This window comes from Musa acuminata, chromosome BXJ3-11, assembly GCF_036884655.1.
Source record: "Musa acuminata AAA Group cultivar baxijiao chromosome BXJ3-11, Cavendish_Baxijiao_AAA, whole genome shotgun sequence".
NCBI classification, from domain to species: domain Eukaryota; kingdom Viridiplantae; phylum Streptophyta; class Magnoliopsida; order Zingiberales; family Musaceae; genus Musa; species Musa acuminata.
The window spans coordinates 23,030,192-23,101,649 of record NC_088359.1 but is presented as its reverse complement, the minus strand read 5'-3'; the positions used below and the strand labels follow the sequence as shown (position 1 = coordinate 23,101,649).

The 71,458-nt window shown below is 39.9% G+C and overlaps 4 protein-coding genes across 8 annotated transcripts; 1 reads left to right on the top strand and 3 right to left on the bottom strand.

Moving 5' to 3' along the window:
* Positions 1–12,906: 12,906 nt before the first annotated feature.
* Positions 12,907–29,185, bottom strand: LOC103971342 (anthranilate phosphoribosyltransferase, chloroplastic). Of its 3 annotated transcripts, XM_009385336.3 has the most exons (10): positions 28,844–29,185; positions 28,622–28,765; positions 28,383–28,544; positions 28,218–28,301; positions 15,565–15,753; positions 14,596–14,686; positions 14,414–14,473; positions 14,080–14,198; positions 13,194–13,328; positions 12,908–13,063 (listed from the first exon to the last, which is right to left on the bottom strand). In XM_009385336.3, exons 1-10 carry the CDS (start codon positions 29,069–29,071, stop codon positions 13,031–13,033), a joined length of 1,245 nt encoding a protein of 414 aa, XP_009383611.2. In that variant the 5' UTR covers positions 29,072–29,185; the 3' UTR covers positions 12,908–13,030. The 3 variants fall into 3 exon arrangements, with proteins under 3 accessions (XP_065030773.1, XP_009383611.2, XP_018676602.2); XM_065174701.1 differs by lacking the exon at positions 15,565–15,753 and having other exon boundaries at positions 12,907–13,063; positions 28,844–29,170; XM_018821057.2 differs by lacking the exon at positions 12,908–13,063 and having other exon boundaries at positions 13,065–13,328; positions 28,844–29,164.
* A 9,874-nt stretch (positions 29,186–39,059) lies between these two features.
* LOC135653188 (anthranilate phosphoribosyltransferase, chloroplastic-like) lies at positions 39,060–51,887 on the bottom strand. Of its 3 annotated transcripts, XM_065174833.1 has the most exons (10): positions 51,556–51,882; positions 51,334–51,477; positions 51,095–51,256; positions 50,930–51,013; positions 41,911–42,099; positions 40,942–41,032; positions 40,760–40,819; positions 40,426–40,544; positions 39,540–39,674; positions 39,060–39,409 (listed from the first exon to the last, which is right to left on the bottom strand). In XM_065174833.1, exons 1-10 carry the CDS (start codon positions 51,781–51,783, stop codon positions 39,377–39,379), a joined length of 1,245 nt encoding a protein of 414 aa, XP_065030905.1. In that variant the 5' UTR covers positions 51,784–51,882; the 3' UTR covers positions 39,060–39,376. The 3 variants fall into 3 exon arrangements, with proteins under 3 accessions (XP_065030905.1, XP_065030907.1, XP_065030906.1); XM_065174835.1 differs by lacking the exon at positions 41,911–42,099 and having other exon boundaries at positions 51,556–51,887; XM_065174834.1 differs by lacking the exon at positions 39,060–39,409 and having other exon boundaries at positions 39,528–39,674.
* A 534-nt stretch (positions 51,888–52,421) lies between these two features.
* On the top strand, positions 52,422–55,829 carry LOC135652770 (uncharacterized). The gene is made up of 3 exons (XM_065173999.1): positions 52,422–52,602; positions 54,974–55,176; positions 55,289–55,829. Exons 1-3 carry the CDS (start codon positions 52,501–52,503, stop codon positions 55,551–55,553), a joined length of 570 nt encoding a protein of 189 aa, XP_065030071.1. The 5' UTR covers positions 52,422–52,500; the 3' UTR covers positions 55,554–55,829.
* Positions 55,830–59,539: 3,710 nt separating this feature from the next.
* LOC135652987 (zinc finger protein STAMENLESS 1-like) lies at positions 59,540–64,236 on the bottom strand. Its single transcript, XM_065174392.1, has 5 exons — positions 64,226–64,236; positions 60,606–60,700; positions 60,224–60,349; positions 60,058–60,145; positions 59,540–59,879 (listed from the first exon to the last, which is right to left on the bottom strand). Exons 1-5 carry the CDS (start codon positions 64,234–64,236, stop codon positions 59,540–59,542), a joined length of 660 nt encoding a protein of 219 aa, XP_065030464.1.
* Between the last annotated feature and the right edge of the window lie 7,222 nt (positions 64,237–71,458).

Below are 71,458 nucleotides of genomic sequence, written 5' to 3'. Positions count from 1 at the left end.
ATGACAAAGGGGGAGAAGTATGTTGATGTCATGCATGATTTTATCATGACATGTTTGCTTGGATTTTTGAATCCAAGAGTCTTTATCAATACGACACTTTGATAGGGAGAGTTTGTTTAAACTCCGGGAGTTAAGGTTAACTCCGTCGTCAATTGGTTGTCATCATCAAAAAAGGGGAGATTGTTGAATCTCAGATTTTGATGATAAAATCAATTGATAAGTGTTTATGTTTTAATCTACGTTTTGAGTAATGCAGGATGCTTCGATTAGGATGAGACAATTAGAGCAGGAAAAATCATATTGTGCTGGAGGAAAACATGTCAGAAGATTGGACGTCGGGTCGGAGGAACGGTCGACGTATCGACAAAAGGCTTCGGGTCGTGGATTCGGGCATTGGGCCAAGAAGAGCGGATATTGCACCGAGGATATCGGAGTGGCGGAGTCAATTGAACGATGCGCTAAAGAATCGGACGAAGCGTCGAGGGACCAATGATATGCCGGACAACTTGATTAATGCATAGTATTAATTGTCTAGATCAAAGTATGTTTTACATTTGCAGGATTAACTACGATAGCAAGGCATGAAGCAAAATGAAGTCCTAGAGTCAAGGACGTGATTACGTTGGAAGTTCGAGAGTTCGTCAGAAGTCCGAACGTTCATCGGAAGTTTTGGAGGAACTAGCCAAGAAGTCTTGGAGCTTACTAGAGAAGCTCATCGAAACTCACAAAGAAGATCATTGTGAAGTCTAGGAGCTTGCCGGGAGTCCATCGGAACATTGCTAAGAGATCGTCGGAAGTTCACCGGAAGATTACCGGAAGCTCGCAGGAAGAATAGACATAGGGACTTGTTTAGCTTAGCAAATGTCTTAGGATTTCGTAGTTAGCACGTAATTGGGCTTGGATTTGGGCCAACCCAATTAGGGGCTAGCTAGGCCCATGTAAGAACTGTGTTGGGCCCAATAAGAGGCCCAAATAGTGCCCCAAGAAGTCTCACCATCGTGGCACAGTCTTCAAGACTATGTCAGGCGGTGGTACCGCCTGTCTGGGCAATTGTACCGCCCTTGGTAGGGTTCCAGGTGGTGGTACTACCCAGCACTACCCCCCAAGCGGTGGTACCGCCAGACCTGGGCGGTGGTACCGCCTAGGGCAGTGTCAGCCACACTGACATTGGGCGGTGGTACTGCCCGTGCCCGGGGAACTTAGGATGAGATGTTTTTAGGCTCCTAGTTTGAAACAACTTGAAGCCTATAAATACCTCTCTCATCCCTGATTAAAGCACACAAGCATAGAGAGCAAAAAAGAAAAGAAACATCGTAGAAATCACTTTAGAAATTTTCTCCTCCACTCTAAGTTTAGAATTCTGTAAGAGGAGTGTGAGTGTTTGTAAGGAGTTGGTCTTCGCCTATTGAAGGAAGGCCTCTAGTGGACGTCGGTGATCTTGTCGGAGGAGGATGCCAAAAGTGGATGTAGGTCAAGATTGACCGAACCACTCTAAATCTCGGTTTGCATTTACATTCTGCTCTTTATCTTATTTACAAACTGCCTCCGTTGCTTTACATCAACTATACTTCCGTTTTGATCTTAAGTTAAAGTTTTTTACGAAATCGATTTTCAACGTACGAGAGATTTGACGGTGGGCGGTGGTACTGCCCGTGCCCGGGGAATCTGGGATGAGAAAGTTTTAGGCTCTAAGTTAGAATCAACTTGAAGCCTATAAAGGCCCCTCTCATCCCTAGTTAAAGTACACAAGCACAAGAGATTAAAAGAGAGAAAACGCTACTGCGATCATAAATGTATTCTCTCCTCAAGCTTAAACTTAGATTTTTGTTTAGAGAGGAGAGTGAGTGCTTATAAGGGTTGTCTCTTAAACCTGGTAAAAGGAGAAGAGAGGTGTAAAAGGTGATTGGCCTTCGCCTATTGAAGGAAGGCCTCTATTGGATGTCGGTGACCTCGTTGGAGGAGGAAGCCGAAAGTGGATGTAGGTTACGTTGATCGAACCACTCTAAAAATCTGGTTTGCATTTTACTTTGAGCAATTTATCTTTACTGCAAACCTCTTTAATAGCTCACTGCTTTCAATACATTTACAAACAGGTTTCAAGTTAAGATCTTTACGAAAAGGTTTTCGTCGGATACGGTTTTTATCGAACGAAGTTTTATTCGAGAGCACTAATTCACCCCCCCCCCCCCTCCTCTCAGTGCTTTTGATCCTAACACATATATCATTAGAAACTAACAATACTCATATATTTATCTTTTTTCAAATATAATATTGAATAAATATTTTCATATAAATAAGATAACATAAATCGATAAATGCTTATAACTATTTAAAAAAAATATATAAATATAAATATAAATAATCAATATTCAAATTATTTTTTAATACTTTTGAATGTTAAAACGACTTTTAGATCGTATAAATTATATGCATTTATAAACCCCAGACACATGCATTAGTATTTGTGAGAATAAACTAGATGAAGTCATCGTATACTTATCCTTGTTATAGATCCTTGATATAATTATACAATTATTATGCTTCATTTTTTTTTTCTTATTTTTCATACTTATCATTTTCTTCTTTCATAGTATAATTATCAAATTAATCAATCCATAATTCAATATATAAATTTAAGTAAGAAGAATATAAGAGATCTTAAAATCATACCTAATATATATATTTTTTAATTTGATCTGAGTCCACACGAACATAATCTCGATACATTTTTTCTCATATTTTCTTTTCTTTTCATTTTTCTATTCCTTTCTCGGTTGTATTCTTCTTCTATACTTTCTTTCTTGCTTTTCTCCTATATTCTCATGGCTTCTCCATAAGTTCTCTCTTACTCTCCTCTCCCCTCTCTACTTTTCCCCTTTTCTCCCTTCGCTATATTCCTTCTCGTTCTTTCTCCTTTCCTCCCTTTTAGTAGTAGAATGCGTTTTTGGACATTTTTCATTTTACTAAAATCAAATCAAAATCGAACTAAAATAAAATGGGATAAAAAATAGAATCGAATCAATTAGAACAAGGTCTAGATGGTTCAGAAGAATTAGTTTTAACCACGTAGAATCCAAATCAAAACTAGAACCACAACCGGTGGTTTCGATTTGAATTGATCAAATAAAAATAAATAAATAACCAATGATCAAAATTGATCATTGAACGATGATGCTTTGGATCAATAGTAAATATCTATTTTTAGAGATATTTTTGATTAATTTTCTAATTAAAAATATAAAAATGATCGATTTACCCCCATGTCATAAATATAATGTCAGTTTGACATGAACTGATGGACGATGGAATGTGATTCCAATTTTGAAGTCTGCCATCATTTTGAGATCGACACATAAACTGATGAACGGTGTAGATCCTCTGTTATAATTTTGGGGAAGTCGCTCGACCGTGAAGCATAAAATAGTAAAACATAATCATATTACCTTCTATAATTAATTATGATCATCAATTCGATTTTTTATACTCCAAGAAAAACAATATTGAAGGAATATGAGTCCTAGCTGCGGTGACCGTACCGGGCGGTTGCTCTATCTTGCTAAGCGTAGTTTATATTATTATATCGACGATGTCTCTGGAATCTTTAAAGGCTTGTGCTACGGTACCTCTTGCATCACGATTCTCGGGAAGGGGGCTTGTGCTACGGTACCTCTTGCATCAGGATAGTGAACTGACCAAAACACCCCTGTTCCTCTCCGTAAAAGAACAGGGTTTTTATTGTATCTCTCACATTGGGATGGGGTCTGATGACACCACACATTTTTGCCAATACTCACAATCAATTTCAGGGACATCCATTACATTCATTAAAACTTGGTTACTTAAAGCTTCCAAGACAAAAAGATGGATATAACAAATAAGCATCATCCATGACCAGTGCCTCGGTCTCTATCAACCTCTATCAATAACTAAAATGTGGGTTAAACTGCATTCCACATTTATTTCAATATGAGATGGCACAGAAAAGGAAGTTATTCAAGTTTCGGGATATGTAAATACCAAGCCAGAGCCCCCAAGTTGCTTGGCTGAGAGCCAATTATGTCTCAGAGCTGTTGGCCGATGCCTTGCAAGAGCTTAGTTCCTCTCAGACCTGTAGATACCTCTTGGGTGTTTTCGACCGATGCCTTGCAAGAGCTTAGTTCTAGCGAATATATAGAAGAAGAGGATAGAACCGGGTATTCATTGGGCCCCATCGCATTCTTATCCTTTCCTCTATTATTGCTAGACTTCTTGCAGAAGGAAGGAATATTCCTTCAAGCCATTATTACTAGCACTATGAGCGGCTCCCCGAGGCTCAGCTCATTTTCTTAGTGACTAAGGAGGGACGATGTGCATCATAGGGACGATGAAGGGACGATGTACATCATAGGGTTTACGTGCATCATAGGGTTTACGGCAGAAGTACTTTATCACTCAAGAAGGGACGATGTGCATCATAGGGTTTACGTGCATCATAGGGTCTATGACGATGTGCATCATAGGGTCTATGACGATGTGCATCATAGGGTTTACGGCAGAAGTACTTTATCACTCTAGAAGGGACGATGTGCATCATAGGGTTTACGTGCATCGCTCAGAAGAAGCAATGTTGGTCACAAACAATCAAGAAGACAGATCTTTTATACAAGAACAAAGTTTTGACCAACTGATCCGAAGTGGAATGAGATACATTCATCTCGGGATCCTTCAAACAAGGATTCAGACACTCCACCGACAAGAAGAAGGAACACTAGCACTATTGGTGTTCCGTGACAACAGATGGGCGGACGACAGGTCCATCATTGCAACCATGGAAGTAGACCTGACAAGAGGAAGCCAGCTGGTCTACGTGGTACCAGACACCATGATGACGGTAGGAGATTTCTACCGTAACATACAATTTTCTATACTAACCCGTGGTTATGATACATGGCAGAATGGAGAGGCCAATTTATTAATCACCAGGGGATTGGTAGGGCGACTTTCAAATACCCCGAATGTCGCCTTTGCATATGAAATTTCAGGGGTGGTGGACTACCTAACAAGCCATGGTGTAAGGGCTTTGCCAGGCAGGAGGTACTCCACAGCAGAAGTTCGAGGAAGAGACTGGATGATCAGGCCTACGCAGGTCTCGATCCCCATGCAACCTGCTGAGCTCAGAAGTCGGAACCTGATCGATGGGAGAATCTTGATCAGCTTTGAAAATTACAAAGCTGCATCAACATCTAGCAGGATCCAGTACAACAACGCTGATGATGAAACGTTCAGCGATGAGGAGGAAATACGAAGCCACACAATAGCTGTCAATATCCAATTAGAAGATCCGTTCCAGGGATCTACCACGGCTCAGGAAGAGGCCTACCGTGATCTTGAAAGGTTGTCATGCACTAACCTCAAATATATCATTCAGTTCTTAAATGATTATATGCGATTGGCATCCAAAACAGGAAGAATGTTCTTAGGACCTGAATTATCTGAAAAATTATGGTCCAAGATGCCAGGAGAATTGGGAAAAAGAATTAAAGAAGCATTCGAAACCAAGTATAGAGGGAACACTATAGGAGTGATCCCAAGGATTTTATTTTCCTACAAATATCTGGAGGCAGAATGCAAAGATGCCGCCTTCAGACGAGCACTGAAAGACCTATCTTTCTGCAGTGAAATCCCTATCCCGAGATATTATAATAAACCGGAAAGGAAATACGGGGTGAGAAGATCAACTACATACAAAGGAAAGCCCCATTCTTCCCATGCAAGGATTGAAAAGAGGAAGCATTTACTAAGAAATAAGAAGTGCAAATGCTATCTTTGTGGCGAAGAAGGACACTTTGCAAGGGAGTGTCCTAATGACAGAAAGAACATTAAGAGAGTAGCCATGTTTGAACAAATTGATATCCCTGAAGACTATGAGATATTATCTGTTCAAGAAGGAGAAAATCAAAGCGATGTTATATACTCAATTTCGGAAGGAGAAGACATTGAAGACCTACAACATGGTATTCACTCCTTTACTCATAAAATCTTTGCTTTAATAGAAGATAGTAGGACATGGTGGATTGGACCAGATACAGGCTACAGGGCAAGAATACAAGTTTCCCAGGAACAAGCGGAATGCAGGCATATATGGGAAATCAATACTGAACTACCACCAACACTGGAGAAATGCAAGTGCTGCAAAAGAAAATCACAAAGGAGGCATAGGAGACATTGTCCCCTATGCAAGATAACGTCATGCGGAATGTGCAGTATCTACTATTTTGACAAAAGAACACCCGTCATGATGGAAGAACCACCAAGGTATGAACCAAAGAACCTGCTTCAAACTCAGCAAGACTTTATTAATCACTGTGAAGCAGAGATAAGAAGACTCAAGCTAGCAGTCGAGTTTGAACAGCAAAAGTCCAAAGAGCTTGAGGAAATAAATATTCAAGCTATAATAACAGCACAAGAGAATCTTCAGCTGAAAAAGGAGCTTTTAGAACTACAAGAGAAATATGAAAAATTGGAAAAAGAAATACTAGAGGTAGATCAACTACGACTGGAAAAGGTAGATCTACTAAGAGAAATACAAAAGCTCGAAAAAAGAAAAGCCGAAGAAAATGAAGAAGATGAAGAGGCCTTTGTCCTCTTAGAAGACGAAACTCAAAAGATCCTCTCTATGGAGACAAAAGAAACAGGAGGATCAAGAAAGTCCAAGAACATGCTCTTCAACCTCAAGGTACAAATGGAAATTTTAAATATTCCTCCTTTTGAAATAAATGCAATACTGGACACAGGAGCCACAACCTGTTGCATAGATGAAAAGGCTGTACCAAAGCTGGCACTAGAGGAAAATCCCTATGTAGTTCACTTCAGTGGGATTACCTCCAAAACTACCGCCAATAAAAAATTAAGGGGAGGAAAAATGACCATTGGAAATAACAGCTTCAGAATCCCATACACCTATGCGTTCCCTATGAAGCTCGGTGATGACATCCAGATGATAATAGGCTGCAATTTCATAAGAGCCATGCAAGGAGGAGTAAGGATAGAAGGTAACACTGTTACATTCTATAAGAATCTGACGACTATTAACACTCTACCTTACATCTCAACAGCCCCAGCAATAGAGGAACTGGATTTAGAAGAGGATGATTACATACAAATACAAGAATCAGTGTTATATTCAGCAGAAGCCCAACAAAGTCATGAAATTATAAGGGCTAAATTCAGAAGCCTACTAGACCAATTGAAGGCTCAGGGATATATTGGGGAAGATCCCCTCAAACACTGGAAGAAAAACAAGATAATGTGCAAATTGGAAATCAAAAATCAGGATTTCACAGTAGAAGACAAACCCCTGAGGCATCTAACACCGCAAGCGAAAGAAGCTTTTTCTAAGCACGTAAAGGCATTACTGGAGATTGGGGTCATCAGGCCTAGCAAAAGTAAGCACCGAACAACTGCAATAATTGTCAATTCAGGAACAACGGTGGACCCCATAACAGGAATAGAAAGAAAAGGGAAAGAAAGGATGGTCTTCAATTACAAGAGACTCAATGATATCACTGAGAAAGACCAATATAGCCTTCCGGGTATCAACACGATTCTCAAAAAGGTTAGCAACAGCAAAATTTATTCAAAATTTGATTTGAAATCTGGATTTCACCAAGTCGCTATGCACCCGGAATCTATTGAATAGACCGCATTCTGGGTCCCTGAGGGATTATATGAATGGTTGGCAATGCCATTCGGCCTTAAAAATGCTCCTGCGGTATTTCAAAGGAAAATGGACAACTGTTTCAAAGGCACTGAAGATTTCATTGCAGTATATATAGATGACATCTTAGTCTTTTCAGAAAATGAAAGGGAGCATGGACAACATCTCGCTAAGATGTTGGAGATATGCCAGGAGAATGGACTCATTTTGAGTCCAACAAAAATGAAGATAGCGGTAAGAGAAATTGAATTCCTCGGAGCAATTTTGGGAAATTCGAAAATAAAGCTCCAGCCCCACATTATCAAGAAGATTGCAGAATACAAAGAAGAAGACTTGACCACAAAGAAAGGCCTTAGATCATGGCTGGGTATTCTAAACTACGCCAGAAATTATATACCCAATTTGGGCAGACTAAACTATTATAAGCAATTTAAGCTTTCTCTAGTTCTTTGTGCTTATTATTTCTTGCAATCTTTTAGAAGTTCCGCTGTTTTCATTCTGGTATCAGAGCACTGATACCAGAAGCCTTGGGTATTTTCGCTAGAACTAAGCTAGAACTATTCCAAGAGGTATCTACAGGTCCATCATTCCAAGAGGTATCTACAGGTCCATCATTCTGGTATTCGCTAGAACTAAGCTCCGACAGGTCCATCATTCCAGGTTAAGCTTTCTCTAGTTCTTTGTGCTTATTAGCTCTGATACCAGAATGAAAACAGCCCAAATTGGATATATAATTTCTGGCGTAGTTTAGAATACCCAGCCATGATCTAAGGCCTTTCTTTGTGGTCAAGTCTTCTTCTTTGTATTCTGCAATCTTCTTGATAATGTGGGGCTGGAGCTTTATTTTCGAATTTCCCAAAATTGCTCCGAGGAATTCAATTTCTCTTACCGCTATCTTCATTTTTGTTGGACTCAAAATGAGTCCATTCTCCTGGCATATCTCCAACATCTTAGCGAGATGTTGTCCATGCTCCCTTTCATTTTCTGAAAAGACTAAGATGTCATCTATATATACTGCAATGAAATCTTCAGTGCCTTTGAAACAGTTGTCCATTTTCCTTTGAAATACCGCAGGAGCATTTTTAAGGCCGAATGGCATTGCCAACCATTCATATAATCCCTCAGGGACCCAGAATGCGGTCCATTCAATAGATTCCGGGTGCATAGCGACTTGGTGAAATCCAGATTTCAAATCAAATTTTGAATAAATTTTGCTGTTGCTAACCTTTTTGAGAATCGTGTTGATACCCGGAAGGCTATATTGGTCTTTCTCAGTGATATCATTGAGTCTCTTGTAATTGAAGACCATCCTTTCTTTCCCTTTTCTTTCTATTCCTGTTATGGGGTCCACCGTTGTTCCTGAATTGACAATTATTGCAGTTGTTCGGTGCTTACTTTTGCTAGGCCTGATGACCCCAATCTCCAGTAATGCCTTTACGTGCTTAGAAAAAGCTTCTTTCGCTTGCGGTGTTAGATGCCTCAGGGGTTTGTCTTCTACTGTGAAATCCTGATTTTTGATTTCCAATTTGCACATTATCTTGTTTTTCTTCCAGTGTTTGAGGGGATCTTCCCCAATATATCCCTGAGCCTTCAATTGGTCTAGTAGGCTTCCGAATTTAGCCCTTATAATTTCATGACTTTGTTGGGCTTCTGCTGAATATAACACTGATTCTTGTATTTGTATGTAATCATCCTCTTCTAAATCCAGTTCCTCTATTGCTGGGGCTGCTGAGATGTAAGGTAGAGTGTTAATAGTCGTCAGATTCTTATAGAATGTAACAGTGTTACCTTCTATCCTTACTCCTCCTTGCATGGCTCTTATGAAATTGCAGCCTATTATCATCTGGATGTCATCACCGAGCTTCATAGGGAACGCATAGGTGTATGGGATTCTGAAGCTGTTATTTCCAATGGTCATTTTTCCTCCCCTTAATTTTTTATTGGCGGTAGTTTTGAAGGTAATCCCACTGAAGTGAACTACATAGGGATTTTCCTCTAGTGCCAGCTTTGGTACAGCCTTTTCATCTATGCAACAGGTTGTGGCTCCTGTGTCCAGTATTGCATTTATTTCAAAAGGAGGAATATTTAAAATTTCCATTTGTACCTTGAGGTTGAAGAGCATATTCTTGGACTTTCTTGATCCTCCTGTTTCTTTTGTCTCCATAGAGAGGATCTTTTGAGTTTCGTCTTCTAAGAGGACAAAGGCCTCTTCATCTTCTTCATTTTCTTCAGCTTTTCTTTTTCCGAGCTTTTGTATTTCTCTTAGTAGATCTACCTTTTCCAGTCGTAGTTGATCTACCTCTAGTATTTCTTTTTCCAATTTTTCATATTTCTCTTGTAGTTCTGAAAGCTCCTTTTTCAGCTGAAGATTCTCTTGTGCTGTTATTATAACTTGAATATTTATTTCCTCAAGCTCTTTGGACTTTTGCTGTTCAAACTCGACTGCTAGCTTGAGTCTTCTTATCTCTGCTTCACAGTGATTAATAAAGTCTTGCTGAGTTTGAAGCAGGTTCTTTGGTTCATACCTTGGTGGTTCTTCCATCATGACGGGTGTTCTTTTGTCAAAATAGTAGATACTGCACATTCCGCATGACGTTATCTTGCATAGGGGACAATGTCTCCTATGCCTCCTTTGTGATTTTCTTTTGCAGCACTTGCATTTCTCCAGTGTTGGTGGTAGTTCAGTATTGATTTCCCATATATGCCTGCATTCCGCTTGTTCTTGGGAAACTTGTATTCTTGCCCTGTAGCCTGTATCTGGTCCAATCCACCATGTCCTACTATCTTCTATTAAAGCAAAGATTTTATGAGTAAAGGAGTGAATACCATGTTGTAGGTCTTCAATGTCTTCTCCTTCCGAAATTGAGTATATAGCATCGCTTTGATTTTCTCCTTCTTGAACAGATAATATCTCATAGTCTTCAGGGATATCAATTTGTTCAAACATGGCTACTCTCTTAATGTTCTTTCTGTCATTAGGACACTCCCTTGCAAAGTGTCCTTCTTCGCCACAAAGATAGCATTTGCACTTCTTATTTCTTAGTAAATGCTTCCTCTTTTCAATCCTTGCATGGGAAGAATGGGGCTTTCCTTTGTATGTAGTTGATCTTCTCACCCCGTATTTCCTTTCCGGTTTATTATAATATCCCGGGATAGGGATTTCACTGCAGAAAGATAGGTCTTTCAGTGCTCGTCTGAAGGCGGCATCTTTGCATTCTGCCTCCAGATATTTGTAGGAAAATAAAATCCTTGGGATCACTCCTATAGTGTTCCCTCTATACTTGGTTTCGAATGCTTCTTTAATTCTTTTTCCCAATTCTCCTGGCATCTTGGACCATAATTTTTCAGATAATTCAGGTCCTAAGAACATTCTTCCTGTTTTGGATGCCAATCGCATATAATCATTTAAGAACTGAATGATATATTTGAGGTTAGTGCATGACAACCTTTCAAGATCACGGTAGGCCTCTTCCTGAGCCGTGGTAGATCCCTGGAACGGATCTTCTAATATAAAAATTGTTCTTAATTGGGAAAGAATATTTTGCGTACCTCCCGTTCCATCTGCATTGGCTATGAGTAATTGATACTCCTCTGGGTATGCCATTCTCCATTGGATCCATGCCAATTTCTCAGCCTCCCCGAGAAGATTTTCTATGAACTCCATTTTTGCTAAGGGGTTAGTAAATCCTTGTAAAGATACCAAGTTTTTCGTTACTGATTCCCACCTCATGAAGACTTCATCAAACATCCCTAATTGGGATGGGATTATGAACATAGCTCCTTGCTGCTGGAAGGCCGAGGGGAGGTTCCAGGCTTCTGAAAAGTTCTTTGCCTTGAACCTAGGTTGTCTTGAGTATCCCTCATATTCCGGCCTTTGGCTCGTAGACTCTATATTCACAGCAGGGGGGTAATTTACTGGCCCCATAGTTGAGTCTGTTGGTGGCCTGTAATTTGAAACAGCAGATGATGAGTATACCTGTTGGGATAATCGCGCAAGTTGCGGATACTCCATTATCAGTTCTTCTTCTAGTCCTGCTGCAATTAATTCCTTCTGATGCTTCTGGGGGTATGGAAGCTTCACATCTTCTTCTGTTCTGTGAACATCCCGGAAATAAAAATTGAGGTTTTCTTGTAATTCTTCGGCCTCATTTTCACTATCTTCTAATTGGATATTGACAGCTATTGTGTGGCTTCGTATTTCCTCCTCATCGCTGAACGTTTCATCATCAGCGTTGTTGTACTGGATCCTGCTAGATGTTGATGCAGCTTTGTAATTTTCAAAGCTGATCGAGATTCTCCCATCGATCAGGTTCCGACTTCTGAGCTCAGCAGGTTGCATGGGGATCGAGACCTGCGTAGGCCTGATCATCCAGTCTCTTCCTCGAACTTCTGCTGTGGAGTACCTCCTGCCTGGCAAAGCCCTTACACCATGGCTTGTTAGGTAGTCCACCACCCCTAAAATTTCATATGCAAAGGCGACATTCGGGGTATTTGAAAGTCGCCCTACCAATCCCCTGGTGATTAATAAATTGGCCTCTCCATTCTGCCATGTATCATAACCACGGGTTAGTATAGAAAGTTGTATGTTACGGTAGAAATCTCCTACCGTCATCATGGTGTCTGGTACCACGTAGACCAGCTGGCTTCCTCTTGTCAGGTCTACTTCCATGGTTGCAATGATGGACCTGTCGTCCGCCCATCTGTTGTCACGGAACACCAATAGTGCTAGTGTTCCTTCTTCTTGTCGGTGGAGTGTCTGAATCCTTGTTTGAAGGATCCCGAGATGAATGTATCTCATTCCACTTCGGATCAGTTGGTCAAAACTTTGTTCTTGTATAAAAGATCTATCTTCTTGATTGTTTGTGACCAACATTGCTTCTTCTGAGCGATGCACGTAAACCCTATGATGCACATCGTCCCTTCTTGAGTGATAAAGTACTTCTGCCGGAGCAATCGCTGCCCTCTCCCTCATGGATAGTTGCAATTGTGCCTGAGGGTCTATTTGTTGCTCAAGAATTTGTGTGCTTGAGTCTGAATTTCTGGAGATTAGTTGTCTCAAACGTCTTCCAGCGTTGAATATTCTTCTTTGGTTCCTTCTGTAGTTGCGGATCTGATCCTCCACAAGAGGAGTTGATGTAGATACCTCTTGGGTTTGCGTTCTAGAAGTCATCTTTTTGCTTCCTGAAAGATTTTTATGGGATCTTTGAAGACTAGGATTTTTCCTTTTGTTTCTTTAGGCCTTTCTGTAGGTCCTAGGTTAAGATTTGCCAATTTAGTGATGAGTTCCTCCGGCTCTGGTATCTTGATGTCCCTTCAAAAGACAACCGAAACCGATCAAATACAACTTGCAGTTGCTCCTCTCAATCTCTGCATACAACAAAATGGATTTGAGGAATTTGAAGGACCAGGAATCAGTATTTCGGTGACACATAATCCACAGAACCTTTAGCTAACAAGAGGAAGCGAAGAAAAAGCATCAGGGAACCTATCTACTAACATTGGAGACTGCCATCCATGAAGCAAGTGTATCAATGGCTTTCCCAGATTGATGGGTCTCTTGTGCTACTGCCACGCCCTCGGAAAAGTTGCTCACACGACCACTGACAAGAAGAGCAGCTGCAGCATTAAGAACCTACAATTTTTGAGGCAATCATACAAGATATCAGGTTCGATCCCTGAGACATTAGAAAGGTAATACATCTTTATGTCAGCTGATACTCAAGTTTCAGTATACTGTCTAGGGTGCAACCAGTCGAAAGGTTTAATGATGCTGCACGGTTTGCATATTAGATTGAACAGGGCTTTCCCCAAATAAACTAGAACATAAGAATAGATAATGAAATAACAACTTAGTCATCACAAAATTGATGACTAAGGTAACAATTTGTACTATATCTTTGGCAAGTATTCCACATGCAAGTATTTATCGACATGAAGGGGGACTAATTTGCAAATGGTCAGTGCAAAGACAAGAAAAAAAAAGGTAACAAAATTGATGGGTTAGTCAACAAAGAAGATTTTTACAGATAAACATAATCTCAAATTTTTTGCCCTCTCAATGTGGTGACTAAGATGTTTTACATTATTTGAAAAGATTCTTCTGCTTGGATTAATGTAAAACATGTAGCCTTTGAATAAAATATATAAGATAGGACCACAAGTAATAAACAACCCTCTAGAAGAACCGCAGTATAACCAGAAAGTGCAAACAGCATATAGAAACTAAGCTATCCTATCTTTGCAAAATAGAAATTGACTAATAAATTTGAACTCAAGCCTCCATGCTTGAAACCAATGAGGTGCACTGCTCTAGAAAATAGAAACAGAAAGACTGAAAAAGCAACCTTCTCTAGTAAACTACTGGCAAAAAGAAAATGACTCACAAGAGCATCAGCAATGGGCCCCTTCTCACCAGACAGTACCCTTGTAAGTACTTCAGCATTGAACTGTGGGTCTCCACCTTTTAAATCTTCTACAGTACAGCGAGGAATACCAAAGTCCACTGCACCATGTGAGTAGTTCATTATCGTGAAGTCAAGTAAAAACCTAATGATTACATAAAAATACAAATTATCGAAAACTTTATCTTAGATTCTATTGCTGGCTCTGCCAAACAAACTCTACCAGTCACATGAAATGCACAGATGAATATTTGAATTCACCAACTTTAATATTATAAAATTATCTCAAAAGAAATGTCCAAAGAAGTTTGCCTACATGGATCGAAGTGTGATTTCTCAATCGATCTGGGAGTGACATCAAGAAAATATCCAGATCCTGCAACAGGTCAATAGTTTGAGAACAATTTCAGGAAACAGAGTCCAAACTACAAACAATGTTATAAAAAATTGCTGGTCAATTATGCACAAGAAATCATAAAACGGAGGCAATTGTCATACCAAGTGGACTTATTTCATCTAAACCCTTTGAATGAACCACTAATGCTCTTTTCATTCCAAACCTTTGCAAAGCTTTAGCCATCTTCAGTACCTGATCAAGCAATTGTTCCAACTTAGCATTCACAGGGAACAATCTTCATTAAGATGTGAGTTATTAACCACAAACAAATAAAACAAGTTGAAATACCTAAATAAACAAAATCCAGGCTTATTGGTTTATAACACTCACATTGGCTTGACCACTCAGTTCTAGGTTCTAGATAGCTCAGGGCACCCCAGGTTCCATTATCTGTGTAACTTTGTACCATATCTAATTTCCATCTGTTTCACTCATTACATACTTTGACCTTGAGAAATACCCATAGATCAATGATATATGTTTTTACAATTAAAAAAGACACTGACTAAGAGAGCTAGCTACTAAACATAACTAACATAATGCAGTAACTGAACCAACAACCATTCAAAACATATAGAAAATATAGCAATTAACAACAACAATGATGACAAGTTGTGGGGTCAGCCACATGTATGTTTCCTCGCCATTGAACTCTGCTTAGAAAATTTCTGTAGCTACATCAAGAGTACCTTATTCTCTTTTTAGTGTTTCTGCTTTCTAGTAAAGTCTTCTTGGTTGTTCGTCAACCTATTGCACCACTAATACTACTTGACTCATCTCATTTAACCACAATATCTATTATAGATCTCCTTTCAACAAATCTACATCTCTTTAGATGTTGCTGCCTTATTATGTTCTCCATCAATATCTATTATTACGTTCTCCTCTCAACATATCTACATATCTATTATGTTCTCTGTGGCAGCTACACCTAGATATTCATGAATGAAAGGATTTTTTAGTCTTTTCTAACCACATGTAAAATGCAACGCAAAAGCAGTCACTGTTATTGGAAAGCATATTAAAGCATTTCAAGTTATTCACAAGAATAAGAACAAAGAAAATCTTACTATGTCTTCATTGTAAACACCAACAACAGCACAAGGTACTTGTGCTGGATTCAACATTGGGCCAAGAATATTAAACACTGTCTTCACTTTAAGCTTTTTCCTCACAGGTCCAACTATTCTCATTGCTGGGTGGTATATCGGAGACATCATGAACCCTATGCCTGTCTCATTCACACAACCTTTTACCCCCTTTTGCAACAAAAGTGAAGTTAGCATCAATAATCAACATTTAACAAGCATATGGATTCAAGCTTTTCAAAAGCACATCAAATTATATGGGTTTCAATTCAATGCACCTGATAATAATTATATTATGATTTCGAGAAAGATGATACACCAGTTAAGATCTAAGTAGCATGTAAAACACAATGAAAAGGAAGTGATATTTCAACATGTAAGACATGGTGAATGAACAAAATTAAGGGACATAACACCACATTTTTTTCTGAAAAATCTTAACCTACACACAACTCAGAAGTTCTGTCTGTTAAGAGTAAAAGAATGAATGTTACTGAATTAAGATGAATTAACAACCATGATTTTTCAGTCTATCAGAATTGGTTGCATTAGCAGATTTAACACCTTAATTAACAACCATAATTTTTGGTTGCTATCAGAATTTTCAGCTTAAAATATTTGGGTATATTCTTCTCTTTATTCTCTTTATTTTTAACTCCTAAGCATTTTCTATTAATATTTTCTTTCCTAGTTTCAGAAAACATCGAAATCAAGAGTTTCCTCCCTTGATTAAATTAAATTAATGATGCATTTGATGGCTACCAACACTACGAGAAAATCACAACCTATTGCTTTCTCATATTAACTTCCTCGAGTACTCCAAAAATGGAGTGGTAAAATAACAATACAGGAACAAATTTAAATTGGGATCAACTCATATTAGTTTCTGCAAAAGTATGGCAAAAACGTTGTTTTGGATGTCACCTGACAACGAAATATTCATGGGGTTATTGTTATTGACAATGAAATATACGTCTGCTTGATTTTGAAGCTCTTAATCTTCCAAGCTAACACCAAGATTTGCATTCAGGAACTATTTTGTTGTTTGTAAATTATTTAATCCTACATCAAGTGCATGTAAGCTACACCACTTTACCTGCAGTACACATCGGTAATAAGATCATCTATGACACAGAATTCCAATTACAGAAGGCTACTACAACTGTAGAAGGAAAACACAAAATCAATTGCCATCATATTATATATAGTCTAAGAAAATATTGGTAGCTAAATAGCAACAAATAATTGCATTGAGGTTTCTCTTTTATTGGATTAGGACTTCAGAATTCTTCTATCATAACAAAACAGAAGGAAGAGGGGTGAGACTGTCTTATGAAGAATATTGCAGCTTCTTTTAACACCCTACTGTCACGAACGGTCGTTGCGCACTCGCAACAACTTCGTTCAACGAATCAATCGTCGCTTTTGCATGCTTGTATAGAGACATGGCAGCATATTTTTCATTGGTTTTGTATGTTTTTGCTTCGAAAATGTAAGCAACGATAGTTCGTAGCGCTGCAGTGCGACCGCTCGCCGTGCCGGGCTGAACTGCCCCTAAATGGCTCCGTTTTCACGTGCCACCACTTGTTTTCTGCACACCGCAGCTGCACGCGAAACGTCAACCATCTCAGCACTCTGAAAGCCCCCGGGTGACATAGGGCTAGATGGGGCTTTGGTATATTGTCGAGCGTTGAACAATCTTCATATGTTCGCATGTTAACTTGATGAGAACTTGCCTTCGTGCCCGGCACCCAGTGAAAAGTTGTTTGTGGACTTGCAACTGTTCGTTCTACCTTCTAAAGTCCTTGTTTTCTCCTTCCTCTCTTTTCTGTCATGTACTCAAGGTGCTTGCTGAATTGCTTATAAAGCTTCCTTCTTCGTGAGACGTCGGGACTTATTCGTCGCTCGTTTTCAATCTAATCAACTTTCTGTTTTACAGGTCCATCGGGACATGTACGAGGTTGCAACTAGGCTGACCCTTTGCGGACGCATATGTCGCAAGGGCGCCTCATGACTTAGGCAATCCCAGCTAAGTCCGAGGAGTTGGCGCAAGGATACTTCACGACTTAGGCAACTTCAGCTTAGTCCGTGACTTTGTCGTAAGGGTGCCTCACGACTTAGGCAATTCCAGCTAAGTCTGTGATATTGTGGTATCAAAGCGGGCAAACAATTAAAGCAAGCAGCGAAGAAACTTCGCAATCTCGCTATGGCAAAGCATCGTGACGAATCGAGCAAGGCAGGGCAAGCGGGACCATTGCCCCAAGCAACCATAGGTGGGCTGCAAGTGCAAACTCGCTCTTAGGCTAGTGGAGCCGCTCTGGAGGATCGTAGTAGCGAACATGATGAGCGAGAAGTTGGCTACTCTCCGCGAACGGAGGAGGCACAAACTGGAACACCAATCGGGAAAAAGAGCCATAAGGAAAGACTCACGGCGGTGGAAACCCGCCTAGATGTTCTTGAAGAGAGCTTGGACGAACTCTACCAAGGCCAACGAAGGCTTCTTGGGGTAGAGAGCTCACAAGACAAAGCTGAATCTCGAATCGACAAGGTTGAAGCCCTAGTCGATCGACTGACGGACAATACCAAAGACTCCGTGCAACATTTGCACAAAGTCGCGGCGGAACTCACTTCTAGAGTGACAGTGCTAACAAGGGCACTAAATACGGGAGGGAGCAACACCACATTGCGCCGCCACAAAACTTGAGGGCACCTGAGCCTCATTGCTATGGAGGTGCTAGGGACGTAAAGGAGCTCGAGAATTTCTTGTTTGACATGGAACAGTACTTTCGAGCTACAAGGCCCGATTCTGAAGATACCAAAGTTTCAATAGCAACCATGTATTTGAATGGGGATGCAAAACTTTGGTGGTGAACCCGTTGGGAGGAGATCCAACAAGGTCGGTGTCGAGTGGACACATGGGAGAACTTGAAGCAGGAGTTGAGAACTCAGTTCCTACCCGAGAACACAGAGTTCTCGTTGCAAGGAGGAATTTGAGACAACTCCACCAAAGTATTTCCATTCGAGACTACGTGAAGCAATTTTCTACACTAATGCTATACATCCAAGACATGTTCGAGAAGGATAAGCTGTTTAGCTTCCTCAATGGTTTAAAGCCATGAGCTCAACAGAAACTGCATGGAAGGAATGTCACCGATGTGATCGGGACAATTACGGCCGCAGAAAGGCTCACCGACTTTGTTTCCTTAAAGGACTTAGGGAAAAGGAAACAATCTTCAGGAAATCGCCCTCTAAAATATTTTTGAGGGAAGGAGTCCAAGGGCGAGCAAAGAGAAAAGTGTTCCCACAAAGGGCCAAGCTCAAAAGACAAGGCCCCAAAACCTGGTGGATGCTTCTTGTGCGGAGGACCGCACATGGTGAAGGAGTGCCCACAGAAACAAGCACTCAATGCCTTAACAACTTCAATACATGCCCCCAAATCAGACAAGGGCAAGGTCATCGCTCTTAGTTCGAGTAGTTCAGAATTCAACAGCGACGATGAGGAGTCACAAGGACCCCGGATGGGAGCAATGTGTTTGTTGAATGCTTTGCAGGGTCAAGTGGGGGGAGAACACGAAGACAAAGTCCCAGAAAGCAGAGAGCAGTGAGTTGATGTATGTGGACATCAAGCTCAATGTCCAAACAACCTGTGCAATAGTGGACACGGGCGCTACCCACAACTTTATTGCCGATCGAGAAGCAAAGCGACTTGGACTGATCTTGGAGAAGAACCCAAGTTGGATAAAGGCGGTGAACTCGAAGGCCAAGTGGATCTCCGTGCTGGCAAAGGGAGTCCACATCAAGATCGGGACTTGGAGCGAGAGCACAAACATGATTGCGGTGCCACTATACAAGTTCCAAGTGATTCTCGGAATGGAGTTCATGCACGTGGTGAAGTTGGTGCTAATGTCGTTCCTGAACTTCCTATGTCTGATGGGATGCGATGACCCCTGTGTGGTTCCCGTCTCTCGGAGTGGAACCAAACACCCCCAATAAATATCAGCATTACAACTGAAGAAAGGGGTACGAAAAGACGAATTAACATTCATAGTTGCTGTGAAGCTAGAGCCCCTCAACATAGAGGTCATTCATGAACCTACTGTGGTGGCGAACGTTCTGAAGGAGTTCACAAATGTTATGCCACCCGAGTTGCCAAAAACTCTGCCACCACGTAGAGGGGTGGATCATCATATCGAGCTGGAGCCGGGAGTGAAGCATCCAGCAAGACCACCCTACTGCATGTCCCCCTCAGAGTTGGCAGGGCTTAGAAAGCAGTTGGATGAACTACTAAGCGGTGGTTTCATCCGTAGTTCTAAAGCATCATTCGGAGCTCCAGTTCTCTTCTAAAAGAAACAAGATGGGAGCCTTCGACTATGTGTCGATTATCAAGCCCTCAACAAGGTGACGGTGAAGAACAAGTATCACATCCCGCTCATCACGGACTTGTTCGACCAATTGGGCAAAGCAAAGTATTTCTCTAAACTCGACCTTCGGTCGGGGCACTGGCAAGTGCGCATTGCTGAAGGCGACGAAGCAAAGACTACATACGTAACCAACTACGAAGCGTTTGAGTTCTTGGTGATGCCTTTTGGCTTAACTAACGCTCCGACCATATTCAGCACTCTTATGAACCAACTATTCAAGGAATATTTGGATAAGTTTGTGGTCGTCTACTTGGACGATATCATCATCTACAGCCAAACGCTCGAGGAGCATATCGAGCACCTTTGGACAATTTTCAAGGTTCTCAGAGAGAACATTTTGTTCGTGAAAAGGGAGAAGTGCTACTTTGCTTAGACAAAGATCTTATTCTTGGGGCATCAAATCGGTGATGATTCTATTCGGATAGACAAATCAAAGGTGCAAGTTGTTGCGGAATGACGAACTCCAAAGAAGGTGTTAGAGCTGAGATCCTTCCTTGATTTCGTTAACTACTATCAGCGCTTCATAACTGGGTATTCGAAGCGGGCAACTCCACTGACGGAGTTGCTGAAGGAGTAGCCTTGGAGATGGTCTGACAAATGCGAAGCTACATTCCAAGATCTAAAGGCTGCTGTGTTGGAAGAACTGGAGCTCAAATTGCCAGACTATGGGGAGCCCTTCGAAGTCCACATAGATGCTTCAGATTTCGCTATTGGGGGAGTACTCATGCAGGAGGGTCACCCGGTGGCCTACGAGAGTCGCAAGCTCAACGAAATCGAGCGATAGTATCTAGTGCATGAGAAGGATATGACAGCGGTGGTCCACTGTCTACGAGTTTGGCGACACTACCTTCTCGAACCACAATTTATGTTGAGGACGGACAACATCGCTTTGAGTTATTTCCAAACTCAAAAGAAACTCTCCTCGAAACAAGAATGATGGCAGGACTTTCTGGCCGAGTTTGATACGTCAATAGAGTACAAGCCCGGAAGAGCAAATGTCATAGCCGATGCGTTGAGCCGGAAAGTGGAGCGGGTGAATGCCATGCAGTTGGAAGGCAGAGGCCAAGCAAGTCAGCTACACTCCAACTTCCTTTCCAGAATCAGGGATGGACTGTACAATGATCCCCAGGCAGTAACCCTGATGCAACTAATCAAAGAAGGGAAGACAACAATTTTGGATCCAAGAGGGACTCGTTTACACCGAAGGGAATAGGGTTTATGTTCCTCGAGTGGACAATTTAAGACGCGAACTCTTGAGAGAGTGTCACGATTCCCTTTGGGCGGGACATCTGGGCATTCACTGAACATTGGCTCTCGTGGAGAGTGTCTTCTATTGGCCGAAGATGAGGACTGATGTGGAGGAATATGTTCGAACGTGCCTTAATTGCCAACAAGATAAGGTGGAGCAGCGGAAGCCAGTGAGACTTTTGGAGCTGTTGCCCGTACTAGAAAGGTCGTAAGAGAGCATTTCCTTGGACTTCATATCAAGCTTGCCAGTAATCGGGGGACTCAGATCGATACATATGGTGGTCAATCGATTTTCAAGGTATGCAACTTTCATTGCTGCACCTCTACATTGTTCAGCAAAGGAGGCAGCCAAGCTGATGATGAAGAATGTGGTGAAGTATTGGGGAGTCCTGCACAATATCATCGATGATCGAGACACTTGGTCCCTGGGACGATTCTGGACCGAGCTATTCAAATTGTTGGAGTCTAAGTTATACTTCTCCATAAGTCTCCACCCTTAGACGGATGACTAAACCGAAAGGATAAACTCGCTCCTTGAGCAATATCTTCGACACTACGTGAGTGCCAACCAACGAGATTGGGTGAAGCTGTTGGACATAATCCAATTCTCTTACGACCTGCAACGGAGCTCTACGTCCAACAAGAGCCCCTTCGAGATCATTACAGGACAACAGTCGTCGACTCCTCACACCTTGGCTATTGGGTATACTGGGAGTAGTCCGTCAGCATATCACTTTGCAAAAGAATGACATCGAAATGCAAATATTGCGTGGGCTTACTTGGAGAAGACGACTAAAAAGATGAAAAAGTGGGCAGACTTGAGAAGGCGACCACAAGAGTTCAAAGTCAACGATTTGGTGTTGGTGAAGCTCCAACCAACATCACTTCAATTCTTTAAGCACAAAGTACATAAAGGATTGGTGCGCAAGTATGAAGGGCCCTTCCCAATTATCAGTAGGGTGGGCAACGTCTCCTATAAGTTGCAACTGTTGGCATGGCTCAAAATTCATAATGTTTTCACGCCAGCAACTAGAAAGCCTACCATTCAGATCTGCAAGATGCTTTCTGAAGTGTTTCAACTCGGCTACCCCCCACCAGAGCCTCCTACGAGAAGCGAGTTAAAACCATTTTAGCGGATCACAAGATAAAACTACCCAATGGAGCTGAGCAGACCGAGTACTTGGTGAAGTGACGAAGCTTCCCCGAACTGCAACCAGTTAGGAGCCCGAAGATGCCCTACGACATGAAAAAGCAGTTGTGAACAACTACCAACAAGCATCGATAGTTTAAGTGGGGGAGAATGTCACAAACAGTCGTCACGCACTCGCAAAAACTTCGTTCAACAAACCATTCGTCGCTTTTGCATGCTTGTACAGAGATATGACAGTATGTTTTGCCATGGTTTTGTGTGTTTTTGATTGAAAAATGTAAGCAACGATAGTTCGCAGCGCTGTAGTGAGACCGCTCGCTGCGCCGGACCGAACTTCCCCAAAATAGCTCCGTTTTCATGTGCCACGGCTTGTTTTCTGCACACCATAGCTGCACGCGAAACGTCAACCATCTAAGCACCTTGGAACCCCTCAGGTGGCACAGGGCTGTATGGGGCTTCAGTATATTGTCGGGCATTGAACAATCTTCACAAGTTCGCACGTTAACTTGCCTTCGTGTCCGGCACCCTGTCACGGACAAACTTCTAAACAAGGTGTTTGATGTAATGCTTATGTATGTCCGTGTCTTTTGGCATATTCATGCCTTGTACAGCATGTAAAGGGGCGACCGAAGGCTTAATAGTCCCATTTTAGTTGGGTTGGTGGTCTCTTTAGGCTTGTAAATAAAGGTTGTGTCATGTGGATACGTGCGAGAGATTTTCGGTCTGTAATGAACCATTTTACCCTTTGTTATGCCACTGTTCAGAGCTTGTAAAGTCTATTTGTAATTTGCATTGTCTATGAAGTGTTTTTCGGAGATGTTTGCTTGTGGATCCCGATTGAGGCGTTCTCTCTAACCCGTTTTCTCTTTTGGTGGTCCTAAGGGACAATGGGAGGCTTCGGGGAGGTTGGCCTTTGCGGACGGACACGCAAGGGTGCCGCACGACTTAGGCAAAACCAGCTAAGTCCGTGACATATGGTATCAGAGCGGGACAAGCACTCATAGAAACACTTAGCATGCAAACGTGGGGGACCTAGCGGGACTGCGTTGAGGGCAGTCAGCACACGCGCGGCGACCGTTTGGGGGAAAACGGGCATGGAGATGTAGGGAAAAGGAGTCGCTCAGAGGAGCGGGCATCTGAGATTGGCATTCAGAGGAATGGCCAACCCTTCGCGCAAGAGGCACCACGAGAACAGGCAAGCTTGGAAGAATGTGGAGTGCACAAAGGGTGGGATGGCTGAGTTTGAGCTACGGCTCAACGTTAACAACTATACTTGATGGTGCTCAAGACAAGCGAGGCGCTTGGTAATTGATGAGACCATCCAAGGTGGAATGAGTTGCTCAACGACCAAAAGAGTTATGCAAAGCTCGCAGAGGTGAGGGGAATTGCTAACTCGAAGAATTTGGTACTCATGCATGGGCTTGTATGCGGACGATGGAATGTTCGTGGCCATCCCACGGCGACCGAAACTCGGCGCCATGGAGCATTGAAACTTTCTCTTCGGCATGTGAAGGATACGTCCGTAGGAGGCTGAAGTGTGCAACGAGTTCAGCATGTTGCTAGGCCTTGAGGGGTGCAGCGGGGGCTGTATTGACGGGGAGTCGCAATCTAGCAAGTGCGTTTGCAGGAGGCAGAACAATGCACAGTCTGTTCAGCAGATTGGAGTAGTCCAAGGGGATGGTGGTCTCCGAAACGAAGAGAGATGTTGCTCCAACGGGATAGTTATCCAGGAGGGATAAGTCCCGGCTCTCCAGAGGGAGAATCATGTGAGACGGACCTCACATGTTGAGGAGGAGTACCTCAACAAACAACAACTCCACGAAGCTCGATGGACTGAGCAAGCGGCGAGGAGTCGTCGTATGATCTCGCTTGAGAGAATGCATCGGTGGATGCATTGCAAGATCAAGTGGGGGAGCGACCCAAAGCAACTTAAATGAAGGCACACTTGGAGTCGATGTGGAGATCGGACTCAAGGGAGGGCTGACTCGTGGAATGGTGGGCGCGAGGGCCACCATCAACTCAATGTGAAAACGAGGAGCGGAGCAACTTGGGTGTAACTTAGCGAAGTACCCAAGCTGCATGAAGGGAGCCAGCATAGAAGTTGGAACATGGAGCAGAGGCACAGTGCTTTTCTTAGACAGAGGTCAAGGACATGAACTCTTGCAGAGGCAAGAGTAGGATCATGTTGTTCCATGGGTCCTTCTTTCTAACGGAGCGGACTCATCTTGCATGGTGCCAAAGACGAAGGGAGCTTCTGGGCACATGCACCTTATCTCGGAGAAGCATTTGATGGAGGAACTAAGGCGACTCAATTTGCGGAGGCGAAATTGGGTTCAGAAGGCCTTAGCACGGGGCAAGAGGACTCAAAGGTGGGTACTCTTGAAGAATATGCCACAGTGTTGTCATTCAAGTTGCCATGAAGGAAGCAGTGCGCAACGGAGATTGTGCTGGTAGGGGCAGAGGCCCAGGATCCAGACAATGGTGCACAAATTATAGTGAAGTCGGTGGACTTCGGGAGCTACTAGGCGACGGATTGTCCTAGAGCGGTGCTTCATCTAGGTGTGACCCAAGAGTGGGTGGATGAAGGTCGATTGCCAAAGGAGCGAACAAAATCGAAGGTGGAGGAGACCCTGCGATGTATTGGTAGAGGCCACACATGGAGGGTTCACAATTCGAGTTTATTCCACAAGGATCAGAATGCAATGGAGATGTCACCAGGAGGCGACATGGTGCAGCGGATCGTGGTGGGATAGTTCGCGGCAATGCGATACACACAGTCTTGTCCCGGGAGGGACTAGATCATATGGAGGTATGATCGGGAGCTACTGGGAGCTCCACTTCGGTGAACAACACGACGGCAAGAAGGGCTATGGATTCAAGGAGTGAAGGCCATGGTACCGCAGAGGCGGGTCTTCCGTGCGTGCATCAAATTTTGCATCGGATGAAAACCTTGGTCATCAGCATATGGGGGCTGGGTTCCACCAAGGGAAAAGTTCGAATGCAAGTACCAGTGAGTTCCATGGGAGGAACTTGATCATGCAGAGGTATGATCGAAGCAGCTGGAGAGTTGGACTGCTCTAGAGCTCATATTCGCTTAAGGGAGCCTGGCAAGTCAGAGGACAAGGCCGAGTAAGCGAACGTTGCTACCAAGGAAGCTAAGGAGAACAGAATCGGTGCAAACCCTACAACGTGATGGCAGAGGCCATGCATGGGAGTTGCAGTCTGTCTTTCTATCGACCAAACGGACTGCTTGGAGAACACAGAGGTGTTGAAGCAAGGGGTCGAAAGGGGCGAGGAAGCGACGACGAGTCCAGAGGGACTTAGCTACCCAAAATCAAGCATCAGTTAGAATGGAGGTGGACTCAGAGGAGTGCCACGGAGACATATCTACTGATCGTGAAGAAAAGGGATGCAGATGCGAGGCGACGGATACATATCTACTGGTTATGGGCATGGCAGCGCCATGGTACCGCAGAGGCGGGACTTCCGTGAAAGTCATTGATCCCTTGCTCTCATGGAGGGAGAGCGCTTGGTCGTGAAAGGGGCCGAGGAGGTGGAGAATGCAGAGGCAATCTCCAAGTACCGAGACAAGGCTGAAGGGCAGAGGCCGAAGAACTTCGTAAGACCGGTGTCAATGAGCTTCTCATCAAGATAACCGAAAGTGAAGGACTTCGGGTCATGCAAGAGTGCATAACCAAGGAACGAAGCAGGCAGTACGCGGTGTTGTACCTTTGCTACTTAGTGGAGTAGGCGGCAGGGTTGATGGAGAAGACGGTACAATCCCAGAGGCGACCAAACCTATGTGAGAATTACTCCAAGTTGGAGTGAAAACTTCCTGCATTCCAGAAGTTCAATGGTATTGAGAAAGTGAATCACAGTAACTAACTCAACGCAAGGAGTGCAAACACTTCAAGTGCTTCAGAAGTGTGAGCAAAGAGCAGGCAAAGGCTAGCAACCAGCTCGATGCATGGAGTACAACCTCGAGGAGGCGGGCGAAGTCAAGTAACCTTTGCCTTCTCAACTCTTAAGAGAATGGGCGAAACCGAGTACCCCAATTCTCTTATCTATCCAGTAAAGGAGCTCTGCACAAGTTCAAAGACCCTTCGAAGATAATGGAAGACAATAGTTGTCAAATCCTCACCAACGGTGATCAGTATTACTGAGAGTAGATTGTCCGCTTCATTTCCCAACGAAATGCCAATCGAAAGCGGAAGTGATGCGAACCTACTTGGATGTGACAACTAAGTGAAAGAATAGTCAATGAGCAAATGTTGTGGAGGAAGGACCCAAAACTTCAGAAGTTTACGAGACGATGCTCGTTAAAGCTCCAACAAGCATCCACCCAGTTCAAGCAGCAAGAGGAATTTGAGAGACTGGCGCAGTAAGGATGGTCTTTTCCTTCATTTGGGGGATCCGCATGAATCAACAAGGATCAACACAACTCAGCCAACCCCACACCAGAGTCAGAGTCATTGGTGAGTTGAAGCAGCATGGCGGATCAAAAGTTCGACTACTCAAAAACAGCAGTGGAGAGCAGCTGGGAGCCAAGAGGCGCATTGTAGCTGGAGCAGAAGATTGAAGACTCAGCAAAGGTGAGGAGTTGCAGTGTCGACAAAGGCTTCAACGAGGACGTCGAAGGAATAAGTGGGGGAGAATGTCACGGACAAACTTCTAAACAAGGTGTTTGATGTAATGCTTATGTATGTCCGTGTCTTTTGGCATATTCATGCCTTGTACAACATGTAAAGGGGCGGCCGAAGGCTTAATAGTCCCATTTTAGTTGGGTTGGTGGCCTCTTTAGGCTTGTAAATAAAGGTTGTGTTATGTGGACACGTGCGAGAGATTTTCGGTCTGTAATGGACCATTTTACCCTTTGTTGTGCCACTGTTCAGAGCTTGTAAAGTCTGTTTGTAATTTGCATTGTCTATGAAGTGTTTTTCGGAAATGTTTGCTTGTGGATCCCGATTGAGGCGTTCTCTCTAACACGTTTTCTCTTTTGGTGGTCCTAAGGGACAATGGGAGGCTTCGGGGAGGCTGGCCTTTGCGGACGGACACGCAAGGGTGCCGCACGACTTAGGCAAAACCAGCTAAGTCCGTGACAACCCGGTATGCAGTTGTTTGTGAACTTGCAACTATTCGTTCTACCTTTTAAAGTCCTTGTTTTCTCCTTCTTCTGTTTTCTGTCTTGCACTCAAGATGCTCGTTGTATTGCTTGTAAAGCTTCTCTCTTCGCGAGACGTCGGGACTTGTCCATCGCTCGTTTTCAATCTAATCAACTTTCTGTTTTACAGGTCCTTCGGGACCTGTATGAGGTTGCAACTAGGCTGACCCTTTGCGAACGCGCATGTCGCAAGGGCGCCTCATGACTTAAGAAATCCCAGCTAAATCCGAGGAGTTGGCGCAAGGGTGTTTCACGACTTGGGCAAATCCAGCTAAGTCCGTGACTTTGCCGCAAGGGTGCCTCACTACTTAGGCAATTCCAGCTAAGTCCATAACACTATGTTCATAAAATAAAAAACCACTTCAACTGATAGGGTTATACAAGTACTCATATTGTCATTTGCATAGAAACAAGATGTATTCAAACAAACCCTTTCCACATATAACAAATGAGAACCTTTCTGCCCCTATAACTGCTGTCCTTCTAGACATAGAAGGTATAGAGAGATGCTCATGAGGCAACCTCATTATATTTGCTAGAAGGAGTATTTGTGCTTTCATTACTTCATTTCTGTTCAGCAATGCTATTAGATCGAAACAAGACAATAAGAAACCACATTTTAAGCCAAGGAAAATGGAACTTTTTTTTGCAGTACCTCAGGGCCCAGTTCGATGTTCACGCCCAATGCCTCTAACACATCGGCACTGCCACAGGCAGAAGAACTGGAGCGATTACCTTGCTGCAAGGAGCAAGGAAGCTCATCATAAGTTTTCACGTTGCTTCAAATCATTCTCCTTTAAGAAACCCAAATGTGCTCTACCTTTGCAATCTTCAAACCGGCCGCCGCAGCGAGAATAGATGCCCCGGTGGAGATGTTCACCGTGTTGGCCCCATCCCCGCCCGTTCCGACAATGTCAACTGCATCATCGATACCTTCAACCTTCACAGCACAATCGATCATCGCCCTCGCCAATCCCACAATCTGCACCGATCAAAATATTATCCCCAATCACCCGTCTTAAAATTCCAGCGCCCAAAATCTCAGATTGAAAGGCATACCTCCTCAAAGGTCTCTCCTTTCACACGCAAAAGCACAAGGAAGGCGCTAATTAGGGCTTCATCCGCCTCATCGATCAAAAGCTTGAGGCTCGCCTCGGCCTCTTCTTCGGAGAGATCGACTCCATTTATCAGAGTCTCGATCACCTGAGCGACACTATCTTTAAGAAAAAAAGAGAAAATCAAAGGGAAGAAACAGGGAAACGGTGGCAAGAATCAGCCGACCTCCTTGAATTGGACCTCCAAAGGTGGGGTCCGGTGATCATGTGTCGTGGGCAGAGCCTGCGAGAGCAGAGGAGTCACCGATCTGCCATTCCGAGCGGCGGATGGAGGCTTGAAGGAGCAGCAGGCTCTCTGCCAATTCCATGGTCCCCTCTGGCGCCTCGAGACGCAAAGGGAAGAAGAGGAGGAACATGAGATAGAGGGGGTTAGACTTCCGAAGGCTGTCGCCATCGACGTGACCGAGATTTAATCGGCAGCGAGAGGGAGAGAGAGTGGCCGCGAGAAGTGCATGGAACGAACCTTCTGGTTAAGTTCGGATGACGCCGAGGTGCACGGCGGCGATTGACCAAGGGAGGATACGGAGAGGTCTCGCGATGGGTCCCACAACAGCGTGGCTTCCAATTACAATCACCAGGGTAGGTAAGTAGCTGGGAGGGGATTCGCTGCTGTATCTCTACCGCCCATCGCCACCGCACGTGGAGGGCATGCCCATCTGCCTGTTGCGCTTATCGGGCCTAACTCAGCTACCCTACCACGCGGCATTTAGCCGTGACCAAAGAACCAAATTTAGAGCCGTCCGTTTCCGCTTCCCCGTATAATCTCAACGGCCCAATATTATCCTTTATTATAAATAGATGAACGGCTTAGATTGAAAGAGTTAATAAGATAAGTAAATGCGTGGCTTCTCCAAGTAATGGGGCGTATCTCTTTGTGGAAACTCGGTGGGTCCCACATTCAACTAAATACGTGGCTCTCTTTAAGTGGTGGGCTTTCCAGTCCTATGTTGGGGACTTGACGCCCCCTCCCGTGCCTTTATTCCGTGTTCCCGCCGCTTCCCACTTTATAACTCTCTCTAGTGTCACTAAACTCTCTCTCCATACACACACACACACACTCTCTCTCTGGCTTTTGTTCGTTTGGTTTCTCTGGGCCTTGGCGAGGAAAATGGTAGAAGGGAAGGGGTCGACACTGGTACACATCCTGGCGGTCGCCCTCTGCCTCACCGCCTTCGGCTTCGCCATCGCCGCCGAACGCCGCAGGAGCACCGTACGTACATGTGGCCCCCTCTTCCTTCTCCCCCTGCCTCGCTTTCTTCTCTGTCGCTATGGAGCTGGATTGGGTGTTGATCTGGCCTTTCCTTCGTGCTTCCTTGTTGAGGGATGAGAGAAATTTGCCGGATCTTGGTTCTTTAGGACTTAGCTTTTAGATTAGGGTTACCGGACAGTTATTGAGTAAGCATGTAGGGCAGCAAATAGCGATTTGTCTGTTGATGGTTCCATTTGCTGTGATCATTTACGAGACCTTCCTTCGCGGTGTTCATAACCCCCAACTAAATAATGTGGACCGTAGACTTGAATCTTGATGAAGTTTATTCTTTTGGCTCATCAGCATTTGTAGAATGCAAATTAATTTTATTACCGGGAAAGAGACTTAATTTTTCGAAGGTTATTTGTTTTCATTAGTAAAAATATTTGATCTTTCGACAATTACAAACGCCATTGGAGAAGGTCTTCACAGTATAGTATGAACTGAAGGAAATTCCCATTACAAAACATGCTTTTGGAGTTTAGTATGGTGAATATGTCTGTTGCCCTTAAACGTACAACTACTGGATTCATCAATATCTGCAAAATTTCTGCACAAGGAACCACAAGCTAAACTAAATGACCATGATACTACTAGTTATGGGTTATTGTGCTAAATGCATTAAAGGCCTTCTCATGATTTTAGAAATAGCAATACTTCTATAGCTCCGTACTCAACTAATATTGCGGATCTTTAGTTTCTTAATACAAAAAATAGTTGCCCGAAGCATTAATAGACTAAAGTACCATTGCAGGATTTTCTCATTTGTCCATGTTCGAATCAATTTTTATAAAAATTTGGTTTGAGTCTAAATAGTCAATCTTTATATACATGTGATTGGACAATAATGTAACTCAAAAGTTTAAACTATTAAGTTGTGGGTAAACTCATTTTTTGTCACTTTGCTTCCATTCCTTAGGAATGTCTAATTATTCTTTTAGTTCATCTTTATTTTCATCTCATGCGTATGAATATTTCAATATCTTTCTCTTTACTGTGCGAATTGATCTTTGATCATCTTCACCTTACTCTTGAAAGTTCGTTTGCATTTTTTCCATACTACGTGATGGTTCACTCATTCACATCTACCCATTAAGATGCCCATGGCTTGACTTAGTTTCCTTCATTTGGTCAGACTTTAGCTTGACCTAGTTTCCTAGGCTCACTTGGTTAACCTACCTTGGCTTCAATCACTGAACCCATCTGATTCAAATGTTCTACAATTTTGTCTCATTTAGTTGTCAACCTGATTCTGATATGATGTTGATTTTTTTTAAGAATTCAAGTCTGAATCCAAATGGTCAATGGTAATATGCATGAGATTGGATACCAATATAACTAAAAATTTAAACTATTCTATTCTTCTAATCCATCCTTAGTAATGTGAAACTATTCTTTTTATTGGTCTCTCTTCTCATCTCTCACGCATGCTTGAGACAATTAGTATTTTTTTTTTGTTTAGGGAGAAGGAATGATTAGTAATTTTTACATGGTAGTTACATGTTATGTGGTTGTGTGAATCAACAATGTTATGTAGAAACAAGTTGATATCTTAAAAATAAGTATATTGGTAGAGGTTATCTCGAGGAAAAAAGAAATTAATATTATTCTACCTATCGTACAACATGTTACATTGATCTTGGTTACATCTGTCATGTTCTGTGGAAGCACTTTAAACTTATATTATCATATCTGATTTGCACATGGTGTGTCATTTACATTGTCTTATAGGTATATCTATTGCCCAAAAATAAGATGCATATATTATCATGATTTGGCATGTAACCCCTCCAAACTCATTAATTCTGTAGAAATGAAAGATCAGAATCAAAATAAATAAATTTTATAAAATAATTATGATATTATTTAATCCATAATCAATCCATCCATCCATCCGTAGTCAATCAACTTATACGACATTTCAATCATTCTTTAAGAATTTATAGTGTATTCAAATCTAAATAATTTATATATGAAATAATTTCAAGATTCTTTCATCATCATTCGATCCATAATTACAAATGAGGTATTCTTGATATTTAATTTTTTTTGAAATGATCATATGAGCAAATCACACTTCCGTAAACAAACATTGTGACTCACATGCTAGCAAAAGTTACCATAAATATATATATATATATATATATATATATATATATATATATATATATATATATATATATATATATATATATATATATATATATATATATATATATATTATTCAATATATGCTTTCAAGACACACATAAATACTAAATACTAATTTTTTTTATCATGCTTAAACAGTTTATAAAACTTAAGTTTCATATGCATTTCAAATCTTGACTCGCTAATAATATTTTTTTAAACAAGATATATTTAAATGTATATTCACAATGAAAGCATAAATATAACTAATGTCAAATATTAGAGCATAAAAATTATTATAGTGTAACAACTATCATTAATTATTTTTATAAAATTAAACATAAATATAATTAAAGATTGGTATGTGTAAGTATAAATTGTTGCGTATTAGTTATATAGTATTAACGATTATGACTACCTTATATCTTATGACAAGGTACAATATCATGTTTAATTCCATGATATACGATGGTATGGATAATGTATATTTTCTTGTATTATAGTCCAAAAAGTAGCAAGATCCTAATCAGACAATTATCATGTCATGTCATTAAAAATAATATATCGATCATTTTCTTATAAAAATTAAGAGTTTCAATATATCTTTTATATGTCATTTCAAAACCGATACAAATTGATAAGTGTTTATGTTTTAATCTGCGTTTTGAGTGACGTAGGATGCTTCGATTATGATGAGATAATTAAAACAAGAAAAAATCATGTTGTGCCAGAGGAAAACATGTCAGAAGATTGGATGTCGGGGCAGAGGAACGGTCGACGTATCGACAGAAGGCTTCGGGCGGTGGATTTGGGCATCGAGCTAAGAAGAATGGATATTATGCCGAGGATATCAGAGTTGCGGAGTCAACTGACCGATTGGGCAATAGGTTGCAAGAGAGGACGATGCGCCAAAGAATCGGACAAAGCGTCGAGGGACCAATGACATGCTGGACAACTTGATTAATGCTTAGTATTAATTATCTAGATCGAAGTAAGTTTTACATGTGTAGGATTAACTTCGATAGCAAGGCATGAATGAAGTCCTAGAGTCAATGATGCGATTACGTTGGGAGTTCGAGAGTTCGTCGGAAGTCCGGATGTTCGTCGGAAGTTCTGGAGGAACCAGCCGAGAAGTCTCGGAGCTTGCCAGAGAAGCTCATCGGAACTCACCAAGAAGATCATTGTGAAGTCTAGGAGCTTGTCGGAAGTCCATCGGAACATTGCCGAGAGATCGTCGGAAGTTCACCGGAAGCTCGCAGGAAGAATAGACATAGGGACTTGTTTAGCTTAGCAAATGTCTTAGGATTTCATAGTTAGCACGTAATTGGACTTAAATTTGGGCCAACCCAATTAGGGGCCAGCTAGGCCCATGTAATAACTGTGTTGGGCCCAATAAGAGGCCTAAACAGTGCCCTAAGAAGTCTTACCGTCGTGGGATAGTCTTTAAGACTATGTCAGGTGGTGGTACCGCCCAACACTGCCCCCCAAGCGATGGTACCGCCAGACCTGGGCGGTGGTACCGCCTAGGGCAGTGTCGGCCAGACTAACACTAGGCGGTGGTACTGCCCATGCCTGGGGAACCCGGGATGAGATGTTTTTAGGCTCCAAGTTTGAATCAACATGAAACCTATAAATACTCCTCTCATCCCTAGTTAAAGCACACAAGCACAGAGAGCAAAAAAAGGAAAGAAACGTTGTAGAAATCACTTTAGAAATTTTCTCTTCCACTCTAAGTTTAGAATTCTGTAAGAGGAGTGTGAGTACTTGTAAGGGTTGTCTCTTAAACCCGTGAAAAAGAGAAGAGGGGTGTAAGGAGTTGGTCTTCGCCTATTGAAGGAAGACCTCTAGTGAACGTCAGTGACCTCATTGAAGGAGGAAGCCAAAAGTGGATGTAGGTTAAGATTGACCGAACCACTCTAAATCTCGGTTTGCATTTACATTCTGCTCTTTATCTTATCTGCAAACTGCCTCCGTTACTTTACATCAACTATACTTCCGTTTTTATCTTAAGTTAAAGTTCTTTACGAAATGGCTTTTACGTCGGAATCGGTTTTCAACGTACGAGAGATTTGATGAAAGTTTTCCGCTGTACTAATTCACCCCCCCCCCTCTTAGTACTCTTGATCCTAACAATTGGTATCAGAGCCTCGTGATTTATCAGTTGGTTTATCACCCAAGAGAAATGACTCTTTACGGCTTTCAAGAGGGTCATCACTCTCTCATTCGTCCTCCCTTTTTCAATGGGATGGACTACATATATTAGAAAACTCGAATGAGATTTTTCTTGCTTTCGATTGATTTAAATTTATGGCACATAGTCAAAAATGATTTTAAAATGTCTTCTTTTCTAATGAAAGATTGGAATGATTTGGAGAAGAAGACTTTTTCTTTAAATGCTAAAGTAATGAATGTTCTATTTTGCACCTTAGATAAAACGGAGTTTAATTGGGTTTCTTTGTGTGAAACAACCTTCGATATTTGTCATATTCTCGAAATCACACACAAAAGCACAAGTAGTGTAAAAGATTCTAAAGTAAATTTTTTGATACATGATTTTGAGATGTTTTGTATAGAACCAAGAGAGACTATTGGAGACATGTATACCCGTTTTACGGATGTCATCAATAGTCTAAAAGCACTTGGTAAAAATTTAACTAACGTTGAACTCGTTAATAAGATTTTAAGATCTCTATCTAAAAATTAGAATTCAAAAGTAACAACTTTACAAGAATCAAAAGATTTAAACCATTTCACTCTCGAAGAACTTATTGGGTCATTAATGACCTATGAAATGACTACAATGCACGTAAAGAACTTGAGAACCACCTTCCAAAGAACAGGAAGGATTTTGAACTTAGAACATTTGAAGACCACTCAAGCATAAGCTCTAGTGATGGTGAACATGAACTTCTCACTAAGAAATTTAAAAAGTCAATGAAATAAAAACTTAAAAACAAAAAGAATGGAACTACTTGCTTTGAATGCAATAAGAAGAATAAAAATTAGGATGAATTGAGTTCCTCCGAAGACTAGGAGAAAATCAAGAAAAGCGAGGTCGCAAACTATGCCTTAACCGCTTTCAACGATGAGGTAATTAAAACCCCCTTAATTTATTTCGAAATTACATAATGTTTTTCATGATGTATTTTCTTTATTTTTTGTTTAAAAAATATTTTTCCTTAAAAATTACATGTTTAATAATGTTATGAAAATGTAAAAAATTAGGAATCATTCTAGTAATTTTGAAAATAATCATGAAAATTATATGTTTATGATAAACAAAATGATTTTGGTTAAAAATACCTTATGCTCAATGAAACCATGATTGATGAATATGCTTTATGTTTAATGATTTTTTTGGCTTATATGTCCTATCATGATGAATATTTTGAAAATAAATGAAATTATGTTTAATTTAAAGTAATGCATAATGATCATGCTTAATGAGTTTTTCTTTCAAAATTATGCATGGTTTATTGATCTTGATGGTTTTTATGACGAAATTTATTTTTCGATCATAAATGATTGATGATATATATTATTTGGCATAAATGAAAAAAGACATACTTGAATGAAATAAAATCATATGAATTGAAACAAACTAAAAAGAGAAAAATATTTTTCTTGAAAATTATTTTTCTCTATCTTATTGATTTTGATGAATCCATTTGTATCATTTTTACGAATCTCTTGGACTTTGAAATTGATTTTGATGATTTGAATAATTTTTTATCCAAGTCATGATCTTGATTCCAAGATATTTACAAATTAAGATTTATTATGAATCAAGATTTTTTCATTAATCGTTCGCGTACGATTCTTCTTGGTATTTTATTTAAGAGGAGATTTAATATATGAATCATGTCTTTTGGTATTTACATGATCTTATTTCTCATGATATGATTTATTTTTGTATAACTCATTGTATTCATCACCGAAATAATTTTTCTTGATGAGATGAAATGAAGGTGATGAAATAAAAATATGCATGAAATATGGGATACAATGTAATTTGACATCATGATTTAAAATGCTATGATTTGTTGCTAAAATGATGTATTATAAATGTTGATTTAATGTTTTGTATCATGAATGCTCTAAATGATGAATGTTTGGTATCATGATCAAAATATTGATAAATACTTAAAAATTTTAATATTTTTAGTATCATGTATGATATGCTCATAATGATGATTGATTTTTCGGTATCGTGCATGAAAAATGAAATGTAAGGTTTTGTAATTATGCATATTTTAATTTAAAAATATAATGATACACAAATAAGATTGATACTTACCTTTGTCATAATTTAAAAATTGATGTAAACGGTCTTCCCTTCTTTTTGACAATGACAAAGGGGGAGATAAAAGATGCTAGCTTGCACAATTCAAGAAGAAAGTAAAAATTGCACTTCTCAAAAGAGAAGAAAGAACTTATTTCTTGAATATCTCAAATTGCTAGCTTCCATGTTGTAAAACAATGTAACATTTTGTTAGCTTGTATTTTTACAAAGGAAGCAAAAATAATGGCACTTCTCAAAAGAGAAGAAATAGCTTGCTATCTTAAACATCACTAGCTTGCCTATCTTGAGAAGCAAAGAGTTGCGATCTTAAAAGAAGCAAAATTGTGCACATCGCAAAGAAAAACAAATTTGCAAACTTACACAATTCTAAATTATTGCTAGCTTGTATGTTGCAAAACTTACTTTCTTTTTCAAACACTTACTAGCTTGAACATTGCAAAGCAAACATGCTGAACTTGCATATCTAGCAAAATTTACAAACTTGTAAAACTCAAAATTTTTACTAGTTTGCATCAACTTGAAGCCTATAAAGGCTCTAAGTTACAAATTTTTACAAATTTGTAAACTCAAAATTTACAAATTTTTAGGCTCTAAGTTAGAATCAACTTGAAGCCTATAAAGGCCCCTCTCATCCCTAGTTAAAGTACACAAGCACAAGAGATTAAAAGAGAGAAAACGCTACTGCGATCATAAATGTATTCTCTCCTCAAGCTTAAACTTAGATTTTTGTTTAGAGAGGAGAGTGAGTGCTTATAAGGGTTGTCTCCTAAACCTGGTAAAAGGAGAAGAGAGGTGTAAAAGGTGATTGACCTTCGCCTATTGAAGGAAGGCCTCTATTGGATGTCGGTGACCTCGTTGGAGGAGGAAGCCGAAAGTGGATGTAGGTTACGTTGATCGAACTACTCTAAAAATCTGGTTTGTATTTTACTTTTAGCAATTTATCTTTACTGCAAACCTCTTTAATAGCTCACTGCCTTCAATACATTTACAAACAGGTTTCAAGTTAAGATCTTTACGAAAAGGTTTTCGTCGGATACGATTTTTATCGAACGAAGTTTTATTCGAGAGCACTAATTCACCCCCCCCCCCCCTCTCAGTGCTTTTGATCCTAACACATATATCATTAGAAACTAACAATACTCATATATTTATCTTTTTTCAAATATAATATTGAATAAATATTTTCATATAAATAAGATAACATAAATCGATAAATGCTTATAACTATTTAAAAAATATATATATAAATATAAATATAAATAATCAATATTCAAATTATTTTTTAATACTTTTGAATGTTAAAACGACTTTTAGATCGTATAAATTATATGCATTTATAAACCCCAGACACATGCATTAGTATTTGTGAGAATAAACTAGATGAAGTCATCGTATACTTATCCTTGTTATAGATCCTTGATATAATTATACAATTATTATGCTTCATTTTTTTTTCTTATTTTTCATACTTATCATTTTCTTCTTTCATAGTATAATTATCAAATTAATCAATCCATAATTCAATATATAAATTTAAGTAAGAAGAATATAAGAGATCTTAAAATCATACCTAATATATATATTTTTTAATTTGATCTGAGTCCACACGAACATAATCTCGATACATTTTTTCTCATATTTTCTTTTCTTTTCATTTTTCTATTCCTTTCTCGGTTGTATTCTTCTTCTATACTTTCTTTCTTGCTTTTCTCCTATATTCTCATGGCTTCTCCATAAGTTCTCTCTTACTCTCCTCTCCCCTCTCTACTTTTCCCCTTTTCTCCCTTCGCTATATTCCTTCTCGTTCTTTCTCCTTTCCTCCCTTTTAGTAGTAGAATGCGTTTTTGGACATTTTTCATTTTACTAAAATCAAATCAAAATCGAACTAAAATAAAATGGGATAAAAAATAGAATCGAATCAATTAGAACAAGGTCTAGATGGTTCAGAAGAATTAGTTTTAACCACGTAGAATCCAAATCAAAACTAGAACCACAACCGGTGGTTTCGATTTGAATTGATCAAATAAAAATAAATAAATAACCAATGATCAAAATTGATCATTGAACGATGATGCTTTGGATCAATAGTAAATATCTATTTTTAGAGATATTTTTGATTAATTTTCTAATTAAAAATATAAAAATGATCGATTTACCCCCATGTCATAAATATAATGTCAGTTTGACATGAACTGATGGACGATGGAATGTGATTCCAATTTTGAAGTCTGCCATCATTTTGAGATCGACACATAAACTGATGAACGGTGTAGATCCTCTGTTATAATTTTGGGGAAGTCGCTCGACCGTGAAGCATAAAATAGTAAAACATAATCATATTACCTTCTATAATTAATTATGATCATCAATTCGATTTTTTATACTCCAAGAAAAACAATATTGAAGGAATATGAGTCCTAGCTGCGGTGACCGTACCGGGCGGTTGCTCTATCTTGCTAAGCGTAGTTTATATTATTATATCGACGATGTCTCTGGAATCTTTAAAGGCTTGTGCTACGGTACCTCTTGCATCACGATTCTCGGGAAGGGGGCTTGTGCTACGGTACCTCTTGCATCAGGATAGTGAACTGACCAAAACACCCCTGTTCCTCTCCGTAAAAGAACAGGGTTTTTATTGTATCTCTCACATTGGGATGGGGTCTGATGACACCACACATTTTTGCCAATACTCACAATCAATTTCAGGGACATCCATTACATTCATTAAAACTTGGTTACTTAAAGCTTCCAAGACAAAAAGATGGATATAACAAATAAGCATCATCCATGACCAGTGCCTCGGTCTCTATCAACCTCTATCAATAACTAAAATGTGGGTTAAACTGCATTCCACATTTATTTCAATATGAGATGGCACAGAAAAGGAAGTTATTCAAGTTTCGGGATATGTAAATACCAAGCCAGAGCCCCCAAGTTGCTTGGCTGAGAGCCAATTATGTCTCAGAGCTGTTGGCATGCTGCATCTTGATGTCCCTTCAAAAGACAACCGAAACCGATCAAATACAACTTGCAGTTGCTCCTCTCAATCTCTGCATACAACAAAATGGATTTGAGGAATTTGAAGGACCAGGAATCAGTATTTCGGTGACGCATAATCCACAGAACCTTTAGCTAACAAGAGGAAGCGAAGAAAAAGCATCAGGGAACCTATCTACTAACATTGGAGACTGCCATCCATGAAGCAAGTGTATCAATGGCTTTCCCAGATTGATGGGTCTCTTGTGCTACTGCCACGCCCTCGGAAAAGTTGCTCACACGACCACTGACAAGAAGAGCAGCTGCAGCATTAAGAACCTACAATTTTTGAGGCAATCATACAAGATATCAGGTTCGATCCCTGAGACATTAGAAAGGTAATACATCTTTATGTCAGCTGATACTCAAGTTTCAGTATACTGTCTAGGGTGCAACCAGTCGAAAGGTTTAATGATGCTGCACGGTTTGCATATTAGATTGAACAGGGCTTTCCCCAAATAAACTAGAACATAAGAATAGATAATGAAATAACAACTTAGTCATCACAAAATTGATGACTAAGGTAACAATTTGTACTATATCTTTGGCAAGTATTCCACATGCAAGTATTTATCGACATGAAGGGGGACTAATTTGCAAATGGTCAGTGCAAAGACAAGAAAAAAAAAGGTAACAAAATTGATGGGTTAGTCAACAAAGAAGATTTTTACAGATAAACATAATCTCAAATTTTTTGCCCTCTCAATGTGGTGACTAAGATGTTTTACATTATTTGAAAAGATTCTTCTGCTTGGATTAATGTAAAACATGTAGCCTTTGAATAAAATATATAAGATAGGACCACAAGTAATAAACAACCCTCTAGAAGAACCGCAGTATAACCAGAAAGTGCAAACAGCATATAGAAACTAAGCTATCCTATCTTTGCAAAATAGAAATTGACTAATAAATTTGAACTCAAGCCTCCATGCTTGAAACCAATGAGGTGCACTGCTCTAGAAAATAGAAACAGAAAGACTGAAAAAGCAACCTTCTCTAGTAAACTACTGGCAAAAAGAAAATGACTCACAAGAGCATCAGCAATGGGCCCCTTCTCACCAGACAGTACCCTTGTAAGTACTTCAGCATTGAACTGTGGGTCTCCACCTTTTAAATCTTCTACAGTACAGCGAGGAATACCAAAGTCCACTGCACCATGTGAGTAGTTCATTATCGTGAAGTCAAGTAAAAACCTAATGATTACATAAAAATACAAATTATCGAAAACTTTATCTTAGATTCTATTGCTGGCTCTGCCAAACAAACTCTACCAGTCACATGAAATGCACAGATGAATATTTGAATTCACCAACTTTAATATTATAAAATTATCTCGAAAGAAATGTCCAAAGAAGTTTGCCTACATGGATCGAAGTGTGATTTCTCAATCGATCTGGGAGTGACATCAAGAAAATATCCAGATCCTGCAACAGGTCAATAGTTTGAGAACAATTTCAGGAAACAGAGTCCAAACTACAAACAATGTTATAAAAAATTGCTGGTCAATTATGCACAAGAAATCATAAAACGGAGGCAATTGTCATACCAAGTGGACTTATTTCATCTAAACCCTTTGAATGAACCACTAATGCTCTTTTCATTCCAAACCTTTGCAAAGCTTTAGCCATCTTCAGTACCTGATCAAGCAATTGTTCCAACTTAGCATTCACAGGGAACAATCTTCATTAAGATGTGAGTTATTAACCACAAACAAATAAAACAAGTTGAAATACCTAAATAAACAAAATCCAGGCTTATTGGTTTATAACACTCACATTGGCTTGACCACTCAGTTCTAGGTTCTAGATAGCTCAGGGCACCCCAGGTTCCATTATCTGTGTAACTTTGTACCATATCTAATTTCCATCTGTTTCACTCATTACATACTTTGACCTTGAGAAATACCCATAGATCAATGATATATGTTTTTACAATTAAAAAAGACACTGACTAAGAGAGCTAGCTACTAAACATAACTAACATAATGCAGTAACTGAACCAACAACCATTCAAAACATATAGAAAATATAGCAATTAACAACAACAATGATGACAAGTTGTGGGGTCAGCCACATGTATGTTTCCTCGCCATTGAACTCTGCTTAGAAAATTTCTGTAGCTACATCAAGAGTACCTTATTCTCTTTTTAGTGTTTCTGCTTTCTAGTAAAGTCTTCTTGGTTGTTCGTCAACCTATTGCACCACTAATACTACTTGACTCATCTCATTTAACCACAATATCTATTATAGATCTCCTTTCAACAAATCTACATCTCTTTAGATGTTGCTGCCTTATTATGTTCTCCATCAATATCTATTATTACGTTCTCCTCTCAACATATCTACATATCTATTATGTTCTCTGTGGCAGCTACACCTAGATATTCATGAATGAAAGGATTTTTTAGTCTTTTCTAACCACATGTAAAATGCAACGCAAAAGCAGTCACTGTTATTGGAAAGCATATTAAAGCATTTCAAGTTATTCACAAGAATAAGAACAAAGAAAATCTTACTATGTCTTCATTGTAAACACCAACAACAGCACAAGGTACTTGTGCTGGATTCAACATTGGGCCAAGAATATTAAACACTGTCTTCACTTTAAGCTTTTTCCTCACAGGTCCAACTATTCTCATTGCTGGGTGGTATATCGGAGACATCATGAACCCTATGCCTGTCTCATTCACACAACCTTTTACCCCCTTTTGCAACAAAAGTGAAGTTAGCATCAATAATCAACATTTAACAAGCATATGGATTCAAGCTTTTCAAAAGCACATCAAATTATATGGGTTTCAATTCAATGCACCTGATAATAATTATATTATGATTTCGAGAAAGATGATACACCAGTTAAGATCTAAGTAGCATGTAAAACACAATGAAAAGGAAGTGATATTTCAACATGTAAGACATGGTGAATGAACAAAATTAAGGGACATAACACCACATTTTTTTCTGAAAAATCTTAACCTACACACAACTCAGAAGTTCTGTCTGTTAAGAGTAAAAGAATGAATGTTACTGAATTAAGATGAATTAACAACCATGATTTTTCAGTCTATCAGAATTGGTTGCATTAGCAGATTTAACACCTTAATTAACAACCATAATTTTTGGTTGCTATCAGAATTTTCAGCTTAAAATATTTGGGTATATTCTTCTCTTTATTCTCTTTATTTTTAACTCCTAAGCATTTTCTATTAATATTTTCTTTCCTAGTTTCAGAAAACATCGAAATCAAGAGTTTCCTCCCTTGATTAAATTAAATTAATGATGCATTTGATGGCTACCAACACTACGAGAAAATCACAACCTATTGCTTTCTCATATTAACTTCCTCGAGTACTCCAAAAATGGAGTGGTAAAATAACAATACAGGAACAAATTTAAATTGGGATCAACTCATATTAGTTTCTGCAAAAGTATGGCAAAAACGTTGTTTTGGATGTCACCTGACAACGAAATATTCATGGGGTTATTGTTATTGACAATGAAATATACGTCTGCTTGATTTTGAAGCTCTTAATCTTCCAAGCTAACACCAAGATTTGCATTCAGGAACTATTTTGTTGTTTGTAAATTATTTAATCCTACATCAAGTGCATGTAAGCTACACCACTTTACCTGCAGTACACATCGGTAATAAGATCATCTATGACACAGAATTCCAATTACAGAAGGCTACTACAACTGTAGAAGGAAAACACAAAATCAATTGCCATCATATTATATATAGTCTAAGAAAATATTGGTAGCTAAATAGCAACAAATAATTGCATTGAGGTTTCTCTTTTATTGGATTAGGACTTCAGAATTCTTCTATCATAACAAAACAGAAGGAAGAGGGGTGAGACTGTCTTATGAAGAATATTGCAGCTTCTTTTAACACCCTACTGTCACGAACGGTCGTTGCGCACTCGCAACAACTTCGTTCAACGAATCAATCGTCGCTTTTGCATGCTTGTATAGAGACATGGCAGCATATTTTTCATTGGTTTTGTATGTTTTTGCTTCGAAAATGTAAGCAACGATAGTTCGTAGCGCTGCAGTGCGACCGCTCGCCGTGCCGGGCTGAACTGCCCCTAAATGGCTCCGTTTTCACGTGCCACCACTTGTTTTCTGCACACCGCAGCTGCACGCGAAACGTCAACCATCTCAGCACTCTGAAAGCCCCCGGGTGACATAGGGCTAGATGGGGCTTTGGTATATTGTCGAGCGTTGAACAATCTTCATATGTTCGCATGTTAACTTGATGAGAACTTGCCTTCGTGCCCGGCACCCAGTGAAAAGTTGTTTGTGGACTTGCAACTGTTCGTTCTACCTTCTAAAGTCTTTGTTTTCTCCTTCCTCTCTTTTCTGTCATGTACTCAAGGTGCTTGCTGAATTGCTTGTAAAGCTTCCTTCTTCGTGAGACGTCGGGACTTATTCGTCGCTCGTTTTCAATCTAATCAACTTTCTGTTTTACAGGTCCATCGGGACATGTACGAGGTTGCAACTAGGCTGACCCTTTGCGGACGCATATGTCGCAAGGGCGCCTCATGACTTAGGCAATCCCAGCTAAGTCCGAGGAGTTGGCGCAAGGATACTTCACGACTTAGGCAACTTCAGCTTAGTCCGTGACTTTGTCGTAAGGGTGCCTCACGACTTAGGCAATTCCAGCTAAGTCTGTGATATTGTGGTATCAAAGCGGGCAAACAATTAAAGCAAGCAGCGAAGAAACTTCGCAATCTCGCTATGGCAAAGCATCGTGACGAATCGAGCAAGGCAGGGCAAGCGGGACCATTGCCCCAAGCAACCATAGGTGGGCTGCAAGTGCAAACTCGCTCTTAGGCTAGTGGAGCCGCTCTGGAGGATCGTAGTAGCGAACATGATGAGCGAGAAGTTGGCTACTCTCCGCGAACGGAGGAGGCACAAACTGGAACACCAATCGGGAAAAAGAGCCATAAGGAAAGACTCACGGCGGTGGAAACCCGCCTAGATGTTCTTGAAGAGAGCTTGGACGAACTCTACCAAGGCCAACGAAGGCTTCTTGGGGTAGAGAGCTCACAAGACAAAGCTGAATCTCGAATCGACAAGGTTGAAGCCCTAGTCGATCGACTGACGGACAATACCAAAGACTCCGTGCAACATTTGCACAAAGTCATGGCGGAACTCACTTCTAGAGTGACAGCGCTCACAAGGACACTAAATACGGGAGGGAGCAACACCACATTGCGCCGCTACAAAACTTGAGGGCACCTGAGCCTCATTGCTATGGAGGTGCTAGGGACGCAAAGGAGCTCGAGAATTTCTTGTTTGACATGGAACAGTACTTTCGAGCTACAAGGCCCGATTCTGAAGATACCAAAGTTTCAATAGCAACCATGTATTTGAATGGGGATGCAAAACTTTGGTGGTGAACCCGTTGGGAGGAGATCCAACAAGGTCGGTGTCGAGTGGACACATGAGAGAACTTGAAGCAGGAGTTGAGAACTCGGTTCCTACCCGAGAACACAGAGTTCTCGTTGCAAGGAGGAATTTGAGACAACTCTGCCAAAGTACTTCCATTCGAGACTACGTGAAGCAATTTTCTGCACTAATGCTATACATCCAAGACATGTCCGAGAAGGATAAGCTGTTTAGCTTCCTCAATGGTTTAAAGCCATGGGCTCAACAGGAACTGCATGGAAGGAATGTCACCGATATGGTCGGGGCAATTACGGCCGCAGAAAGGCTCACCGACTTTGTTTCCTTGAAGGACTTAGGGAAAAGGAAACAATCTTCAGGAAATCGCCCTCTAAATATTCTTGAGGGAAGGAGCCCGGGGGCGAGCAAAGAGAAAAGTGTTCCCATAAAGGGCCAAGCTCAAAAGGCAAGGCCCCAAAACCTGGTGGATGCTTCTTGTGCGGAGGACCGCATATGGTGAAGGAGTGCCCACAGAAACAAGTACTCAATGCCTTAACAACTTCAATATATGCCCCCAAATCAGACAAGGGCAAGGTCGTCGCTCTTAGTTCGAGTAGTTCAGAATCCAACAGCGACGATGAGGAGTCACAAGGACCCCGGATGGGAGCAATGCGTTTGTTGAATGCTTTGCGTGGTCAAGTGGGGGGAGAACACGAAGACAAAGTCCCATAAAGCAGAGAGCAGTGAGTTGATGTATGTGGAGATTAAGCTCAATGTCCAAACAACCTGTGCAATAGTGGACACAGGCGCTACCCACAACTTTATTGCCGATCGAGAAGCAAAGCGACTTGGACTGATCTTGGAAAAGAACCCAAGTTGGATAAAGGCGATGAACTCGAAGGCCAAGTGGATCTCCATGCTGGCAAAGGGAGTCCCCATCAAGATCGGGACTTGGAGCAAGCGCACAAACATGATGGCGGTGCCACTGTACGACTTCCAAGTGATTCTCGGAATGGAGTTCATGCACGTGGTGAAGTTGGTGCTAATGTCGTTCCTGAACTCCCTATGTCTGATGGGAGGCGATGACCCCTATGTGGTTCCTATCTCTCGGAGTGGAACCAAACACCCCCAACAAATATCACCGGTGAGGAATAGGGGCTGCAACTTGGCCGAATCACCCCTGTTTCAAGCATCTCCTTTACGATCTTTTCAATTTCATCTTTCTGGAGGTGAGGATATCGGCACGGTCGAGTGTTCGCTGGTGGCTTGCCCGGAAGGATTGGAATTCGATGGTCATGTTGCCGAGAAGGAGGAAGACCGCGCGGTTCAGCAAATATGTCGCCAAATTCAGTAAACAATTGGGCAAGATTTTGATATTCAATTTCTATTTTCTTCTCTTCTGGTTGTGGCTGGAGATGCATCAAAAAGCCACCATTTACCTTGTGCAAAACTTTCTCCATTCGTTGGGTCGAAACAGTGGTAACGTTGCTTCCGCGCTTTCCGCGTAGGATGATCTGTTTGCCCTTACAGTAGAATTTCATAATTAATTTAAAAGTTCCAAGAGACATCACCTAGTATAGTCAGCCATTCTATACCAAGCACTGCCTCATAGTTATCGATTGGTAGGAGGAAGAAATCGGTGATAATTTCTTGGTCTTGCAGTAATAGTTTCACCTGCGGGCATCTTTGGTCGCACTTTAGGATTCTGTCGTCGGCAACCTTTACATCGAACTTGCTGCAACCTTCAATATGTAGTGTCATCCGAGTAGCAACCTTACTATTCAGAAAGTTATTAGTGTTACCCGTGTCGATGAGAACAGTGATCGGCTGTTGTTTGAGAAGGCCTCCAACTTTCATCGTTTCGGATTTGAGTAGCCGGCTAGTGCGTGTACCGTAATGTCGGTCGGCTGTGGCTCTTCTTCCATATCTTCTTCTTCATGTTCAAGGCTCTCTTCTAGATGTTCAATTGACCTCTTCTTCTACTGGTTCAATCATAAGAAGTCTACCTTTTTTACAGCGATGCTCGCGGCTCCACGGCTCGTCGCAATGCCAACATAACCCCTTCGCAGATCGCTCCCGAAGTTCTTCTCTTGTTAAAGAAGGAAGGGGTACGAAAAGACGAATTAACATTCATAGCTGTTGTGAAGCTAGAGCCCCTCAACAGAGAGGTCATTCATGAACCTACTGTGGTGGCGAACGTTCTGAAGGAGTTCACAGATGTTATGCCACCCGAGTTGCCAAAAACTCTGCCACCACGTAGAGGGGTGGATCATCATATCAAGCTGGAGCTGGGAGTGAAGCCTCCAGCAAGACCACCCTACTGCATGTCCCCCCCAAAGTTGGCAGGGCTTAGAAAGCAGTTAGATGAACTACTAAGCGGTGGTCTCATCCGCAGTTCTAAAGCATCATTCGGAGCTCCAGTTCTCTTATAAAAGAAACAAGATGGGAGCCTCCGACTATGCGTCGATTATCAAGCCCTCAACAAGGTGACGGTGAAGAACAAGTATCACATCCCGCTCATCACGGACTTGTTCGACCAATTGGGCAAAACAAAGTATTTCTCTAAACTCGACCTCCGGTCGGGGTACTGGCAGGTGCGCATTGCTGAAAGCGACGAAGCAAAGACTACATACGTGACCAACTACGGAGCGTTTGAGTTCTTGGTGATGCCTTTCGGCTTAACTAACGCTCCGACCATATTCTGCACTCTTATGAACCAACTATTCAAGGAGTATTTGGATAAGTTTGTGGTCGTCTACTTGGACGATATCGTCATCTATAGCCAAACGCTCGAGGAGTATGTCGAGCACCTTTGGACAATTTTCAAGGTTCTCAGGGAGAACATTTTGTTCGTGAAAAGGGAGAAGTATTACTTTGCTTAGACGAAGATCTTATTCTTGGGGCATCAAATCGGTGATGGTTCCATTCGGATAGACAAATCAAAGGTGCAAGTTGTTGCGGAATGACGAACTCCAAAGAATGTGTCAGAGCTGAGATCCTTCCTTGATTTCGTCAACTACTATCGGTGCTTCATAACTGGGTATTCGAAGAGCGCAACTCCACTGACGGAGTTGCTGAAGAAGGAGCAGCCTTGGAGATGGTCTGACAAATGCGAAGCTATATTTCAAGATCTAAAGGCTGCTGTGTTGGAAGAACTAGAGCTCAAATTGCCAGACTATGGGGAGCCCTTCGAAGTCCACATAGATGTTTCAGATTTCGCTATTGGGGGAGTACTCATGCAGGAGGGTCACCCGGTGGCCTACGAGAGTCGCAAGCTCAACGAGATCGAGCGACAGTATCCAATGCATGAGAAGGATATGACAGCGGTGGTCCACTGTCTACGAGTTTGGCAGCACTACCTTCTCGGACCACGATTTATGTTGAGGACGGACAACATCGCTTTGAGTTATTTCCAAACTCAAAAGAAACTCTCCTCGAAGCAAGCATGATAGCAGGACTTTCTGGCCGAGTTTGATACGTCAATAGAGTACAAGCCCGGAAGAGCAAATGTTATAGCCGATGCGTTGAGCCGGAAAGTGGAGTGGGTGAATGCCATGCAGTTGGAAGGCGGAGGGTAAGCAAGTCAGCTACACTCCAACTTCCTTTCCAGAATCAGGGATGGACTGTACAGTGATCCCCAGGCAGTAACCCTGATGCAACTAATCAAAGAAGGGAAGACACAACAATTTTGGATCCAAGAGGGACTCGTCTACACCAAAGGGAATAGGATTTATGTTCCTCGAGTGGGCAATTTAAGACGCGAACTCTTGAGAGAGTGTCACGATTCCCTTTGGGCAGGACATCTGGGCATTCACCGAACCTTGGCTCTCGTAGAGAGTGTCTTTTATTGGCCGAAGATGAGGACTGATGTGGAATATGTTCGAACGTGCCTTAATTGCAACAAGATAAGGTGGAGCAGCGGAAGCCAGTGAGACTTTTGGAGCTGTTGCCCGTACCAGAAAGGTCGTAAGAGAGCATTTCCTTGGACTTCATATCAAGCTTGCCAGTAATCGGGGGACTCGGATCGATACTTGTAGTGGTCAATCGATTTTCAAGGTATGCAACTTTCATTGCTGCACCTCTACACTGTTCAGCAAAGGAGGCAGCCAAGCTGATGATGAAGAATGTGGTGAAGTATTGGGGAGTCCTGCACAATATCATCGATGATCGAGACACTTGGTTCCTAGAACGATTCTGGACCGAGCTATTCAAATTGTTGGAGTCTAAGTTATACTTCTCCACAAGTCTCCACCCTCAGACGGATGGCCAAACTGAAAGGATAAACTCGCTCCTTGAGCAATATCTTCGACACTACGTGAGTGCCAACCAACGAGATTGGGTGAAGCTGTTGGACATAGTCCAATTCTCCTACTACCTGCAGCGGAGCTCTACGTCCAACAAGAGCCCCTTCGAGATCATTACAGGACAACAGTCGTCGACTCCTCACACATTGGCTATTGGGTATACTGGGAGTAGTCCGTCAGCATATCACTTTGCAAAAGAATGACATCGAAATGCAAATATTGCGTGGGCTTACTTGGAGAAGATGACTAAAAAGATGAAAAAGTGGGTAGACTTGAGAATGCGACCACAAGAGTTCAAAGTCAACGATTTGGTGTTGGTGAAGCTCCAACCAGCATCACTTCAATTCTTTAAGCACAAAGTACATAAAGGATTGGTGCGCAAGTATGAAGGCCCCTTCCTAATTATCAGTAGGGTGGGCAACGTCTCCTATAAGTTGTAACTGTTGGCATGGCTCAAAATTCACAATGTTTTCACGCCAGCAACTTGAAAGCCTACCATTCAGATCTGCAAGATGCTTTCTGAAGTGTTTCAACTCGGTTACCCTCCACCAGAGCCTCCTACGAGAAGCGAGTTAAAACCATTTTAACGGATCACAAGATAAAACTACCCAATGGAGCTGAGCAGACCGAGTACTTGGTGAAGTGACGAAGCTTCCCCGAACTGAAACCAGTTGGGAGCCCGAAGATGCCCTACGACATGAAGAAGCAGTTGTGAACAACTACCAACAAGCATCGACAGTTTAAGTGGGGGAGAATGTCACGAACAGTCATCGCGCACTCGCAACAACTTCGTTCAACGAACCATTCGTCGCTTTTGCATGCTTGTAAAGAGACATGACATTATGTTTTGCCTTGGTTTTGTGTGTTCTTGCTTGGAAAATGTAAGCAACGATAGTTCGCAGCGCTGTAGTGAGACCGCTCGCTGCGCCGGACCGAACTTCTCCAAAATAGCTCCGTTTTCGTGTCACGACTTGTTTTCTGCACACCATAGCTGCACGCGAAACGTCAGCCATCTAAGCACCTTGGAACCCCTCGGGTGGCACAGGGCTGTATGGGGCTTTAGTATATTGTCGGGCGTTGAACAATCTTCACAAGTTCGCATGTTAACTTGCCTTCGTGTCCGGCACCCGGTATGCAGTTGTTTGTGAACTTGCAACTATTCGTTCTACCTTTTAAAGTCTTTGTTTTCTCCTTCTTCTGTTTTCTGTCTTGCACTCAAGATGCTCGTTGTATTGCTTGTAAAGCTTCTCTCTTCGCGAGACGTCGGGACTTGTCCATCGCTCGTTTTCAATCTAATCAACTTTCTGTTTTACAGGTCCTTCAGGACCTGTATGAGGTTGCAACTAGGCTGACCCTTTGCGAACGCGCATGTCGCAAGGGCGCCTCATGACTTAAGAAATCCCAGCTAAATCCGAGGAGTTGGCGCAAGGGTGCTTCACGACTTGGGCAAATCCAGCTAAGTCCGTGACTTTGCCGCAAGGGTGCCTCACTACTTAGGCAATTCCAGCTAAGTCCATAACACTATGTTCATAAAATAAAAAACCACTTCAACTGATAGGGTTATACAAGTACTCATATTGTCATTTGCATAGAAACAAGATGTATTCAAACAAACCCTTTCCACATATAACAAATGAGAACCTTTCTGCCCCTATAACTGCTGTCCTTCTAGACATAGAAGGTATAGAGAGATGCTCATGAGGCAACCTCATTATATTTGCTAGAAGGAGTATTTGTGCTTTCATTACTTCATTTCTGTTCAGCAATGCTATTAGATCGAAACAAGACAATAAGAAACCACATTTTAAGCCAAGGAAAATGGAACTTTTTTTTGCAGTACCTCAGGGCCCAGTTCGATGTTCACGCCCAATGCCTCTAACACATCGGCACTGCCACAGGCAGAAGAACTGGAGCGATTACCTTGCTGCAAGGAGCAAGGAAGCTCATCATAACTTTTCACGTTGCTTCAAATCATTCTCCTTTAAGAAACCCAAATGTGCTCTACCTTTGCAATCTTCAAACCGGCCGCCGCAGCGAGAATAGATGCCCCGGTGGAGATGTTCACCGTGTTGGCCCCATCCCCGCCCGTTCCGACAATGTCAACTGCATCATCGATACCTTCAACCTTCACAGCACAATCGATCATCGCCCTCGCCAATCCCACAATCTGCACCGATCAAAATATTATCCCCAATCACCCGTCTTAAAATTCCAGCGCCCAAAATCTCAGATTGAAAGGCATACCTCCTCAAAGGTCTCTCCTTTCACACGCAAAAGCACAAGGAAGGCGCTAATTAGGGCTTCATCCGCCTCATCGATCAAAAGCTTGAGGCTCGCCTCGGCCTCTTCTTCGGAGAGATCGACTCCATTTATCAGAGTCTCGATCACCTGAGCGACACTATCTTTAAGAAAAAAAGAGAAAATCAAAGGGAAGAAACAGGGAAACGGTGGCAAGAATCAGCCGACCTCCTTGAATTGGACCTCCAAAGGTGGGGTCCGGTGATCATGAGTGGTGGGCAGAGCCTGCGAGAGCAGAGGAGTCACCGATCTGCCATTCCGAGCGGCGGATGGAGGCTTGAAGGAGCAGCAGGCTCTCTGCCAATTCCATGGTCCCCTCTGGCGCCTCGAGACGCAAAGGGAAGAAGAGGAGGAACATGAGATAGAGGGGGTTAGACTTCCGAAGGTTGTCGCCATCAACGTGACCGAGATTTAATCGGCAGCGAGAGGGAGAGAGAGTGGCCGCGAGAAGTGCATGGAACGAAACTTCTGGTTAAGTTCGGAAGACGCCGAGGTGAACGGCGGCGATTGACCAAAGGACGATACGGAGAGGTCTCGCGATGGGTCCCACAACATCGTGGCTTCCAATTACAATCACCAGGGTAGGTAAGTAGCTGGGAGGGGATTCGCTGCTGTATCTCTTTCGCCACCGCACGTGGAGGGCATGCCCATCTGCCTGTTGCGCTTATCGGGCCTAACTCAGCTACCCTACCACGCGGCATTTAGCCGTGACCAAAGAACCAAATTTAGAGCCGTCCGTTTCCGCTTCCCCGTATAATCTCAACGGCCCAATATTATCCTTTATTAGAAATAGATGAACGGCTTAGATTGAAAGAGTTAATAAGATAAGTAAATGCGTGGCTTCTCCAAGTAATGGGGCGTATCTCTTTGTGGAAACTCGGTGGGTCCCACATTCAACTAAATACGTGGCTCTCTTTAAGTGGTGGGCTTTCCAGTCCTATGTTGGGGACTTGACGCCCCCTCCCGTGCCTTTATTCCGTGTTCCCTCCGCTTCCCACTTTATAACTCTCTCTAGTGTCACTAAACTCTCTCTCCACACACACACACACACACACACACAGACTCTCTCTCTGGCTTTTGTTCGTTTGGTTTCTCTGGGCCTTGGCGAGGAAAATGGTAGAAGGGAAGGGGTCGACACTGGTACACATCCTGGCGGTCGCCCTCTGCCTCACCGCCTTCGGCTTCGCCATCGCCGCCGAACGCCGCAGGAGCACCGTACGTACATGTGGCCCCCTCTTCCTTCTCCCCCTGCCTCGCTTTCTTCTCTGTCGCTATGGAGCTGGATTGGGTGTTGATCTGGCCTTTCCTTCGTGATTCCTTGTTGAGGGATGAGAGAAATTTGCCGGATCTTGGTTCTTTAGGACTTAGCTTTTAGATTAGGGTTACCGGACAGTTATTGAGTAAGGATGTAGGGCAGCAAATAGCGATTTGTCTGTTGATGGTTCCATTTGCTGTGATCATTTACGAGACCTTCCTTCGCGGTGTTCATAACCCCCAACTAAATAATGTGGACCGTAGACTTGAATCTTGATGAAGTTTATTCTTTTGGCTCATCAGCATTTGTAGAATGCAAATTAATTTTATTACCGGGAAAGAGACTTAATTTTTCGAAGGTTATTTGTTTTCATTAGTAAAAATATTTGATCTTTCGACAATTACAAACGCCATTGTAGAAGGTCTTCACAGTATAGTATGAACTGAAGGAAATTCCCATTACAAAACATGCTTTTGGAGTTTAGTATGGTGAATATGTCTGTTGCCCTTAAACGTACAACTACTGTATTCATCAATATCTGCAAAATTTCTGCACAAGGAACCACAAGCTAAACTAAATGACCATGATACTACTAGTTATGGGTTATTGTGCTAAATGCATTAAAGGCCTTCTCATGATTTTAGAAATAGCAATACTTCTATAGCTCCGTACTCAACTAATATTGCGGATCTTTAGTTTCTTAATACAAAAAATAGTTGCCCGAAGCATTAATAGACTAAAGTACCATTGCAGGATTTTCTCATTTGTCCATGTTCGAATCATTTTTTATAAAAATTTGGTTTGAGTCTAAATAGTCAATCTTTATATACATGTGATTGGACAATAATGTAACTCAAAAGTTTAAACTATTAAGTTGTGGGTAAACTCATTTTTTGTCACTTTGCTTCCATTCCTTAGGAATGTCTAATTATTCTTTTAGTTCATCTTTATTTTCATCTCATGCATATGAATATTTCAATATCTTTCTCTTTACTGTGCGAATTGATCTTTGATCATCTTCACCTTACTCTTGAAAGTTCATTTGCATTTTTTCCATACTACGAGATGGTTCACTCATTCACATCTACCCATTAAGATGCCCATGGCTTGACTTAGTTTCCTTCATTTGGTCAGACTTTAGCTTGACCTAGGTTTCCTAGCCCACTTGGCTCACTTGGTTAACCTACCTTGGCTTCAATCACTGAACCCATCTGATTCAAATGTTCTACAATTTTGACTCATTTAGTTGTCAACCTGATTCTGATATGATGTTGATTTTTTTTAAGAATTCAAGTCTGAATCCAAATGGTCAATGGTAATATGCATGAGATCGGATACCAATATAACTAAAAATTTAAACTATTACAGATCATCCGACTCTATTCTTCTAATTCATCCTTAGTAATGTGAAACTATTCTTTTTATTGGTCTCTCTTTTCATCTCTCATGCATGCTTGAGACAATTAGTATTTTTTTTTTGTTTAGGGAGAAGGAATGATTAGTAATTTTTACATGGTAGTTACATGTTATGTGGTTGTATGAATCAACAATGTTATGTAGAAACAAGTTGATTTCTTAAAAATAAGTATATTGGTGGAGGTAAACTCGAGGAAAAAAGAAATTAATATTATTCTACCTATCGTACAACATGTTACATTGATCTTGGTTACATCTGTCATGTTCTGTGGAAGCACTTTAAACTTATATTATCATATCTGATTTGCACATGGTGTGTCATTTACATTGTCTTATAGGTATATCTATTGCCCAAAAATAAGATGCATATATTATCATGATTTGGCATGTGGTCTTAACAACTTATGCTAGTCATATATAAATTCATTAAGAGGTCCGTCCATCTGGATGTGTGGGTTGGCCAACATTTTACCTCTACCTTTTAGCTGAAGTATACAAAGTGTTCTACATTTCTTTTTCATGTGATGCCTTTTGGCAGCTTGATATTACGGTGGCCCAGCTGAGAAATTTCTGATAGAATCACTGGTTTTTCTGCCTTTTAGTTGCAAATATAGTGGAGGCTTGCAAGTCTGTATATGCTTTCTCTAAGAATCTGCAACACTTGGTTGCTCTTTGGCTTTGAATTTTACACAGTAGATTTTGTAATTTCTTACCTTCTTCTTTATGGATGTCATCCACAGCATAGTGTACAAGTTGCAAATTCTATATGGAAGCATGTGCCAGTTTATAGTAAAGTGGGTCAAATGACTTGTATAAAACTTAACTTTTGTAAAAATTAACTCTCATGTCTTCTGTAATTCAATATACCATTTTTTTGGTTTCTAGAGTCTAAGTTTACGTCTTCCTGCATAACAGGGAACTATAGTGACGGACATCAGGAATGCCACGTACTGTGTTTATGATTCAGATGTAGCTACTGGTTATGGCGTCGGTGCTTTCTTGTTTCTTCTGTCGAGCCAGTCACTAATTATGGGTGTCACAAAATGCATGTGCTTTGGCAAACCTTTAGCTCCAGGTGGAAATAGAGCCTGGTCAATAATATATTTTGCCTCATCATGGTGATCTTCCTTCCAGAGAGGCCACAGTTTATATTTTCATTAGTGCTGTTACAAGTTGTTATCTTTATCCATGAGAGACGTATTACTAAATGAACTTGCTCTCATTTGTCAGGCTAACTTTCTTAATAGCTGAGGCATGTCTAACTGCTGGTGCTACAAAGAATGCATACCATACCAAGTACCGCCATATGGTCTATGCTCAAAACTGGACATGCGAGTCTCTGAGAAAAGGAGTGTTCATTGCAGGAGCTGTCTTTGTAGTCTTCACCATGATTCTCAATGTATACTACTACATGTATTTTGCAAAAGCTACGAGTCAGTCAGCACGAAAGACCAACAAAGCAAGCTCAACTGTTGGAATGGCTAGTTATGCTTGAACGAGGGGCTGATGTCCATCTTCTAGTTAGAAAGTGCAGAAGGATCCTACATCTTGTGTTTGTTTTTGTAATATTTGGCAAGTCTTATGCAACTAGGTTCCAAAAGGTTGAGTTTGGTATTGATAGTAGGGACCAACTTTCCTCTCTCCAGTTGACGCAGCAGCTATTTTTGCTTGGCTTTTTAGTTTTTTGTTCCCGTTTTGGTAATTTGTAATTATTAGCCACGATATGATTCGATGAGCTTATTACAGGAATGAATGATGGTTTGGTTTCCAAGTGACATTTCTGGAATGCAGGGCACTCCACGGATCTGGGGAAGACTACATCCCAAACTTGGGCTAAAAGTTTGATCTCAAATCCTCTCGTGACTTTGTCAACGGTACCTACCAGTTTTGAAGGATAGGTAAATAAAGATAATCAGATTCAGCTCAGATGAGTATGATTATTTTTATTTCCTGCAATCATTGTGCTAAAGATGAACAATATGTAGTTCTGGATTTTTGTCACAAATTTTTTATTTACATGTGAGTTAACTTTGTGGATGAAGCCTTTTCTTATTGACCAGATATATAATAGATATTGACCTGATTCATTCATATAGCATCCTCAAAACTGAGTCAATGAAGAAAATATTTTCTGATACTTTTTTTTTCCATTAATGTTTCGAAATCTTTTGTCTGTTAGAAAAAGTGAATTTATTTCACATGTTTATTCTTTACCCGCTGATTTAGAGTTGTACCTATGCATCATATTCCACTGCACTGAGGCTAAGCAAAAGAATCAATTAATGTTGTTCTGGATGGAAAATTGGCATAAATGAATGATTAATCTTGTTATGTTAGTTCGAGCCTTCAGCACAGCTACTAGTGTGAATTGACAACTCCTTTGTAGTAAGTTTCAGCTATCTGTACCATTTTATTTTAGGGTATGCCCCATCTGATCTTCCTGTAAGAGGTAAGAGTGAGATTCTTTTTTTCTTTTTAGCCAATCATTTGGAGATCAGCAGCAGCGGACCTGCGAATTCCTGTTGCACTGTAAACACGGGATATTTTTCTCATCATGACTCCCTACTTACAAGGTTTTGGTCCTTCATGGCACTACTTAATACTTACTTAGTGGGGCGAATTTTGCACGAGAAGGTATGGTGTCTCCTGTTTTGAGATTTCCTCACCTTTGTAGTTTTTCGAACTGTCTGAACCCTCGTAAGTAGTAATCTAGAGAGAGAGAGAGAGAGAGAGAGAGAGAGATTAAAAGGAAATTACTAGTTCAGGCATTCGTGATACATATCCAAAAACACATGACATCTACTAGAGATGGAATTCTATATAAAAAGCACAAGCATACCCACGGAAGACCAAGCATCTGTTTCAATTGGTACGTGAAGTCTTAGAGACGTGCCCAGTGATAGATAGAGCACATGGTGTCGACGATGGAAGGATACGAAGGCAGTGAGCTGCTAAGACGAGACACGTCGATATGACCGCCATCAATCAAAATCAATCATGAAATGGCAGCATCTCAACAATGTTTGGACACGCAAACTTGTACAAAACGCTTCACGCGCTCTCTTCGTCCTCTCCTTTCTTCCTCTCAAACAGAACATCCATGCATTCTGCATTACTGTTTTCGGGTTTCCTAGCTTTCAAACTATCTGATTAGACGTTTTCTATTTATTATGAATCGAAATATTCATAGCTTCTCCCCTCTTCGTTGCCGGTTTAATACACTGATGACAATAATAATAATTATTATTATAAGAGAAGGAAAGGTGGTAATTAGTCCCATGCAACAATTACAAGTGGGGGGTATTAGCAACCTTCCTGAGTCCTTATATTTTAAGGTTTCATTAATTAATTTTTGTTGTTATATGTACAAGATTTTTCTATATGGATTCCAACTTGGAAATATTTAGATTTATGGTTCAACACTTGGAAACTTGATACGCTACGGCAACCAAAAGGAGAACAATTCGAAGAAAGAAAGAAACAGACATCAACAAAATCTCCTTCACCCATTAATCATTCATCAACTCAATCGAAGACATTGCAGATCTCAAGGGAGAAAGGAGTAACGTACAAAGCATCATTAATGCTACCGGTTGTGGAGCGGATCAGGGCAGCTTGGTGCTGGCCGCTTGCTGTCGTCGAAGCGGTTGTCGGCTCCGACCGGCGGTGGCAGCTCCGGTAGTGCTGAAGCTTTTCTTCTTCCTTTTCCAGTGACCATTATCATCTCCTTCCGTGATACGATCCCAAGCGATCGACGTAACACCGGAACTGCTGCTGCTCCATCCTGGAGCTTGAAGAACACCCACATGCTGCAAAGGATCACAAGACAAAACACAAGCCTTCTCCCCCTCCTCCTCGCGACGTAGTTGGTCACCGAGAGCATGCCCAGAAAGGAATACATGAAGCTTCTTTCCCGAAGAATACGTACATTAATGCCAGACTGCGGAGGGTAGGTAGGAGGAAGAAGAAGAAGCCAATCACTACAGCTAAGAAGGAAGAAGGTAGAGTGAGGCCAGAAGAGTTGGCGGTGTTTCTCCTTCGCATTGGCTTTGTGTCCATTAAGCTTCGTGGCATTTTGTTGTGTTGGGGTGTGACGGCACGGACTTGATTTAGGCTGAGGCTGTAGCGCCGACATCATCCCTTATTTTCCGTATTTGGACGTGCCATACGTTGCTTATACTCCCCAAAAGAGTACATGTGGGTTCACATGTCTTATGGTTCGTGTGTGTGTATATATGTATATATATATATATATATATAGGGATTAATTTTCATTTAGAGATTGTTAACCCTTTGAGACATTACCACTTGCTGCTGTTAGTATTGTTGTTACGGTAGCTATTATTATTACTATTATTTTTTAAGTTCTCCAAGTCAAATGTTACACTCCCCGTATTGATACACTCTTTGGAAAGTCAAATACATTATTGCTAGAATAATGTTTTTAAGTATATATATATATATACTTTATTGTATAAAATATTTAATTATAAACTTCAAAATCCTAGTGCTTAAATTCGGCATATATTTTAGGACCATTTTTTCAGCTATTGTATATCATGTGGCATCCTATCATTTTCTGCGCGCGCGCGCGCGCGTGTGTTTTGATTTGTCATTGCTTTTGCAAACATTCTCTATTATGGCTTCTTCCTCGATCACCTTGCCCACCATCAGTCTAAGGGATACTCCATAAAGGTGACACTAGAAGGTGATCAAAGCAGAGTCATTAAGGAAGCCCAAAGAAGAGAAGGTGATCAATTATATATGCAGATATATATATATATATATATATATATATATATATATATATATATATATATATATATATATATCCTTGCCCTTTATTTCCCTTTGTTTTGTTTTGTTTTGTTTGGCGTTATCGCGGCCCTGTCAAAAGCAATGCAAAAGTGAATCATGAATCCTAGCCATATATGCTTACCGGTTTGGTTGGGTAGCTTCATTTGTCGTAACACTTTTTAACTGCAAAGCTTTTGCTTCACAGACTTTACTGATCAAAGCGTTCGATAGTACTCAGAACTGTTTGGTAGTATTCACTACACTAACTAGCAGCATCAGCTTTGCCAACTCAATCTCCACAAACTTAGAATGTTTGAGATGTGGGTCGAAGCCCTAGTCTTTTTTCCTTTCTCTTAGGGCCCCCTCCTCTTGCCTCTTAGTAAGATGCCAAGTTTGATTGATACGAGAGAGAAAGAAGCAAACACATAGATGTTTCTTATACCCCTTTTCTTGCCTCTCAATAAGATGCCAATTCGATTGATACGAGAGAGAAGCAAACACATAGATGTTTATAATCAATCATCCACTTTCAAACCAAACCACAAAACAAGTTCAAATAGACGAGAACAAGAAGAGCACAATGATTCTTTCCCTTATCTTCTCTTTAATACTCCTTGATCTAATTAAGTCGACGGAAGAGGACGAGTTCACCTCCTACTCATGCAGCTCCACTTCCTTGCATCGTTAATGTCTCTGAAACTTTGTGCCTCCGCTAGCTCCTTCCATTTGCGTCGTATTGGCCAGAGGGACACCAAAGCCGGTGAAGACGTTGCCATTAGCGTGCAGCTGGTTTTGACTGCGCTCTCTTACAGCATGGCCAGTGAAGTTACCTACTATGTAAGGATGATGAGGAGGAGTCGGATGGGTTTGTATGTAGGGGTTTGAGAGTGATGGGCAATGTGTTGGCATAACTCGGTAGACTGGTTCCAACGGTAGACAAGGATCGTTGTTGGTATTGACTCCATGCTGGAAATATCCCAAGGGGATAGCATGTGAGAGTGAGACTCCATAATTATCTCTCAATCTGTCATACAGACATAAACAAATGGGTTATGTATGTATTGGTCTTTCCGACAAAGCTAAAAAGAAATGTAGCCAACAAGTAATTAACATCGTGTCTGTGATTAATAGTCCATTAATAAGCTTAAGATCATTCAGTGATAAGCATGTAAACTAGTGCTTATTTTGATGGCACTTCATACCCCATGTGGACGCAGGCGCCGGCTGCAGCAAGGCCTTCGTTGCTGAACACGAGCTGCCGGGCACGATGAAGAGTCTCGACTTCCCTCTCTAATAAAAAACGACGAAGAAAACGTTAACAGGATCCTATGGATTGTTCTAAAGCTTATATGTAGTGCAGCTTCTTGCCTTGACGATGTCGGTTCATGTGGCCACCCAGTGCTTGAGACTTGCAGAACCTGAGTGAGCAAAACCGGCACTCGTAAACCCTGTAAGAATCATCCTTTCCTCCACTCTTCTTCGGCTTCTTCAAGCCTGCGATCAGTACCTCATTGTGTTACTCACGATGGAAAAAGAAGATATGGATATACGACTCTACAGGAACCCACTCTTCCTTTTCTCTTTCTGCACTGTTCCATTTGTAAGCTCTCTCTCAAGATATGGATATAGAACTCAACAGGAACCCACTCTTTCTTTTCTCTTTCTGTACTGTTCCATTTGTAAGCTCTCTCTCTCTCTCTCTCTCTCTCTCTCTCACACACACACACACACACACACACGCAAGACTTACTCTTTGCTTCTGTGGAGGGGGAGCTCCCGTCAAACGCTTCTTGGCCATATTCCTCAGGGAAGTTGTTGAGGTCCAGAGAGGTCCCCTCGCCTCGCCTGCAATCAAGAAGAAAGAAACAACACGAAAATAGCAAGCCAAGTTGTCATATCTGATCCTAAAAGAGAACTCAAATGAAGCGGTAGAGCAAAAGGGAAGCGAGTTCTACATGGGAGCGCAGTCAAAGGAAGAGGCAGCCGAACAAAGAGATGCGGCAAGAGAAGATGGTAGGAGATGGAAGAAAGTGATGGAGTTGAGAAAGCAACTCTCCGGTCCCCCACTGAACTGCAAGCAAAGCAATCTGTTTCAGACCAAGGGCATGGAAAGAGAGAGAGAGAGGGTGTGTGTGTGTGTGTGAGACCACAAAGTTCTCTATCAGTTTCGTCACGACACAGCCGTCGCTTTCTCGTTCTTCTCCCTCTTATTTCCGCTTCTGTCTCTTCCCTCTCATGTGCTACCGAAGGGGCAAAACGGTCTCGGCATCTGTGACCGTAGGAGGACGAGCTCGTCCTCTTACTGTGCTCTTGCCTGAGACGAAACAAGTCTTGAGAAGGGCGTGTTTTTTCGCTGCTTCTCCCCATCGAAACCCTACTCCAATCCCCTCTCATACTCCAAACCCCTCTCGGAGATTCATATATTTGTCCTCAGTGATTCATCAACTACTGAACTTTGTTTTCCCAAGTCCCCACTTAATGGCAGTCAACATCCTTTGGAGGAAGAAACAATACAAATATGATTGAACTGTAGAAGAAAAATGGTGGAGGAATAAAATAATAATTTAACTTTATTAAACTCAAATATACATTAGTACAATTCTAGTGAGCTGCTCTTATTTATTTATAGGAGATGAGAATAATGTTTTTCTTCACATGATAACTTCCTAGATTGGATCAACTTTTGAGAGATTCTAATATCTCTTAATGTGCCATATCAAAATCTTTTTTTCATTCAAGATGGTCATAACAAGGCCATCTAATTTTCTTTCCATCCATCATACTAAGAAGTGACTTACGCTTAATAAATAAATAAATAATTCAAATAGTTTAGTAAAAATAATAATTATTTGATCTTGAGCTTTGACATGAATGAGTTCAACCCGATTTATCTTCACATGCTCCTGTACGAAATGAAATCGATATGTTTGCTTCTTCCATGATTCATTAGGTTCTTTGCTAGTGCAATAACAGACATATTGTCAATACAAATTTGTCTCACGTTTTGTTGGTACGTATCTTATTGCTAAGCTTCTTAATCATATAACATAGCACACACATAAAGATATTGCAACATATTCACCTTCATATGTGAAGATTGGTTTTTTTTCTTTTTGTGTCCAAGAGACTATAGTATCTCCTAAATAGAATGCAAATCTAATAATGCTTCTTCTATTAATCATCAAGATAAACACAATCGCTATCAAAATATTTTAAATATAAAAAATTGTTAAAACTTGAATAAGATAAACTATGAGAGAGTACCTTAGATGTTAATGTAAAATTCTTTTAACAGTCTTTTAATAATAAGTTGATTTAGGCTCCTCTATAAATTGGCTTACAAATCAAGCACCATACAAAATGTTTAGTCTTGAACATGTCAAATATCTCAAACTTCCAACCACATTCTTATAAAGGGTTGCATACATTATTTTGCCTTCATCATTTTATTGATAGCTTAGTGTTACAATCCAATAGTATGTTAACAAGTTTTTCCATCTTAAATCTCTTGAGAACTTGTCTTGCATATACTTTTTACAAAATAAAGATGTCTTCTTTATTTTTTTTTCACTTTTATACCCAAAAAAAATAATATATCAATCTTATATTGATCATATAGAAATATTTTTTTCATGACTTTCTTGAAGTCTTTAAATATATGAGAATTGTCTCTGATAAAGTTTCTAGATCATTTACATATAACCACCAAATATATATATAACACTTTCATTTTCTACTTTATTAAAGTATAAGGAATACTCATAAAGACATCATATGAAATCATTAACTTAAAATAGATATTAATTTTAGCATTTCATATTCTTGGAGGTTACTTTAAGCCATATAAAACCTTCTTCAATTTTAGGACTTTATTCTCGTAACATTTCTCAAGATAACTCATAGGTTATTCAGTATAGGTTTCTTCTTTAAAAAATCATTTACAAATCGTATCTAATTGATAAATTTATAATTTGTTTAAAGTGACTAAAGAGATGAGTAATTGAAACCATTCAAGCAACATGAGCATATACCTCATCATAATCAATACGAACTTATTATTTGTATCCTTTTACCACTTGTTTTACTTTAAAATTTTCGACTCCTTAAGGATTCTTCTTCATCTTAAGAACTTACATGAATCCTATGAATTAATGACCTTTAGATAGAATTGTGATCTCGCATGTATTATTCTTCTTTATTGTATTGATCTTTTAAACTTTTTTTTTTTTAATTTCATCTAACATTCCTATACTTCTTGTCTTTGTTTGCATCTTCAAAGAATATAAATTCATCATTAATATAAAGGAAAATAATATTAAATTAGTTTGTCATCTCATATAATTTTTGTATGCTTATTATTCTTTTTGGTGAACTTTCTTCGAAAGATGAGTTTGATTTAACAGACCAGTGTATCCTCTTCATTTATAACTTTTTTTATTTTTATCTCAAAATTCCTTGTATGTATGCTTCAATTGAATGCTTCATCTTTATGAAAATCTATATTTATAATTGCAAACACTTTGTGTTCTTTGGGATCAAGTAGCTTGTATGCTTTGGATCAAGTATTGTACTTAATTAAGATGTTATTTAAAGCATTTGCTATCTAAGTTTATTATTCTTCAATCCAGAACTCAACAATAGGCTACGATTCCAAAAATCTTTAAGTGATATTAGAGTTCTTATCGCTCCATTTTTTTCTATAGTGTTATGTCTTCTAAGTTTATTATAAGGCACCTATTAATCAAGGAGACTGCATAAGCTACCATTTGAGTTTGTATTTTATTGCTTTGTAGTATGCTTTTGATCATATTGAAAGAAATTCTATTCTTTCTCTCGTCACATCATTTTGTTTAAAAGAATGATGTGTCATATTCAAATGTCATATTTCTCCTTTATACTCTGTCATAGACTTAGTTAGAATTGCTTAAGTCAGGAGGCATCCTTATAGTAAAGTTATAAACTTAGCTGAAGTTACCTAAGTCGTGAGGCACCCTTACGCCAACTTCTCAGAATTAGCTTGGATTGCTTAAGTCATGAGGTGGCCTTGTGACATATGCGTCCGCAAAGGTTCATCATAGTTGCAACCTCGTACAAGCCTCGAAGGACCTGTAAAACAGAAAATTGATTAGATTGAAAACAAATGACGGACAAGTCCCGACATCTCGCGAAGAGGAAAGCTTTACAAGCAATTCAGCAAGCATCTTGAGTGCAATAGAGGAAAGAGAGAAAAAAGAAAACAAAAACTTTAGAAGGTAGAACGAACAGTTGTAAGTCCACAAACAATTGCTCACCGGATGCCAGGCACGAAGGCAAGTTCCCGTCAAGTTAACATGCGAACTTATGAAGATTTTTCAATGCCGGATAATATACCGAAGCCCCATCCAGCCCTATGCCACCCGAGAGGTTCCAGGGTGCTGAGATGGCTGATGTTTTGTGTGTAGCTGTGGCTTACAGAAAACAAGCCATGGCACGCAAAAATGAAGTTGTTTTGGATAGTTCGACCCGGCGTAATGAGCGATCACACTGTAGTACTACAACATGTTCGAACATACATTTTTACAAGTAAAATCACACAAAACTGAGAAACATCATCTGTCATGTTCAAGAGATATCTTTTGCACTAATATTTATGTATCTAAAAACATCATGTTTTATATTTAATACAAACATTTCAATCATTTGCATTAGAGAAATTATCTTTATACTTTGATTTCTTTTATGTGATATTTTTATTTTTCATGTGTATATTATATTTTTTCTTCAAAAGTTACCTCAAGTTTAAAATGTTTATCTTCATGCACATAATAAATATTATAAGCAAATTGATATTTTCAATCTTTTGCCGAATGAGTATTTTATCTTTTCCTTTCACTTTTATTTTTAAAAGGTCAAAATATTAACCATTGATCTCTTCATCTAGTTCCATAAATATGTATTTATGTCCACATATGTGATTACTTGTTCAACAATCCAAATAACAAACATCTTAATTGTAAATCTCTCTATCTTTTTACGCTAGTAATAAACTAATATTATCTTTTTTTCTTATTTTTTAATAGTTAGTTTTATCATCAAATTAGAATCATTATACCAACATTCTAATAAATAATGTCTAATCTTTTTGTAAGAATAATAACAAAATTTAAATATATCATACCTTATTCCTCTTAAAAAATCATCATTTATATCATCTCTTTTGGGATATTCTTTATCAATATTGTTATACTGTACTTATTCTCGACTTTTTTTATGGTCTCTATCACAACTTTGACCATGACCATGACCTCGTTAGCTTCTTTCTCCTCTAGCTTTTTTATTTTTGTCTTCTATAAAAATCTTGTTTTTGAGAGCTTGCTCCATATATTTAGTTGTTCTTTAGTATTCTTTGTTTATGTGCTTGTAACTACCCATAAGCTCATCAATATTGATTTTACAATAACCATTGTAATATAATCAAAATTTTCATTCAATGATCATAGGATTTTTTCAACATTATGTTGTGCAGTTACTAAAACTTTTTAAAAGTAGTTTGATATAGACTTTGTCTCTTTCATATTTAGTAAGTAAAACAGCCCCTTATTGTTTGGAGTGTTAGGATCAAGTCGACACTAAGAGTAGGGGATGAATTAGTGCAATGGATAAAAACGACATCGGTTCTGTAAATATTTTCGTTCGAAGAAAACCGATATCGGAAATGCTTAACTTGAAAGCATGCGGAAGCATACTGAAAGTAAGAATTTTGTTTTCAATAAAGTTAAATAGCAAGAAATAAATGAAAATTATATTTTTATAGTAGTTCGATCGTCGTGACCTACATCCACTCCGCCGATTTCTCTTTCGTCGAGGTCATCGACATCTACTAACGATCTTCTTTCAATGGGCGAAGATCAACTACCCTTTTCCACCCCTCTTCTCCTTTTCATAGGTTTAATAGACAACCTTTTACAAGCACTCACTCCTCCCTAAACAAAATTCTAAACTTTAGAACTAGAGGAGGGGATCTCTTAAGTGATATCTACAACGTTTTCCCACTTCGAAGTTATCTATACTTGTGTTTGTTAACCAGGGATGAGAGGGGTATTTATAAGTCTCAAGTGGATTCAAACTTGGAGCCTAAAAATGTCTTATCCCCAGATTTCAAGATACTAGCGGTACCACCGCTAGAGCTGGGCGGTACCATCTCTTGCAGCGTTGACACTAGGTAGTACCATCGCTTAGTTTGACGGTACCACCGCCTGACAGTCTCAGAGATTGAGTCTAGGGGGTACCACCGCCCAGATTGGCGGTACCATCGCCTGACATAGTCTCGGATACTGTGCCGTCGATAATTCTATCTATTGGGTCATTGTTTGGGCCTTTCACTTGGCCCAACACAGCCCAAACTTAGGCCCAACTAGCCCCTAATTGATTTGGCCCAATTCTAACCCATTTACGCCTAAAACCTACTTTGATCTAGATAATTATTACAAAGCTTGAATCAAATATTGTATGGCATGTCATTGGTTCATCGACGCTTTGTCCGATTCTTTAGCGTAATGTCATCTCTTGCGGCCTATTACCCAATCGGCCAGTTAACCTTCGTAACTCCGATTTCCTTGGCGTAATTTTCGCTCTTCTTGGCCCGATGCCCGAACCCATGTCCTGAAGCCTTCTGTCGATACGTCGATCGATCCTTCAGCTCGACGTCCAATCTTATAACATGTTCCACTCTGGCTCAACATGATTCTTCCTGCTTTAATTGTCTCTCCCTAGTCGAAGCTTCCTGTGTCACTCAAAACGCAGATTAGATCACAAACATATCAATTGATTTCATCATCAAAATTCGAGATTCAATAAACTTCCCCTTTTTTATGATGATATCCAATTGATGATGAAGTTTAAACTAAACTCCTCATATCAATATGTCATATTGATAGAACCTTGAATTCAAAAATCCAACCAATTGATGATGAAGTTTAAACTAAACTCCCCCTATCAATATGTCATATTGATAGAACCTTGAATTTAAAAATCCAAACAACATATCATCATAAAATCATGCATAATTAAATTTTTAATACATTATTCCATGTATGATCATCGTTATAACTTCTCCCCCTTTGTCATCAACAAAAAGAAGAAGTGCAACTAGCAAGTGTTTGATATATAATTTCAAATCATTATATTATAAACATAATCTCAAGTTTTATCATCATGCAAGCTGGTAATTTTTTTTCTTCTCTTTTAAGAAGTGCAATTTTTGCTTCCTTTGCAAAATGTAAGCCAGCAAAATTTTACATCATTTTATAATATATAAGCTAGCAACACTTTTAAGTTTTGCAAGTTTATAAATTTTGCTAGATGTGCAAGTTCGCATATTTGCTTTTCTTTACGATGTTCAAACTAGCAAGTTTTTGAAAAAGAATGTGAGATAGTACATAGCAAGTTTAGAACATGCAAGCTAGCAAGTTTTTCATATATGAAAGTTGGCAAAATTTTTGTATCTTTTGAGATGAGCAAGTTAGCAAGATTTTCATATATGAAAGTTGGTAAAATTTTTGCATCTTTTGAGATGAGCAAGCTAGCAAGATTTACCTCTCTTTGTGATGTGTAAGTTAGCAATTTTTACTTCCTTTTAAAATGTGCAAGCTGGCAATTTTTCTCCCCCTTTGTCAATTGTAAAAAAGAAAGGAAGAATACAATGTTATAATTTTTTTCCCTTTACATCAATTTTCAAATCACGACAAAGATAAAGTATCATTCTTATTTAATATGTTTGTGCATAATTATAGTTTCAAATTGAAACATGCACAATTTTAAAACCTTACATTTGCTTCATTATTCCATGCATGATACAAATAAATCAATTATTGTTGAATCTTGGATTTTGACGATAAAACCAATTGATAGTGTTTATAATTTAATTTATGTTGAGTGACGCAGGATGCTTCGATTAGGGAGAGACAATTAAAGTAAGAAGAATCATGTAGGGCCGGAGAAAAATATGTCAGAAGATTGGATGTCGAGCTGAAGAATCGATCGACATATCAATAGAAGGCTTCGAGCCATAAGTTCGAGCATCCGGCCAAGAAGAGCGAATATTATGCTAACGAAATTGGAGTTGCGGAGGTCAACTAGCTGATTGGGCAATAGGCCGCAAGAGAGGACGATGCACCGAATAATCGGACGAAGCGTCGATGAACCAATGACATGCCAGACAACATTTAATTAGCTTAGTAATAATTGTCTAGATTGAAGTAGGTTTTAACTATGCAGGATTAACTACGATTGCAAGGCATAAAGCAAAATGAAGTCCCGGAGTCAAGAACGTGATTTCATTAGGAGTTCGAGAGTTTGTCGGAAGTCCGGATGTTCTGCCGGAATTGATCGAGAAGTCCAGGAGCTTACTAAAGAAGCTCATCGGAACTTGCTAAGAAGATCGTCATAAAGTCCAAGAGCTTGCCAGGAGACTGCTGGAACATTGTCGAGAGATCATCGGAAGTTCACCGGAAGATCGCCAAAAGAAGCTTAGACTTACGGACTTATTTAGCTTAATAAAAGTCTTAAATTTCATAATTAGCACATAATTGGGATTGGAATTGGGCCAACCCAATTAGGGGCTAGTTGGGCCCATGTATAAAATGTGTTGGGCCCAATGAAAGGCCCAAACAGTGACCCAACAAGTGGCACCATCATGGCATAGTCTCCGAGATTGTGTTAGGTGATGGTACTGCCAGTCTAGGCTGTAGTACTGCCCAATGTTAGTGTCAAGCAGTGATACCGCTAATCTGGGTGGTGGTACCTCCCAGACACAATCTCCGAGAGAATGTCAAGCGATGGTACTGCAGACTAGGTGGTGGTACCACCCGTACACCAAAAACCTAGGATGAGATATTTTTAGGCTCCAAGTTTGAATCAACTTGAGGCCTATAAATACCCTCTCATCCCTAGTTAACATACACAAGTATTGAGAGTGAAAAAGAAAGAAACACGGTTGTAATCTTATGTAAACTCCTCTAAAAAATCTAAGCGTTAAAATAGTTTGAGAGAAGAGTAAGTGGGGGTGTAAGGGTTATCTTCTAAACTTAGTAAAAGGAGAAAGAGTTGTTAGAAGGTGGTTGGTCTTCGCCTATTGAAGGAAGACCATTAGTGGATGCCGGTAGCCTCGATGGAAGAGGAATTGGGAGTAGATGTAAGTCATGACAACTGAACCACTATAAAACTCGGTTTGTATTTACATTTGAGCAATTTACCTTTACTACAAATTACTTTTCTTGCCTATTACTTTCACTATATATATGAATGTGTTTTAAGTTAAGATATTTACGAAACAATTTTCGTCAGAATTGGTTTTAATCGAAAAGGATTTGAATCGATGATTTTACTACTAAAATTTGAAATTCGAAAGTAACGGCAATACAAGAATCAAAAGATTTGAACCATTTTCCAATTGAAGAACTTATATGGTCTTTGATGACCTATGAAATGACATGCAATGCACGTGAAGAACTCAAGAACAACCTTCCAAAGACTAGGAAGGATTTGACACTTAGAACAAATGAAGACCACTCGAGCGAAAGCTTAAGTGATGATAAACTCAAACTTCTCACTATAAAATTTAAAAGGTTCATTAAACAAGAATTAAAGAATAAAAATAAACTTCAAAAGAAGTTGTCAAAAAAGAAGAGAGCACTCAAGGCGGCTTGGAACGAATCGAGTTCATCCGAAGATGAAGAACAAATCAACAAAGTCGAGGTGGCAAACTACGCCTTAACGGCTTTCGACGATAAGGTAACCAAAATCCCCTTAATTTATTTCAAAATTACATGATGCTTTTTATGAGTTATTTTTAATTTAGTTTAGAAAAATTATTTTTCTTGACAATTGCATGTTTTATGAAAATACAACAAAATGATGCATGTACACCTAGTAAGATTAATCTTATGTTTAAGAAGCAATAATATGTATCATGTTGATTTCTGTATTGCTTTTCGATTTTGATTGAAGATGTCTTATGAAACCATACTTGATGTTTTAATGAAAATGCTAAGAGGTTTAATATCATGCTTAATGAGTTTATCTTTTGAAATTATGCATGATGATTCTTGTAATTTACGCCTTATCGATCTTTATCGTAATGATAATTGCTTTTTCGATTTTAAACATGATGCATGTTTTGAGTTGGCATAAATGACAAAGGCATGCTGGTATGAAATAAAAAAGGAATACATTTTCCATCTCTATCTTATTGATTTTTTGATAAAAAATTAATGAATCCATGTATATTATGCTTTTGTGAATCTCTTGAAAATGATTTTAATTTGATGATTTGAATTTGAATGAGCTTTATCTTGATTTTTCAAGATTTATAACTTGAGATTTACCCTATATAAATCGAAATATTTTATCCTTGATGTTTCTTTTTGCTATCTACTATCAAAATGAATCATAATTTTTCAGAATTATAATTTTTATAATTCATAATGAATTGAGAGATATTATACGTGAATCAAGATCATTTATGTGTTCTCTCATGACACCTTTTTGCTATAGGAATGCATTTATCTATATCATGATCTTAAATTCTTGATATTGATACTTAAAATTTTTCTATAAATCAAGATCTTATTTTTGAACTCCCATGTTTCTTTTTGTTATTTACTAAAAGTGAGATTTGTCAAAATAAATCATGTCATTTAGTATTCATGACTTAATTCTTTATAATCTTTGATATTTTATCTTTCATGATATAATTTTTTATGTATAATTCCTTGTATTCATGAAATGTTTATCTCATCACCCAATTAATTTTTCTTGATATTCTTCATGTGATGATATGAAATTATGCATGAAATACTCATGATTTAAAATATTTATGATTTGGAATGATGCATGCAATACTATGATTTTTTTATGAAATGATGTGAAAGTCAACAATTATCATTTTATGAAATGATACTCTAAAATGATTATCTATCTTTGTCATGCTTGGAAAATTATTGTAAAGAAAAAAAAGAAATACAAAATTGTATTCTTCCCTTCTCTTTGACAATGACAAAGGGGGAGATAAAGTATGCTAGCTTGCAAACTTCAAGAAGAAGCAAAAAAAATGCTAATGTGCATATCTTAAAAAAGATATTGTCTAGCTTGTATAATTCAAGAAGATGCAAAAACATGCTACATGCTAGTTTGCTCATCTCAAAAGAGAAGCAAAGATTGCTAATTTGCATATTTCAAAAGTTGCTTTATTGAACATCTCAAATAATACTAGCTTACATTTTTAAAATGATGTAAAAATTTGCTAACTTGCATGTTCTAAAATATTGTAAGATTCACTAGCTTGTATGATGTAGAACTTGCTATCTTAAACATCACCAAGTAGTGTTATCTTACCTATCTTAAGAAGCAAAACATGCTAACTTGCATATCTAGCAAAATTTACAAACTTGCAAAACTCAAAATTTTTATTAGTTTTCATGTAAAATGATGTAAAATTTTGCTAGCTTGCGCTTTGCCAAGGAAGAAAAAAATTACATTTCTCAAAAGATAAGAAAAAAAATTACTTGCTTGCATGATGACAAAACCTAAGATTATGATTATTATGCAATGATTTGAACTTCTAAC

What these genes read in the sequence shown, in the direction of transcription:
- LOC135652770 (XM_065173999.1), top strand. Translation starts at nt 52,501, where the DNA reads ATGGTAGAAGGGAAGGGGTCGACACTGGTACACATCCTGGCGGTCGCC. An exon ending in CCGAACGCCGCAGGAGCACC is followed by an intron (nt 52,603 to 54,973) that starts GTACGTACATGT and finishes CCTGCATAACAG; the next exon opens with GGAACTATAGTGACGGACAT. An exon ending in ATATATTTTGCCTCATCATG is followed by an intron (nt 55,177 to 55,288) that starts GTGATCTTCCTT and finishes CTCATTTGTCAG; the next exon opens with GCTAACTTTCTTAATAGCTG.
- LOC135653188 (XM_065174833.1), bottom strand. Translation starts at nt 51,783, where the DNA reads ATGGCGACAACCTTCGGAAGTCTAACCCCCTCTATCTCATGTTCCTCC. An exon ending in GTGTTTACAATGAAGACATA is followed by an intron (nt 41,033 to 41,910) that starts GTAAGATTTTCT and finishes TTGCTTGATCAG; the next exon opens with GTACTGAAGATGGCTAAAGC. An exon ending in AGATGAAATAAGTCCACTTG is followed by an intron (nt 40,820 to 40,941) that starts GTATGACAATTG and finishes GACCTGTTGCAG; the next exon opens with GATCTGGATATTTTCTTGAT.
- LOC103971342 (XM_009385336.3), bottom strand. Translation starts at nt 29,071, where the DNA reads ATGGCGACAGCCTTCGGAAGTCTAACCCCCTCTATCTCATGTTCCTCC. An exon ending in AAGGAGAGACCTTTGAGGAG is followed by an intron (nt 28,545 to 28,621) that starts GTATGCCTTTCA and finishes TGATCGGTGCAG; the next exon opens with ATTGTGGGATTGGCGAGGGC. An exon ending in GTGTTTACAATGAAGACATA is followed by an intron (nt 14,687 to 15,564) that starts GTAAGATTTTCT and finishes TTGCTTGATCAG; the next exon opens with GTACTGAAGATGGCTAAAGC.
- LOC135652987 (XM_065174392.1), bottom strand. An exon ending in CCCCTCCACAGAAGCAAAGA is followed by an intron (nt 60,350 to 60,605) that starts GTAAGTCTTGCG and finishes TACTGATCGCAG; the next exon opens with GCTTGAAGAAGCCGAAGAAG. An exon ending in CATGAACCGACATCGTCAAG is followed by an intron (nt 60,146 to 60,223) that starts GCAAGAAGCTGC and finishes GTTTTTTATTAG; the next exon opens with AGAGGGAAGTCGAGACTCTT.